The sequence below is a fragment of the Watersipora subatra genome, chromosome 11, assembly GCF_963576615.1.
Source record: "Watersipora subatra chromosome 11, tzWatSuba1.1, whole genome shotgun sequence".
NCBI lineage: Eukaryota > Metazoa > Bryozoa > Gymnolaemata > Cheilostomatida > Watersiporidae > Watersipora > Watersipora subatra.
The window spans coordinates 41422582-41494670 of record NC_088718.1 but is presented as its reverse complement, the minus strand read 5'-3'; the positions used below and the strand labels follow the sequence as shown (position 1 = coordinate 41494670).

The 72089-nt window shown below is 34.8% G+C and overlaps 1 protein-coding gene and 1 long non-coding RNA gene across 2 annotated transcripts; both read left to right on the top strand.

Annotated features, from left to right (window-relative positions):
- The first annotated feature begins 25761 nt into the window (after positions 1–25761).
- On the top strand, positions 25762–36276 carry LOC137408795 (galactose-3-O-sulfotransferase 2-like). The gene is made up of 5 exons (XM_068095381.1): positions 25762–25907; positions 27556–27767; positions 27920–28080; positions 31826–32087; positions 35991–36276. Exons 1-5 carry the CDS (start codon positions 25781–25783, stop codon positions 36210–36212), a joined length of 984 nt encoding a protein of 327 aa, XP_067951482.1. The 5' UTR covers positions 25762–25780; the 3' UTR covers positions 36213–36276.
- Positions 36277–42350: 6074 nt separating this feature from the next.
- LOC137408805 (uncharacterized) lies at positions 42351–45950 on the top strand. The gene is made up of 2 exons (XR_010980135.1): positions 42351–42431; positions 45630–45950. It is a non-coding gene; the product is annotated as an uncharacterized lncRNA (long non-coding RNA).
- The last annotated feature ends 26139 nt before the right edge of the window (positions 45951–72089 follow it).

The window sequence follows — 72089 nt, the reverse complement described above, 5'->3', positions numbered from 1 at the left end:
GCATACATATACACGGCATGTAGCAATGCAGTGACTCTCTTTGTGGTTTAAGCTGACAAGCGATCATCAAGGAATAGATACCAATAATGTATTTTATTGGTGAAAACGGTGAATTATTATGTAGTCAGACTTTAATCCGGTTTAGCATATTCTTTTCAAAAACTTGTTTTAAACCGTAAACAGACTGAAAACTTTTCAAACCGAATCTCACTTATCAGAAACAATTCTGACAACTCTGACTCTGGTGCAACCGTACCTTTAGTTTGGAGGAAAACCAAGCCATACTGAAAAGAATAACCATAGCTGTGAATTTGGTAAACTGTTAATTCCTAGATCGCTGCTTGTCTTAGCTGTTCAGGCAAAACTCTTTTAGTTCTAGTTATCGTTTTAAACACTAATGAATTGCTTTGTCACAAAAAGGTATTCCGACTAACAACAAATTTACATCATATTATGGCATATCCTACTCCAACAAATTATCTTTTCAAATCTCTGCATTTCATTTTCACTTTACTTATGCTAAATGCTTATTTTACGTCAATTCAAGATTTAAAAATCTTTCAAGGTTTTAGTTTTCATTTTTACAGGACAGTTACAGGTTATCAACTCATTTCAACTGAACTGCTGTATGTCAAACCGCCTATTTGATTTTAGTTGCTAACTGTTACTTCGTTTTTCTTTTTTGTTTTATGGTTGTTGTTTAGCATTATTTGGAAAAAAATTTGTTTGAAATGACATTATTGCCAGTAAAGTATTATATATGTAAGCGCAACAACAATATTGATGAGAAAGACCTCCGAACCAACCTGCATGGTGTGAATTTTCCCTCTCATCTTCACAATTATCAGAGACCAAATACCTCTGGTCAGTCACTCCATGGTTCCTAAATATAATTATACCTATATAAAAAATTGTTTCCTCACCTCTGTTAGCTTAACTAGATAGTAATGTGTACTCAAGCTCAAGTCTTCTACCAGAGACCTGGAAGATTGGGCTATTGATTCAAGATCTTAACCATTCCCAAGAGGCGCTTTTCTGCGACTGACTGTATTCACTTTTGCCGGTATTGGAACAAGCCATATTTGATATCAGGTGTTATTATTGCACCATATGCTTCAATGACTACCGAAATCACAATTTTTCATAAATATCTATATATATATATATACATATTTGATATATAAGACAAATGGTGCAGTTGGTAAGGTGTTTGGACAGTGATCATTAGGTCCTCGGTGCAAATCCAAGCAGCCACACCCTTCTTGTGGTCCTTAGACAAGACCCTTGCTTATATAATGTCTACAACTTTGATGATAAGTGCAATAACCAAAGCCGGGCCGGACATTGCCCAGTCAAATGAGGTCTGCGCTGCCTGTAGCTGAACCAGGACAAAGCAATAAAAAATGAACAACTGGTTCAAAATGGATAAAATGGCCTCAGACTGATAAACGGATCTCATGCGGTGCTAATTTATGAGTGAACCTCAAAAGTGGGGCTAAATGAGACGGATGCATCAATTGTGGATAAAAATGCGCCCTGAATTGACACTATTTGCTAAACAACTTGTAGCTCAGAAAAGTAACATAATCAAGTGATGCCTCATATCGGGACTTGAAGTAGATGAAATTAGGCAACAGTTCACCCTAGTAATCTCGACCAATGAGGAAAGCATGTCAACACACACAGTCACCCATACACAATCTTGTGTTGACTCACAGGTTGAAAAAGACATGCACTTTGACCTTGACCCAAGGGTGAAAGAGCTTGCGGAAAAGATCATCCGGAAACAGGTCGGTGAAAAAATTAAAGTTTAGTTTAAAAATACATATTACAACTTAGCTTTAAGTATGTGTTTAGTAAGCAAAACTCATTTTTAAGTTAAAATAAACGTTTATGTTTTAAATCTGTCTTGAAAGTAAGCACTCCCGGCATACGTACTGCATGTAGCACAATGTAATGTTAGAGTTTATAGCATGCCATAGCTAATAAATACCATAAAGTTACTGTATAGTAAATTTTAAACACACATTAATCACTAATTGTCGTTATTAATTCAACAAATTCATGCTTTTTATTTTTTTTTCTTAGTTTGTATTATTTGTATCATTGCCGAATCATTTTTAATTGTAGTCGTAGCAAAACACACTTCATTTAGCCATTACTTGCTAATTATTTCACATTTACATTTAAACATCTTTACAGTTTTCTTATTTTGTCTCTTAATTGTGTGAATTGCACAAAATACTTTTATTGTGATATGAAGTTTGAAAGTTAGATTGGTAGTTCTTATATGCTGCATAAATTTTAATTTTTTCTACAAAGACTTTTTTAGCACCCCGGCTATGCCTGGCATTCACCTAGTGCATGTATAAGTCTTAGTGTTTGTCTGTCTATTGTCTGTCATTTGTGTGTCCGGTTATAGCGATAAAGTTTTGAGAATGAAATATTCGGTCCATCCTAGATTTGGACTCGGAACCTTTAGGTCTGCAGACAAGGGAACTGACCCACTAGGACAGGCGGCTACATTGGTATACAAAAAATAATTGTGGTCTTACTCATTACATCGGTTGAAATACTCACGCCTAAAGTGCTTGAAAGAAGACAGTGGGTTATTACTAGCACACTTGAAAATCCTGATTGCGTGAGAGATCATTTGGCGTAATGATTATTAAGCTGGTTTCTGATACAACTATTTTATTAGAGTCATGTTTTTTACTAGCTTAAGTTACTAGTTAATATTATTTAACATCATATTTATATGTAAACCCTGTGTATATTGTTTTTTACACACAGCTCAAATAATTTAATTGAGCACTTTTATCAAAAGATACAGGTACATTGCATTATATAACGTATATAATACAATACCATGCTCTCACCGTAGAATATATGCAGATGAATATTTAATGGATTGCACTACCGAATCAGTGAAAGCTCAGCAGATGTAAAAATTTAAATTTTAACTCACCTCATCAGAACACAAGTCAGCACAATGCATCCAAAAGTAACAACTAAGACAGAAATAGCTTTACGGTTTATCGACATTTGGCTAGCTTCTGTCAGCTCTAGAAGTAACTACAACAACCACATGCATAAATGTTAACTTTTGCACCCCTAACCAATTGGTACTCGACTTTTAAAAATGTGAGTAGAAAAGTGAAAATTAATGTGTGACTAATCTAGGGTCAGAGACATAATGGCAGTGATGTGACGCACTATGTACATACAGTATATGTATGTATGTATATATATATATATATATGCATATATGTATATATATGTATATATATATATATATATATATATATGTATATGCATAGAGATATATATATATTTCTCAAAGTCTGTTTGCAGTATGTCCAGCTATAGCTAATAAAATCTTGATTTTAAAAATTCCGCGTTTTGATGGACTTGAACTCACGAAGACTGCTATCACAGTTGCACTATTCAATGCCCTAACCACGAGACCACAAAAGCTCTTGCGATACATGGTCCATACTACATAACATATATATCCTTTTGCCGTTTTCACACAAAAAGTGACGATTAAATTTAAGCTCTACAAACTCTATTAGCTCTATGAAATGTGATACTATTTCGTCCTCGCCGTATTAAGGCTAATTTGTTTTCGACAAAACCATATCAACAATAGAATATTTCGAAATTTATATTTTGCTGTCGTTGTACTGATTAAAACAAAATAATGATTTTTGTTGGGTTTTCTCAGTTTTATATTAATTGTATCGTTTCAAAATCATCTGTTTCGTAGTTTACATACTTGCTATTTATTACACATCTGCATTTCTTTGCTCTCCCATTTTATTTCAGCTGGTCCAAAAACGTTTTTCCAGCCACACTACGTTTCCTTAATTCTGATAATAGCGCATTAATCTTCATGTATTTTTACGCTAAATAACATTTTAATTGAAACTTTATAAATTATATTGCAACACAATGGTTATTCTTCTTTGCTGTATTAGGGCTAATTTGTTTTTAGTAAAACGATATCAAGATTAACTTGTCTCGAAATTAAAATTTTGCATTTGTTGTACTGATTACAACGCCATATGGATTTTTATTGGATTTTCTCAGGGTGTGTATTTGTATCATTACCAAATTAGATGTTTGGTAGTTTACATACTTGCTATTTATTTCACATTTACATTTCGTTGCTTTTCAAATATATTTCAGCTGCTCTGAAGACTTTTTCCCAGCCACACTGCATTTCCTTAATTCTGATGATAGCACATTAATTTATAGGTATTTCTTGATGCTCACATTGCAATCTACAATCATTAAATACAAACTATATCTCTTTTTATTTAGTCACGTATTTATGTTATTTCTTGAAATAAAAATACCTTATTCAATTAGTTACTTTTAAAACATCTTTGTATAAACGTTTATGATTTTTAGTTTAACGTTTGTTTTAATATCGATATAGTGTATTAACCAGCGCAATGTCCTCTTTTCAGCAGACAAAATTGAGTTTGTTAACCACATGTTTTACGAAAGTTCATTACAGTGCTCACTTTGTGTATTAGCTTACACATCACTCCTTCCACATCTAATAAATTAGTTATTCGTGATTATTTTCACATATTATAACAAACGTCCAAAACTTATATATCTGTCGTATGTCTGTCATTCCAGCCATAGCTATTATTAGAATAGCGTTAGCTAGACAATAATGCCGATGTAACGTCATGCCTACCACCATTATAAGCCTATTAACTAGCTTACTGGAATTGCTAGCTTAGACTTGCTGAGCTTACTAGCTTACTAGCTTACTTAATTTATAAGCTGACTTTTAACACTCGGACAACGCCGGGAGGCACAGCCAGTATATATATATATATATATATATATATATATATATATATATATATATATATATATATATATATATATATATATATATGTATATATTTATATATAGATATAAAATTGTTTTCTCACCCGGTTAACTCATATGGGTGGTAATTTCTGCTCTAACTCGGGTCTCCTATCAGAGACCTGAGAGTATGAGCACTCGCCTCAAGATCTTAGCTGTTCCCAATAGCGCACATTTCTGCAACTCACCTGAGTTGATTGCTGTCGGTATTTGGGTAAGCGACATTTTATGCTCCAGTGTTATTGGGCCCAGTGCCCCAATGACTACTGGGATTACAGTTGTGCTTACATTCCAGCATTTTTCAATTTCTTCTCCAAGAGGGAGATATTTCTCTACCTTTTCTTTTTCTTTGCTGGCTATATTGTAGTCATTGGGTACTGCTATATCTATTATAGTAGCCCTTTTGTTCTCCTTGTCCATCACCACAATATCTGGTTGGTTTGCTAAGACATGCTTGTCAGTCCGGATGTAGAAGTCCCAGAGGATCTTAGCGCGGTCATTTTCATTGACCTTACCATGAGCTTCCCACCAATGTTGAGGTATATTACGACCATACTCATCACATAGACTTCTATACACAACACCTGCAACGTGATTATGCCGCTCAGTGTATGCGCTTCCTGCTAGCTGCTTGCATCCACTGATGATGTGTTGGATTGTCTCAGGTGCATCTTTGCACAGTCTGCATCTAGGATCGTCTCTAGTGTGATAGATTTTTGATAGGGGTTGCCTTGTTTGGAGCACTTGCTCCTGGGCTGCCATGAGTAGCGACTTTGTATTGGCCATTAAGTTTCTTTTGTTCAGCCACATATATATCTGGTAAAGATCTCCAACCTTAGATATTTGTCGGAGGTAAGCACCATTAAGAGGTTTCATGTGCCAGTCAATTTCTTCATCATCAGGGGGAAGCTCCATTGTCAGAGCAGCCAATTGAATTTCAGTCAGCACCTTATCTGAAGTGGCCATGGAGGCTGCATAGGCATTGATGCTTTGATCTTTTTCTTTAACTCTCTGCTGTACACTTTTGAGTCTCCTACCACCATATTTCTTATTGAGATACAATCTAGTAGTATCAGATTTTGGGTGAAGTGTTCCGTGCAGGGTCAGCAGTTTACGACTTGCTACACCTGTTTCCTTAATGGCTTCCTCAGTCCACTTTATTATGCCTGCTGGATATCTTATTACTGGCAGTGCGTAGGTATTTATTGCCATGACTTGATTTCTGGTATTGAGCTATCTCTGTAGGACCTCCGAGGGCGTTTCTTGTATTCGGTAATGGCTTTGTGACGTACCTCGGCTTCGTGGTTGATGTTGCTTTGCTTAATCCTCAAGTACTTGTACCCTTCTTTTATATCTTTGATGGTACCATTGGCATTCTTGGGCCATCTGTGAGCATAGAATGGTCTTTCTTAAAAGTTAGCCTTCCACATTTCTCAATACCGAAGGTCATTCCAATGTGCTTGCTGTATACCTGAGTGAGGTGTATTAGCGAATCAATGTCCCTTTCTTTGTTAGTGTACAACTTGATTTCATTCATGTAGAAGAGGTGGTTTATCTTGCTACCATTCTTACCATTCTTGTACATCAAGGAAACAGATATAGCAACTCATAAACTGCTGACCAGGCATGGAGCACTCCGCCCAAAATCTGATACTACTAAATTGCATCTTGATAGGAAAGATGGCGGTAAGAGACTCAAAAGTGTACAGCAGACAGTGAAAGAGGAGGAGCAAAGCATCAAAGCATATGCAGCCTTCATGGCCACTTCAGATAGGTTGCTAGCTGAATTTCAATCAGCTGCCCTTACAATGGACCTACGCCCTGATGATGAGGAAATTGACTGGCACACGAAACCTCTTCATGGTGCTTACCACTGACAAATATCTATGGTTGGCGATCTTCACCAGACATATATGTGGCTGAACAAAGGAAGCCTAACGGCCAATACAGAGTCGCTAATCATGGCAGCCCAGGAGCAAGTGCTCCCAACAAGGCAACTCCAAACAAAAATCTATCACACTAGAGACGATCCTAGATGCAGGCTGTGCAAAGATGCACCTGAGACCATCCAACACATCATCAGTGGATGCAAGCAGCTAGCAGGAAACGCATACACTGAGCGGCATAATCATGTCACTGGTGTTGTGTATAATAGTCTATGTGATCAGTATGGCCTTAATAAACCACAACAATGGTGGGAAGCTCATGGTAAGGTCAGTGAAAATGACCGCACTAAGATCCTCTGGGACTTCTACATCCAGACTGACAAGCATGTCTTAGCAAACCAACCAGATATAGTGGGGGTGGACAAAGAAAACAAGAGGGCCACTATAATAGATATAGCAGTACCCAATGACTACAATATAACCAGCAAAGAAAAAGAAAAGGTAGAGAAATATCTCCCTCTTAGAGAAGAGATTGAAAAATGCTGTAATGTAAGAACAACTGTAATTCTGGTAGTCATTGGGGCACTGGGCGCAATAATTCCGGCGCATAAAATCTGGCTTGCCTAAATACTAACAGCAATCAACTCAGGTGAGTTGCAGAAAATTGCGCTATCGGGAACAGCTGAGATCTTGAGGCGTGTGCTCAAACTCCCAGGTCTCCGATAAGAGACCCAAGTTAGAGCAGAAATTACCACCCATACGGGGTATCCGGGGTGAGGAAACAATTTTATTTATATACTCATGCTACAGACAGTACTGTTACGGCTATTGAAGCCTCATCAGTGCAGCTCAGAGCTTAGGCAAGGGACACAAATCCCATTACCCATCAGAGTTGACTTCCTGCCACGAAACAACTAAGTTGCCTCGCAGACTTTAAGAAAGTCAATGTGCTTGCACCAGAGTGCTCAAATCACAAAATTGATGAGCTTTGCACAAAGGCTAATAGTACCGCACCGCTCACAGAGCGCTCAAACAAACCGAAGTAAGGGAGCGTATATACATGTATATATATATATATATATATATTTATATTTATATTTATATATATATATATAGTAGCTCATCACTTTTGTGATTAGAGCACTCTGGTGTCAGCACATTGACTTTCTTAGAGTCTGGGAGGCAACTTAGTTGTTCCATGGCAGGAAGTCAACTCTCATTGGTAATGGGATTTGTGTCCCTTGCCTGAGCTCTGACCTGCACTGATGAAGCTTCGATAGCCAAAACATTACTGTCTGTAGCATGAGTATATGCTCCCTCACTTTGGTTTGGTTGAGCACTGTGTGAGAGGTGCGGCACTATTAGTATTTGTGCAAAGCTCATCACTGCAGAGGCATCATGCAGAAGAGCAGCAGTGATAAGGAGTCACCTTGATAGATGCCTCACTTAATTTTTACACTCACCAGCTTTTTGCCATTAGCCTCCAGTTCCGTCTTCCATTTGGTCATTGACATCTTGATGAATGCCACAAGAGCAAGGTGAACAGTGTACATACTGAGGCACTCAAGTATCCAACTATGGGGAATTGAGTCATAGGCCTTTTGGTAGTCAATCCAAGCCATGGCAAGATCGGTATGCCTTCTCCTGCTGTCTTGACAGACCGTCCGATCCACCAGTAACTGATGTTTGGCTCTTCGAGTTTTGTGCCCAATTCCTTTCTGAGCACTGGTCATATAGTGACCCATGTGCTCTTCTAGTTTGTCTGCAACTATTCCTAAGAGCAGTTTATAAGTGGTGGACAAGCACGTTATTGGTCGATAGTTTTTGGGAATCGGCCCCTGGTTTGGATCTTTTATCAGAAGTACAGTTCGTCCCTTGGTCAGCCATTCCGGATGAGTATTTATATCCGGAATGGCTGACCAAATATATATATATATAAATATATATATATGTATACATATACAGTGTATGCATACATGTATGTATGTTTAAATTTACATGTATACACTATAATATAAAGTATAATATGGAGAATGCTTAGCTGTTTGTTAATCTTGATACCTCTGTCGCGATTAACCGTATCGGTTGAAACATATCGGGCATTAGACTAATATCTGCTATTTAGGGACACATTATATCGGGTGCTAGGTTAATCTGCCACTTAGGGAAATATGGTATTGGGTGGTAGGCTAATATCTGCCACTTAGTGACATATGGTATTGGGTAGTAGGCTAATATCTGCCATTTAGGGACACATGATATCTGGCATCGAACTAATGTCTGTCACTTAGGAACCTATGGTATTGAGCTCTAGGTTAATATATGCCACTTAGGGACATATGGTATAGGGTGTTAGGCTAATGTCTGCCATTTAGGGACATGGTATTGGGTGCTAGGTTAATATTATCCACTGAGGGACACATGATATTGGGCATTGGACTAATGTCTGCTACTTAAAGACATATGATATTGGGTGCTAGGCTAATATCTGCCAGTTAGAGACACGTCACTGTGCGTTAGGTCAATATCTGTCACTGAGAGACACATGATATTGGGCGTTGGACTAATATCTGCTACTTAGGGATTTATGGTATTGGGTGCTAGGCTATTACCTGCTACTTAGGGACATGTTATCGGGCGCTTGGTCAATACCTGCTACTGAAGGACACATGATATTGGGCATTGGACTAATATCTGCTACTTAGGAATATATGGTATTGGGTGCTAGGCTAATATCTGCCACTTAGTGACATATGGTATTGGGTGCTAGTCTAATATCTGCCACTTAGTGACATATGGTATTGGGTGCTAGTCTAATATCTGCAACTTAGTGACATATGGTAATGGGTGGTAAGCTAATATCTGCCACTTAGTGACATATGGTATTGGGTGCTAGGCTATTATCTGCCACTTAGTGACATATGGTATTGGGTGGTAGGCTAATATCTGCCACTTAGTGACATATGGTATTGGGTGCTAGGCTATTATCTGCCACTTAGTGACATATGGTATTGGGTGGTAGGCTAATATCTGCCACTTAGTGACATATGGTATTGGGTGCTAGGCTATTATCTGCCACTTAGTGACATATGGTATTGGGTGGTAGGCTAATATCTGCCACTTAGTGACATATGGTATTGGGTGCTAGGCTATTATCTGCCACTTAGGGACATGGTATCGAGCGCTAGGCTAATATCTGCCACTTAGTGACATATGGTATTGGGTGCTAGGCTAATATCTGCGACTTAGTGACATATGGTAATGGGTGGTAAGCTAATATCTGCCACTTAGTGACATATGGTATTGGGTGCTAGGCTAATATCTGCCACTTAGTGACATATGGTATTGGGTGCTAGGCTATTATCTGCCACTTAGGGACATGGTATCGGGCGCTAGGCTAATATCTGCCACTTAGTGACATATGGTATTGGTTGCTAAGCTAATATCTGCATTAGGCATTATAAAAAAGAGCTATGTGCATAAAAGTCCTAAATAATAAAAAGGTACTAAGAGAATAAACAAAAAACAGTTAAAAATATATGACATTCAATTTAATGTACTCTATTATAGTAGTATAACATTTGTTTACATGCTTGAACAATTGCAAAAAATTTTTGTGCTCAAAAAGCAAAGTGGGCGCAAAAAGCGCTTCGTGTCGCCACACATTGAAAATTTACAGTGCACAAGTGCGATGTAGGCCTACTTATTAAAAGTCTTCACTTGTCACTGAAAATGCCTCCAGAAAGTAGAGAAATTGTCGAGAGTTTATCTACAATATGTTTTTTAATACTTTGTGTTTGCAGTTTACTGTTTTAAAAATTGAGCTGTATTTATAAACACTGCAATTAATTATAGCTGTTTTCTTTATGCTGCATTTAGAGTAAGCAACGGTTTGTATAACCAGTGGTTTACATGATTCATCTACCGCAATTCAAATTACAGATCAGTAAAGACAGATCAAGTTTCCAAGATTTTCAACACCCTGACATAGATTGACCTTTCATCCATGGCAGAAATTCTAATAGAAAAAGGCGTAAGATGGCTGGATCATGTGCACAAGATGAGTCATGGTGAATCACCAAGACAAGTGTTATATTCGCAACGCTACGGAAGAGAGAGAAATCAGGGCAGACCCAGACAGAGATATGAAGATGCAGCTAAATGTAACATGAACTTGAGAAAACTAGAGACAAACAGATGACAAAAGATCAAAAACAGGACAACATGAAAGTCAGTGATGAAGTCTAAACCATGAGACAATGACTGACTACGGGAGAGAAAAACACAAGTAAATAAATAATCAAATCAACTGTGAGCCATATGAGATCAGACCAACAACTTGACTAACTTTTTCTTATTGAAGTTGCCTTTAATAATACTAGTACGCTTGCCAGTCCGGTGCACTGTGAGAGATTGTCATGAGTAATCATTGTATGGAGAATTACCCCATCAAACAATAAGGTGCCCGAGTGGTGTGATAGTGTATTCTCCTTTAAACCTGGTGCCTCAAGTTTGATTCCGTGTGAACCTTTTTTTGCTTAACGCTCTTAATGTGGCTTTGAATGAATAGACAGATACTTATCTTATTCTAGTAAAAATTATAAATATGTAACACTAGTGAGAAGGAGAGCTAGGTGACATCTAAATATGTAACTCTAGTGAGAGGTAGAGCTAGGTGACACCCTAATTCAGATTACCAGCTGAAACTTTTTAAGAATAATACACTCTATCGGTGTGATTAGAGTAATGTAACAGTCATACCATGACAAGCAGAATCAGTTAAAGAAGAGCTGAATCTGGTTACTAGCTTTGGGTTACTAACAGAGAGTAGGCTTATGTTTGTTAGCCATAATTGCTGATGAAGTTTTTTTAAGAACTCTAATTTAACTGTAAAAAGTAAAATGTTTAGTGAATTCTGTCTCTCAAAATACTCAATAACTAACTTTATCACAGACAGCTTCATAGTGAAGTTTCCTTTTACCTACACCATCACTTTTACTTATTATTTTCTTTTATATATAAAAGAAAATATTTTATCCAATGAAGTTAAGTAAGTTCACTGTTTTGCCTTTGTTGTTTTTTTTCCATGTTTTAAAATGCGACATATGTAATGATATGCCTTTTATATTGGTCAAGTTCAAAAGCAGACCACGTTATTAAGTCTCAGCCCTACGATACAGACCCCCCGCAATGTGAAAAGTGCAGCAGTTTTTGCCTGTCTTGAGGTACATGTATATGATGGCACACTCTAATTTAGTCAAATAGGGTTTGTTAAAGATGGATAAGGGCATGCTTAGCAGAAGCGCAAAAAATCTATAGCCCAAGATCTTTCAAAGCATTTAGGTTTTTTAGTTACAATAACAAAGGCTTGTAACGCAGCAAATGTATTCGCTGTATCTGTATGAAATATCGTTTTATGAGACTTACTTGTGGGTTTTCAATGAAGTAACTACTATGTCACTCATGCATCACTGAATTTATTGTGTAGACGATAACTCCAAGTTTGTAAGCGTTCATAGAATTGAGTGAATGCTAACCACATACCATATTTGAAGATAGCCAGTATGTCAATATTTTTTGCTCACAAAAACTCGAAACCATTTTAAACTTTGTTACAAACAGCGGCATGGTTTCAAATTTGAGGCTTGGAATAAATGTTAGCACAAAATGCATACATGTGGTCCCATTTAATATTAATGTAAAATACTGTAAAAAAATAAAAACATTTATAATTTTTGGTTTCAATCAACGTGTTTTATTTGTCTCGCCAAACTCATTGGACTTGTGGGTAAAGCTAGCAATAGTTTTTGCATAAACATTGTACAAGACACATACACATCAAATGTATTTACACTAAAAGCTTGACAAGTATTTAAAACTTATTTATGTTGACAAAATGGATAAGTATTACAGCAGAGATAGAGGGAGAGAAGATGTCAACAATTTACAGTGAGTTTAATTCAGACCAGAGTCATGGTTTTCAAAGATTTGGTTAAAAGACATTTTGATATTTTTGAAAATTTGGCTAAAACAAATGAAACTGATAAAACGTTAGCCATTCTGTTTTGTAATCATAGTTTTGCAGATGTGAAACTGCCATTATAAAATTTTGGACTTCCTGTTAAAATTACAGCAATAATATATGGATGTTGTTTATCCTATGCCAATTGGCTTGTTCTAATTTCAAGTTAATGATTTTATTTTTTAGAGGATGTTCAAAGGCGAAGTTTTTAATTTCAAGCGACGATACTTGGCAATTGTCTTCTCCATGCTTTGCAGCACCTTTATTCTTTACCCACGTTTGTTTAGAAGTTGGAGTGCTGACAGACTAATACCTTTGGGTATGTGCGAAAATTTAGGACAGCTTTAGGGTTGTCCTCTCTACGCATAGATGTCTACATCCTCAGACAGACACCCGCATACTCTACTATATTTTTTTTAAAGTTTTTATGCCTAAACAAGAAGTTTTTTTCTTGGTAGTATGAACATTGCTATAAAGAAAAAAATGAAAAATTAATTTAAATTGACATCGACGGTGTGCGCTCCCATAACTTAGCAAAAATCATTGTAATCATTGTTACCAGAAAAAAGGGAAAGTTGTCAATATAAATCACTCAAACTCAATACAAACTCCTACTGCAAGTCTCTAGGCTACCTTCAATGGCTGTAATAGATTTAAATTAAACACCATACCACACCACTATAATTTTGGGTATCAACTAATAAATATTTTGGTTTGTCTGGATATCACCTTTTACCATCAGTTAGTCAACAGCTTCAGGTAGTTCAACTTTATACAAAACCTAAAATATTGTCTGATAGGCTGCTATACAAGGCAGCGTTGTTTCTAGACGAAATATTTCAAAATTAAAAAGATGAGTATTTTGGCCTGCAAACCTTCAAACAGTATCACATTTGACTTACCTGTAGATTTTGTTACTAAGGTAGTTGCAGATACTCATCCGCTCTGCTATATCGAAACTACGCTCAGCTTCTTTTGATGTAGACTTACTGATTTGCTATTTCTGCTTTTTCATATCAATATTTGCTCTTAGCCTATTAGCTAATCAACCGATCAGGAAAAAGCCAGTAAGGCGTGTGTGAACGGGTATATTCAAATAGCTCAGGTGGCTATCTATTCACAAGTACGCCACCCTGTCTGACTGGAGTGGGTGTAACCAGCTTGAGATTGAATTGATTCAATAAACAAATGACAAATATGAACACGCGTAGTAGAGTTGGATGCTGCATGTACTTGGTAGTTACAAAAATCTTACGCCACAGTACCATCAACTAACCCTAATTATTTTGTTGTAACTTGAGAAACCGAGGAATTCAGCTGAAGTAATTTGAAAAGGCTTAAAAAGGGTTTAAAAATGGTAGTAAAAAGCTTTTTTACAATTACCTCACGTTTCTTAATTAAAATTTTTGATTTCTTCCATTTTAATTTTGTTAAAAATTGTTCACAAACTAATAAACTCTGAAAAGAGATAAAAATAGAAAGTGCTACAAAAGGTAAGTGATCAGAGGTAGTTTTAAAAGTTTATGGCACACTCAACAGACTAGTGAAATCAAAAACAGGTGCTAAAACAAAAATTTAGATATTAAAGAGTATTGAAATCACAAGCAAAACTATGTCACCAACATTTGGTGGCACTTCTATTGTTTAGGAGAAAAGCTATTGCTTCAAAAGGTCGGTCAACAGTTTCTTATGGGTCAAAATATTATTTTTCAGTGATTCAGCAATAATCACACTACCACATCGTATAATATACGATTACATTACAATGACGATAAAACATTGTCGAATATTATTGGACAATTTTATTGCATAATCCATAGCATTGTTATGATAACCTTCATAGATATGAAAACACTCAATTTTGAAAGGCTTTTGTTTTTTCATAGAAATGACTATTTAAATAATTTCAGCAGATTCAGTGTAGTTAGATATTATAGCCTAAATAGCTAGCAAACTAATTTTGTGTTCCCATTTATTAAAACCTGCTTGTTATTTTATATAAATATTATTTAGCTTCAACCAGTAGTTTGAACGCCATAACTGTGCACAGAGAGTGCACAAGTTATCAAGAGATTGTTAGCTTTACTGCAGTTTTAATGGCAACAGAAAAGAACCAAGGAGAATATTTAGAGTTAAATAAGCAGATCAACATGATTAGAACTAAAATTTGTTGAAACTAAAAGTGTGAGTTAGCGTTTTTAGATAGTATTTATTATTGTTAGCAGAGTCTTTAGGTCATCAGGACTCATGGCCAATACGCTTGTTTTTCTTATCATTGTCATCTTCCATCAACACTATCATTCCTAATGCGTTCCGATTCATTCGCACTCAACTAGTTCGAGCGTTAGCCAAAATTCTTAAAATGCACAAAGCTATTAGGGCTACCTGCATATTGACCGGATTTTGTACGTCAGAATGAATGAACACTAAATTTGTTTAGACTCACTAGCCTGTGGATGTATCAGCTAAAAATGAGACGACTCTTGTTAAATGAACAACTTGTGGATAGAAAGGCATCAACAGGGTGGAGACAATTTCCTACTAGGTGCACTTTTTTTATGAGCTACCTTGATCATTGTTATAAACAAAAAGGTTTTGAACGCTTACTTATAGTTTGCTTGTATGTCTGACCTTGCCGACATCTGTTTATGACTTGTCTGTGTTCTGATCTTTGCTTCATTATAACCAGGCTCGCAGCAAAACAAAAGTGTCGGTGTTATGTTTATTCACTATGTTTCCATCATGCATATGATGATCCAATTTGAGCCAATACGCAAGTTTCCGCATCATAGAAACGGCATAAATCCCTAACTAAGCGAGTTTTGCGATTTGCAAAACTTTATCGTAACCATAATGCTTGCGAAGAATAGAAACAACACATGCGAATTATGCGCATTGAAATATATCGCCAGCTATTCAATTTTAAACATTGTCAATACTTCTGTCATCCTTTTTTAATTGAGTTTCACACGTTTGGGTTGCTAACTTGTGCACCGCTAACTGTGTCACTAATTATTAGCTTATAGCGTACAATTCGAGTGGATGTTTTGTCTTTGTTATAATATCTTGCAGTCTTCCAGAGCATTGTGCAAAAAGAGTTTTGTCACCAGAAGTAAAGGAAGCCATGATTGGTCCATTCAGCCTACTCTGGTGACATGACTCACTTTATGTAGTACTTTAAACCCATAGATATATATACCTAAATTGGCCAATAATAGCTAATCCCATCTGTTGCCTTGTCAGACTTAAATAGCACGACGTAACGTCATTGTATTGTACCTCATGCTTGACTGCACTCTTATTAACTATGGAGCTCATCAGGAGAAGTTGACAAAATCCCATTTATTTTCACATAAACACCATCTTGGATACATAATCCATTAAACTAAAGCAATTATGTGATAATATCTGATAACCACCATAGATTAAAACTAAAAAAGCTATGAATTGTTGCACACAAATCGTGAGCCATCAGGGCTTTATTTGCCACCCTCTCCTATCCCTATTCTCCCTTTTCTCCTTCTCCAAAGAAGAAGTGAGAAGGGAAAAAGAGAGAAGGGGGAAAGGAGAGGCGGAGCAAATAGCCCACCCACTCAAAGAGCCAGACCCTGGCTAGGTAAATAGACTAAAATATTGCTGAACTAATCTTGACTAAATATGATGAGTATGCAAGTATGTCTTAAGTCAAAAATGAGACAGAATTATTATTTTACACCTGGCTATGTAGCTGGCTAGGTCACCAAAGCTGAAGTGTAATGATTGTTTCACTAGCATCGTGGATGTTACTAACTATGATGTAAACCAAGCAACGAGTTCCCTAATCACAGTTAAGAATCGTGGTGGCTTGACTTTGTTTTCGCCTGCGGTGATTGAGGTTTGCAATCATAGTGAGAAAGCGACTGAGAGTGTTGCTTAGTAGTGCTGGATTGGTGAAAAACTTTCCAAGGCTAGAACTAATTGTCACCATGTAAAAGTTGCTGAAATTCAACATCATGCTATTGTTTATGTGTAATCATCAAGCTAGTAGCCTAGCTCGTGAGATAGCAAAGAGATATATTTTGATTAGGGCGCATTATGAAGCTAAGAATAGAGCTGGCACGGGTAGCTCGTCCGGTCTTAACCCACCGGATCAGAGGTGCTCGGGTCGGGCCACCTGACCCTCGGGTCTTCTTATACAAAGACACAGGTAGGTTTATGGCTAAACAACAGTGGTTGTATATCGCTTTTTAAGTGCGATTGAAATTGAGTCGCATATAGTCCTAGAGCGGAAGGACCAGGCAAAATGAAACAAGGTGAGTCAAGACTATATTTTTACGTCGGCAACAATAGTCTTTGGACTATAGATTTGACAACGTTTTTCGTCAAAAAATAATCAATATGTCGATGGTCTGGGAGTTCATGAAGAAGCCAGTCATGAAAGGAAAATACCAAGTTATTTGTACAATATGCAAAAGCAAGTTAAAGGTTGACTTGCAACAAAATTCACATTACAGTTATTTGGTATCATAAGATTCACCATGTCTTATTCTGTTGTGCTCTAGGTGTGAAATATATGGGAATGTGATTACAAGCTCTTAAAAGCTAAAAAACGAACTGTTAATCGCAGCCACACGAGACCGCCGTAGTTTGGATTCGCTTTCCAAAACGGCTCAAATGGGACGTAGTTGTTACAAGATGGTTTCTGTTTGCATCTTCATGTAACCTCAATCGTCGAAATATTTTCACAAATATACTTCACTTATTCAATAAAACCATGTCTATTGTTCTTACATGTCTGTTTTATCGTCATTGTAATGCTGTCACTTTTAGCACTGATATCTTATAACTTACCGTAAAAAATCGTTAAACTTTTTAACCTTAGCTCGAAGGAGTACACATCATTGTCTAATAATTATGACGAGCCTGTTGGTCACCTGTGATAATCGAAAAGTGCTGCAAAAATTATTTTCGAAGTATTGGGTCACATGATCATATTACGACTTGACGATTGAACAATGCCAAAACAAAACTGTAAAGTAGCGAACATCTATATTTGATACGGGGTATTCGGTGAAACCCGAAGTGTTTGTCATAAACTAGTGCTACGATAAGTTTCATATAGAGCTTTTTATTGGCTTTTCAATTCGGGTGAGAACATCACGTGACAAGACGATAACCAAACTGTAATGACTACGTCAGATAAATAAACAGATTCCAATCTACGGCGGCTTTTCGTTTTTGAGCTTTTAAGAGCTTGTAATTACATTTCCACGTATTTGACACCTACAACACAACAGAGTAAGACATTGTGAATCTTTTGATACCAAATAACTGTAATGTGAAATTTGTTGCAAGTCAACCTTTAAGCTACAAAGAAGGGTCCACCTCAATACTATTGAGGCATTTACAACGAGGTCATCCTGAGGAACTTAAAAGCGCGCCTAAGCACCTTCAATCCAGCAAATTTATTTTATTTTTAGTTTCTTTCACTAATACCAGAAGTTTTAGGGAAGTGATGAATTTTTGCTTTCCACTATACTGGGTTATCTATTTCTATATTTGAAAAGTGTTTCTTAACTAATCTCTTGTTGATTATAACAGCAGTTGAAAATAAAATCTGTAAAAAAAAACTAGCCAAATCATGCCATTAATCTATCACCTATTGAATAGCATTGATCCACCAATGTCTAACCGTAAATTGTAGATTGCATCTATAAACCAAGCCACAAAATATAATGATTGGTGTGATAATGGTTTCTTTTATCTTAGTTTATTGATGTAACAACATTAGGCTGTAATATAACTATCTCTTAACCTTAAATGAATAAAAAATTGCGCGCCGTGCTGACCCGGTCCGACCCGATCTTGGCCCTCATTGCTGACCCTGAGTCTGGTCTGACCCTGCATTCATTGATCTCGTTCCAGCTCTAGCTAAGAAAGCGATTGATTCCATTTCCCTGATCAGATCAAAACTTCACAGGCTCATCATATTTAGTCATGTTTAGTTCAGCATGATATTAGTCTATTCACCTAGCCAGGGTCTGGCGCTTCGGGTCGGTGGGCTATTTGCCCCCCCTCTCCTTTCCCCCTTCTCTCTTTTCCCCTTTTCACTTCTTCTTTGGGGAAGGGAAAAAGAGAGAATGGGGATAGGAGAGGGTGGCAAATAAAGCCCTGATGGCTCATGATTTGTGTGCAACATTTCATAGCTTTTATACTTTTAATCTATGGTGGTTATCAGATACTATCACATATTCGCTTTATTTTACTGGATTTTGTATCCAAGAAGGTTTTAATGTGAAAATAAATGTGATTATTGTCACCTCCTGATGAGCTCCATTGTTAATAAGAGTGCAGTCAAGCATGAGGTACAATACAATGACGTTACGTCATGCTATTTAAGTCTGACAGGCTTTTTCCCTATTGGCCAATCTAGGTTTATATATCTATGTTTAAACCAATTAGAGGCTAGCTTTGAGGCATACCATACGGCGAAATGCTTGTTTTCAAACTACTGGGGCAAATGGCTCTCTGGCTATATTATAACTACACAATACATGTTTATCTGTCTAATGAAGTATTCTATGAATATTATAATGTACTCACACCTTTGCGCTAGCATATTCTACATACACATGAGGTATATACTCCCAAGCTATGAGTTTCATCTCGAGATACTCTCATTCTTATAAGAAATAATAAAATCAGTGATTGAAATTGAAGTGCATATCATTAAAATAAGTTTGTGCTTAGTATAGATTTTTATTTGCTCACAGGCATTAAACTGAATGCAATTTATTGAGTATATTGATTTCAACTTGTTCATGCTGGGTAATTTTAGAAAGGGCTCATATCCGACGGGCAGCTCTCAAATTCACTAGGTTTTCATGCTTTGAATGAGTTTGGAGTCGCCCGCGACTAGCAAAGTAGTGCCCTACTGTTACAGTTTTCTAAAATTTGTGATGTATCCCTCGAAGCAAAATTTGTTGAAGCAAACTCGCATTCAGGTCAAGGTCACATTTAAATTAATGCGTAGTCAACTGGTTGAACTAAGTAAGCCAAGATATTTGATCACTGTTCTATTATTGTGTTTATTATTGCTGTGCTCTATATTACAAGATATCAACAGCTTTTACTACTTAGTATACAAGTATTACAAGTCATATAGTATAAAAGTCAAACAGAAACTGCAGTGAGTAGCAATAGAGCGTTTTCATATCGGAGACCCATGTGGTTGTGCGTGGAATTGTGCTGAAATTTCTTACCTCCACTGGGGAAAGCTTAGCAGAGTATTATTGATTCAAATTCATCAGAAGTGAGCGCATGTATGTTTTTGAAGTAGCCCCACAGCAGATTTCCTTGTGCATTTGGGTTTTACCGTTTCTATGATTCATAGTGGAAGCAACTCCGAACCCATTCAAAGAATAGGCATACAGCTATAGAGACTTGCTAGTACTTATTTCATTGTAGTGTTTAGAGTTGGACGTTGATGCTGTCAAAATGCTGAAGGTTGTTCTCACATGCGTGAAGACATGTTGCTTTAATCAGAGACTAGAATTTAGGCTAGCATCTGTTTTAACTATTATAGCTATGTCCTCTTGTTCATATGTTCACCATGTTCGCTAGTTTAACTAAAATACGAAGTTTAAAAGCAGCCTAGATGTTGTTTCTTTTGATTGCATGAAAAGAACTAAATTTATAGCATGCTGCACAACTTTTACACTATGCTATGATATCAAAAATGTTAAATATTGGCAACAAATCATCTCAGTTGCAAAGCAAGCAAAACAATTGAAAATTTGAGTATACTTTTTGGGTAGAAAGCTATTTAATTTTGGAATTTTGTGAGAATTATTCATTTAAATTTATTTTTCTAGTCGTACATATATTATTTTAAAAACACAATTTTTTTTAAAATAAAGTAAACAAAAATTAAAATAAATATTGAAAACGGAAAGAGCATTGATAACACTCAGTCTTTGCATTATAACAGGGAATAAGTTTTGTTGATTTTAATTTCAAAACATTTTGGCAGTCAGATTACCCCAAACATCAAAAAAATAACAAACTATAGAAAAATATTAATACTTGTGGTTTGTGTTGTATTTTGTCATGTGGCTAGAGCTAATCCTTAAAACCTGCTGGTTGAAAATTTTCACCAATTTTCAACCAGCATTGGTGAAAATACATGCATAGCGTCAAGGTGGAAACTTGTGATTGCTTTAATAAACCCTAATAACTTTTCATAAAAATTACTAAATTTTTGTGCCAGTTTATTTTAATTACATAGTATGTATGTCTAAAATATGTCTGACATGTTTCGTATCCAAAGCGAATCTTTTATGGCTTCTTTTCTTTTCAGTTTTGCAATCGTCTATATACGTCTTTATGTCACACTCACTATTATGATGTTTCTACTAGCAATGAATTTCTCTGCATTGAATAGTAGGCAGGATTATTTCTTGTCTTTCACTTTTTATAGTTCAGTTGTTATTCTTTGTATGTTATTCTCAGATCATCTGGATCTTTATTTGTTTAGCTAACTGTTGCCTTTTTTCGTCATATATAGGTGGCTCTTGCCTCTGCATATATGTAGGGAAGCTTTTGAACTTGTATTTATCTATTGTATTAAACGATACACTTATATTTTATTGATAAAGCCTATTCTAGCTTGAAAAGCTTAAGAAATGTACCAAGCCATCCATCAGATATTCAAAATTAGAATAACCAAACAAGAGATCTGCTTTGCCCTATTAACCTAGATTGACTGATCTATAGGCAACAGGTTGGCACTAAGTTTCCAAAAAGACTTCTCTGGTAGTGATAGGAACAGCATCCGATATCAAAACACTCTTTCTGTCAAACCAGCAAAGCAGATTCGAAGGAATAGTAGAATTCGAGCAATAGCAGGCTTAGCTAAGATTGCTAAGTTATAACAAGTTCTTAAATGTGATTGGTCATTGCTTATTGAGCAGAAACTTCGTGGGTTGATGCAAATATTGTTTTTGGTGACATACCCAATGACTCTTCACTTATTCTGTTGATCAACTAAGCGAAAAGGGTAAGCTTCGATGGGGACAAATGCACAACCTGGCGAAAACTGGTGAGACGGTTCAGGGAGATACACATAAGTGGAACTTTCGGCAAACAACCAGTTAGCGGTTAGGCTATATGGATATTGCTAGTAAATATAAAAGTAGTTATAAAGAGATTGGATAACACTAATAAGTATACAAGTATAGAGATACAAGAGGTTGGATAACACTAGTAGGTATACAAATAAATATAGAAGTGATTGGATAACACTAGTAGGTATACAAGTAGAAATATAAAGAGGTTGGATAATACTAATAGGTATACAAATAGATATAGAAGTGGTTGGATAATACTAGTAGGTATACAAATAGATATAGAAGTGGTTGGATAACACTAGTAGGTATACAAATAGATATAGAAATGGTTGGATAACACTAGTAGGTATACAAATAGATATAGAAGTGGTTGGATTGCAATAGTAGGTATACAAATAGATATAGAAGTGGTTGGATAACACTAGTAGGTGTTCAAGTGGCGTTGAAAGAACTTGTTGTAAGAGTAAATTAGAAAATCACAAACAAAGTAGGATTAAATTGACTCTGAAATCTTGTTGAGATATCCTACATTTATGTTTGGTGGAGATAGATCACAGTCTGGTTGGTTACAGATGTCGCGCGCCTCCAATATTTTACAAGTTATTTGTATCGGAGCTGCAGTCACTTTTCTTATGGCTCTCTATGGCAGGTAAGTTTTGTATGTGCCTTTCGATTCCTAATAAATTGTACTTGTGCATTACTTTTAAGTAACTTACAATTACAATATTAGGACCAATGGCCGATTGGCTTATTATATTAAAATTTTGGCCCAAAAACAATTTGTGTTGCTTAACTTAAATGCAAACTAAATCTTATTGTATAATTTTTAGGGCTTATCCGGCTTTGGGAGTATACTATAACTTGCGAAAGGCTATGGCAAAAATGAAAAAAGTGGCTTGCATATTTATGACTAAGCTAAAAGTAGAACTTTGCTATTTTTATTTGCGCTCGTAAAACCAAAAACTGATTAGTCGCAGGTTTTATGTGTAAATTTTAATATTAGAACATCTTAAACAATACTCATTCATGGCTGCAAAAGAGCCCATATATTTACTACTGCCTGAATAAAAGAACTGTTGTAAAAAGTCTTTACACAACAAATATTTTATAAAGGCACGTGTAAATTATATAATTCAACTGACCTATGAAGTAGAATGGCAGAGCTGAAGTAAAGGCGAGAGCTGTAGAGACTGCAGCAACAAACACTCATCTAAACTATTCATGCTCGCAGCGCATCAAAAGTTTAAAAATTAAAAACACATTAACTAAAGCCCAAGTAACCTTTACTATACACATTGAATGTTATTTATCAATATTAATTGACTTACCATCATTATCGATGTTTACGTTGTCTTTACATAGATAAATATTTTTAGACCTGCGCAGACAACAGCAATTGTAAAAAATTTTAATCACTATAGTGTATGATATCAATATTAACATTTATTTTGTTGCTGTTCACTATTGCGTTTATCACCTATTTTCATGAATTATCACTAATTTTTTGCTATTTGGGAGTGACGACTAATACTGCCAATGAAATAATAATATAATTCTTTCGTTAGTCTACCAATCACTGACCAACCTTGATGGCTAACTTCTGTACCGCTTGCTATTAATGTCTGTGCCCTAATGAATTCTTTTCACCTGTCTAAAACCAAATATCTTCATTGAAGAAGCAACTTTTTCCCGGCAATAAAATAAACGCAACCTTGAAAATGACAATTTTAACATTCAGTTCTACAAGAAAATCTAAAAGAAAAAGTTATAGCTTTGTTAAATAATGAATACAGTTTACTCTGGTAGATGAAAAAATACTTCAACAGGATTTCATTTCTGTTATACTATTTTAGCTATGTTACACATTTGTCTCAGTTAAAGCTATGTATTCTGTATGATATATTTATGTTATAATATTAGCCATGTATATGGTACAGGTACTCCTTTTGGCATCCAAGACAAGTGCATTTCCTAAGGCCGCTGTTTTCAGTCATTCAGAAAGACTACAAATTGTCAGCGGGTAAGCTACCTGACCCTTGTAGTTATGGCTTTTGCTATGCTTTAATGACGTGGCCTAGTAGTCCAGAACATCTGACTTGTCAAAAACAGGTTAGGGTATGATTCTAAAGAAATCCACTGATGGTGACAAAAATGACATCTAACCTTAAGTTATACCTCGCAACTGGGCACGTCTCCGATTGTCGAGGTTTCCATGACACTGCACTCAGACTGGCTAAGACAAGATCACAGATTGTTGCATTGTTTGTGCAACAATCGTAGACCTATTAACTATACTATAGTTTTAGCTATATTCATATACTATTAACTAACTATATGTATAGTTAATAGGTCTATGGCAACAATGCTCGTAAAACATGCAGTCTCTGCTTGCAGTAAGCTAAGCAGACGTCATACTCGATATTTAAAGGAATTGCTCACACTGCTGCCTTCTCGAACATTTTGGAATAGAATGTTTTATCAAAAGAAAATGTAATTTAAACTTGAGAAAGATCATATTGCTTCATTGACAGGAGACAGGAATTGATTCTGTTAGTCTGTTTGTTTGCTGGTTTATTTGTTGGTCAGTTTGCATGTTTGTCGGTATGTCCCTCTCTTGTCTGTTAATCTGTCCATCTGCTGTCTGCCCATCTGTTCATCTTTTAATTTTTTTATCTGTTCATCTGTTCATCTATCAAACAAGATTAAACAAAAACAAACAAGATGATTGCACAGTTTTAGATCATTGAATTTTCAATTGGCCTTACTTAGAAATTCTCTGTTGTTATTCAGCCAAATTTCACAAAAAACAGGATGTTGGATTTACCATTTTTTGAAGAAGGTTGCCATCCTTTTCTATTTGAACAGAAACTGAAGGTTTAGTTGTCAAAAGTATACAATGACTTGATTTGTCTGTGTGGTTAGATAATTTATTTTAACATCATTTGCTGGGGTAAAAAGTTATAACCGATAATAACCCAATAATAAAAATAATAAAAAAAACATGCAGACTGAACCGCTCAGGTAGAAGGTGTCTCAAAAATTAAATTAACATTTTATGTCATTGACATATTAGAATTGACTCTATCTAACTCTGCTAGACAAGTTGTTGTTACAAGGCAACATCTGAAGTTATGCATTTCTTTGGTGTTTATTTATTTTCCACTCTGGCCAATTTTTGTATCAATTTGTTTTTCTGATTAGCCACAAAAGCAATTAAGCAAAAGCAATCTTTTTGACGAGCAAGTGAGCTATTTATATAGCTATTGTTATATATTTGTATACTTGCTATTTTTATATTTCAGAAACCTAAATCTTGTTCCTTAATAAACATACTATGTAAAGATTAAAAATGTTGTTATTGGAATCCTTTGCAAGTCTTCCTCTATCTAACTTAATAATATTTATGTTTATAGTTTATCAATAAAAGTCGATAAGAGAGAATAATTAAAAGTTTTGAGTACACATGGGCTTCAAGAATTGCCTGTCAAGTATTACAAAGGTTTTGTATGAGTAGCCGGCTATCACAGTACCCAGGAAGTATATGAGCTACACGTGGAGCTATGCTTGAAAGCAAAAAGCTGCAAAAACAAAAATATTATATGTGCATTTATATAGCACCAATTAAGTTTTAACATAAGATAGTAGGTTTATAATTAAAGATTTTATTTCTTTTTTCTTAATTAAAGTTTTGATTTCATTTCTTATAGAGCCATTAATCTTTCATGTATGCAATAATAACTACATGTAGTTAGCATACGATTTTAATCAAAGAAATGTATATGATTTAAGCACTATATACAAATGTGACTTCCTAAGATGTCAGACTCCTGTTTCTATAGATGAGAGTGAAAATTGCGTTCAACAGTTTGTTATGACAAAGGTAGAAAGAACTGGATCCTCTACTCTGCACTCAATTTTAGCTCGATTCATTATCCGCCACCAGCTGAATGTCATGACTCCTCGCAGAGGCGGACACATGAACTTGAGTTCCCCTAATAGTGAGTTCATGTTTAGTCTAACTTTTATAAATGCATTTGAAAACTTTGAATGTGTGAGCTAAAGGTTTTAGGCTATGGTAGTGTTGAAGTGGAACGCGACTCTTGTAATATGGATGGCCTTCAAAAGGGCCGTAAATGATACAGACTACTAGGCTTTTTTTTACTGGAAGAAATGGAACAAGCATCCGCTGTATTGATGGTTTACAATAGAAAAAAGACCAGATATAATAACCAGTCTCCAAGATTAGAGACTGGTTATTATAATCTATTTTAGGTTTAAATTTGTTATGTCTGAAGTAGCTAAAGATTGTATAGATTTTGTAACTGTTATGAGTATTTTTCCCTTGTTAGTAAATTTTAGAATTGTGGTAAAAACTTGGTTATGCTGCGCATGCTTACAAAGAGCACCAATAATATTGGTAGGCTTTGAACTAATCAATAACAAAGGAAGTCGAACTAATCCCATAAAGGAAAGATATTTAAGGAGGCAGATTTCCTTACCTAACAACAAACGCTTGACCTGCTTATTGGCATCATATTTTTTCATATTTTTTTACCTGTGTCTTTGATGCTTGATGATCCAACACGCTTGTCAATCAAGATGAAAGCATGAAGCTCCTATCAATCCTCAACGTGTGGCTCGATAGCGGGTTTCACCCCTTAAGCCTCCATGAAAGACCGTTTACTTGTATTTATTGCCAGATAAGCCAGTCTGTTTGCAGCTTTTACAGTTGACTTGAATTAGGCTTCTGCAAATGTTCATTTAAACTTCATTGGGGAATCTCTTTTTATCTGATTTGTGTTTGTGTCTGATTTTGTGATAGAACAATCTCTACTATAATAATATGAGACGTGTGCTTCCATTTATCTGTCCAAAGCCGTTCTTAGAGGTTAGAAAAAAATGCATCACTCGTGCATCAAACTTGGATGTTCAACTTTGCAGCCGGGCACACTACCAGCTGCATCAGTCAACCACCTCACTGCAATGCGGAATAATTTTGGACATACTTATTACACAGGATGACTTCTCATGGTGCATGGGACCAGCACACCATTCTTTACTATAAGAAGAGCTGTGTCTGTTTGTCTGTCCAAGCCAAGGTTGAAGCTTGCGAAAAAAAACATTGCATGGTGCGGAATTTGAATTCCCAAGATTCTCCGCCATCCGCACCAATCGAATACCTATTAGCATGTCAAAATAATTGTATGTACAGTTATTACACCACACTTCCAGGATATTAATAATAATAATACATACCTACTTATCCGTATTGATAATAAAAATAGATGGAAAGCAGACAAAAAACCATACAAAAACTTCAAACTCTGTTGACTTTGCTGTTTTCATGCTGTTTTTAATCCAGTTTCTTGAAAGATAGCGCTTTGCATGGTTTTTTTTTCTAAAATTGCCTGTTTTATGGTCCCTATAAGTTTTCAACAATTTTTTTTACAAACATACATGTATTTAATTTGCTACCTAGTCTTATATGTTGGCATTTAGCATCACTATTAATTAGGTTAAAATTAATCTAAAATTAAATAGAATTCTTGACAAAAGTATTAAAAGTTTGGTTTTAATAACAAAATCGAATTAAGGGAGACTCAAGCATATTTTAAAAGGTTTCACAGACTAAAGTGTATGTTACAGGCTTTATGATTGGACCAGATGATGTATCGCAAGCCGATACCCTTATAAATCACGCCGTTTACAACCAAACTTTGGTAAAGAAATATATAAAACCAGGATACCGGTATATCGGTCTGGTGCGGCACCCAGTAGCTTGGATAAAATCAGCAAGTATATACTTTACCAGAGGACAGAGAGCAAAAAAAAGGTTTTACATTCACGAAGCAAATCTCGTAAGTAGATTTTTAATTTCATAAAAATGTTTGCATTCAATGGTACATTACGTCTAATTTGCTTGCAAACGTGCGGTAAAAGTGTCATGTCAATCATTCATAATCTGTTCTTAGGGTGTCATAAAAGATGGTGGACCATTTTATTTTAATAGACGCCGGAAGAAATATTGTCTGATGATAGCCTTCTATTTCAAATGAGAAGCGACAAATCTAGTTGGTTTCACCTTGGCCAGCTGCGATGGTACGGATTCAACTACGAACACAGAAATAACCTGACAGCTATTAAAGATTTTATCGCAGCCCTTGTTCCTCAGTAAGTATGAAAAGAACGTGTTGTGGTCACAAATGTTAAGTAGAAAGTAATGTGATGGTGAGAATTCAATAGTTTGTAACATTCATAAAAGTTCAGAGCTCGCTACAAAGTGGTTACACAGGTCAATACATAATATTAGAAATATCAAGATATATTATTAGTAACAACGATATTAACAACAGTGAGTTCTTTAAATATACGTAAATATAACATTAAGCACCTAATCGAGCTTGTAATATTGTTTTGTGGTTCTATGTGCAAAGATTGTCATGCCTATGGCAGACCTGTCTAGGCTGAGAAAGAGCCAATACACAAAGTGCTACCAGTTTTAGTGCTCAGGGTATATAATTGTTGTTTTGGGAGGGAGTACAACTTTAACCAATTAGTTTGCAAGGCAAGTGTGTGAGAATGTGATGCGGATACACAAAGCAAATGTGTTCTGCTGGATACTGGAAATATGCCTTCTTAAATGTTTCTTTTGATGAGATTAATCCATCTTCCTTTGCAAGCGTGTGGAAAACAGCCAGCCACTTCACAAGACTTGTATTCCACTTCAGGTGTATTGAAGATTGTAGTTATTGAAGATTGTAGTTATTGAAGGTTGTAGTTGATAATGGAATGAAGGAGGTTTTGTCTCTGCGTATAAATAAAGACGCAACGACCTGCAGAAAAAGTCACTACTACACTTGACTAAATAATGAGTAAATAAAGCTATGCTCACAATTAATAGCTGTAATACAAGAATTTTATTCTATTTTATGGTGAAGAGCAACAATTCAAAATAAAACATTACGATTTATAGCTTTACTAGCCTCAATCCTGGTGGTTCAAGGTTTTTTCATTTTTTAACACAAATTGTTTTACAACAAAAACTGATCATTGATATTCACTGTTAAGGACGATTGTCTATAACACGTGCAAAAACGGCTTCTTGAGTTTCTGATCAGGTAGATGGCGACACATATATACGAAAAATGAAAATTCTACAATTTCTTTTATGTATTAAAGAAATGAATGTCTGAAATGAAATCATTAATATTTCATTCCTGAAGTATTAAGGAATGAAATATTAATGATAACCCTTAATGTCCTTAATGCATGCAGCGACGGATATTAGAGGCTCAAATCAGGTAGATTGCAACACATTTAAGCTGAAAAAAAGTTCTACGATTTCCATTAAGTCCTGGCCTGACTTGAAGTAAGCTTGTTTTTTTCACAGTAAATAAGCCTTAGTAACACTCTTGTTTTAACTCTTTCCTTGCACTGGATTGGTTAATCTCACAGAACAGTGGTCTTATTATAGTAAAGAATGTTTGTTAGGTTTGGAATGCGATCATCTTTATTGAACAGTCCACTTACGCAAGCTGTCGTCTATTCCGTGTGATGGTTATAAATGTGGTATTGTTTGTGTCTAGTATTTTAATATCTTTCCTTATGTTTTTTTGTGTGTGATCTTATGGGCTCCTCGTGACATTTTTATCATGTGCTTGCACTCACTCAATGCTTGATGTACTGGTGTTTTTTCAGGTAAGCCTATGGTGTTGCCATACAGACAAAGTCTTCTCTGGGTGATTTCTTTGTTCCGTGGTCTTTGCTTGGTCTTATTGTACCGACTAGCGGAACAGATCTTTCTTGGCCACTAGATATCGATCAGTTTCTTAGCAATTGTCTGTGAAAACCGCCAATATTTTATTGTTTTGGGTAAAAAATGATGCTTTTTTTTGATGCTGTAAAAAAGTGATAGGATTTCGATCTCATAATCTGAACATCACATGGTCGATTCCGGCGAAAAGCGACTTTCTACAAAGCTACTTGAAAAGGAATTTTTGCAAAATGTTTGTAGATTTTTTAGGGAAATATCAGTATTTTTCTATCATTTGCGATAGGTTTTTAATTTTAAGGTGATCTGACTGCCAAGATGTTTCAAGATTAAAATTGATAAAACTTTATTGTAATAAAAGCACTCAGATCAATCGAAACTATGTTTATGAAGCCCATAGTTTCAAGGAGACCGACAGAATAGAGGCGTGCAACGATTCAATTTGAATGCAATAGCCGATATCAACGATCGCAACGAAAACAACTAGTGATGTCATTTTGCCCACATCTGCTTTTAATTTGAACATTTTAATTCTGGTCAAGTTTTATCGATTTTAATCTAGAAACATATTGGCAATCAAATTATCTCAAACATCAAAAACAGTAGTGATTGATAGAAAAATTTTGATACTTCCTGATAAAGTCTACAAAAGATTTGTAAATGTTCATTTTTAATTCAGCGTGACAGTTTCAAGCAAGATTCCAAGATTAGAGTTTCATAATATAATAATATAATATAGCACAATGATGAGGCTGCAGTCAGTAGTTGACAGCATCATCATAATATAGCACAATGATGAGGCTGCAGTCAGTAGTTGACAGCATCATCATAATATAGCACAATGATGAGGCTGCAGTCAGTAGTTGACAGCATCGGATAAGGAAAATTTGCATTTTGTAATTCTTTACAATTAGGTTGCAAGGAATTAAATGACCAACAGATTTCTTTTTTGAAAGTATCTCATACTAAGTCATAATTTACTGCTACCATCTGTCAAAGTACCAGGTCTAGTTAGCCTAACAGCCAGTCTCACTATTTTACTTCTCATCTGTCTGTATCTGCAGATTCTCTACGTTCCAATTTCTGTTGCGTTTGTCATGGAAAAAGGAGGTTTGGTAAAATGAAACTGGACAACAGTTTGAACATATGTAAAAGTGGACGACTCTACAAGCCTCTGAAAATGTTTCAGTTAACAACATTGTTAGCCTGGTTGGTTTGTTTTCATTGGCATAAAGAGCAAAGGTCAAAGGTCATCGACAACAATTTTTTGGTTGTATACTTTATCACTGCATTTTGCTTACAATTAATAAAATTTAAGCACACATGTTTAGATAAGTCTTTTTTAGTAAAACAGCATGATTAAGAAAACATTTTAAATAAATTTTTGTACCTACTGCATTTTCTCACTATGACTGAGCTTGTATGTGAAACGGAAGAGAGTGAGGCTACAGCGAAGGTTTTTTCACATGATCAGTGCATGACCTCAGTATTTGAGATAAGTGTTTTCTTTTCTGAAAATTATTATTTTCAATCTTTTCATGTTAGACCAGGTTTGTAGAAGCTTAGAATTGTTTTATTGAACATAGAGAAGTTGTCTCTCTATGTTCAACACAATTCAGTGTTCACACATGCACACATATGCGCACGTGCACACACACACACACACACACCACACACGCACCCGCAGCACATGAGCACACAAATGCGTGCTCACTCTCCCTCTCTCTCTCCTCCCTCTCTCTCTCCCTCTCTCTCCCTCACTCTCTATTTCTCTATATTTCTCTTCCTCTCTATTACTCTCTCTCCCTTTCTCTCCTTTTCTTTTACTCTTCATCTCTCTTATTTCCTTTCTACTCTCACCTTTTACCACCTTTTGTCTGGATTGGGTAACCCGGTGCCAATCCTATGGTACGAACAACCTTAGAAAACCAAATTAGTCATTCTTTCAATTTTTCCAATATTATAGAAGATGCATGATCTAGCTTTCTGCCTATCATCCTGTCTGTCTACCTGTCTGTAATTTGTTTGTATGTCCGTTTGTTTATATTTCAGTAGGCATATCTATCTGTTTGCCTGACTTTTTGCGTATGTCTCTTGAGTTTAGAGTAAAATCTTATTTCATATCGATTACTAAATTTTATGCAGAATGGATATCATCATTATAAACGACCAATATGATGCTTCGCTAGTCATGCTCCAAAGAAAATTTCGTTGGACACCTCTTGATATTTTCTACAACTTAACTGTTACCTCGCCAGCTCCTGGTACAGAAAAAGATTTACCAGCTGAGTTAGTAGACAAGCTTCTATCAGCCAAAGTCAACCTCGGAGACAAACTCTTATACGACACCATGAACAGGACCTGGTGGAGACAACCTGAACTGAAAGAAAACAATTTCTGGGATGAGGTAAAAATAATTATTTGCAATACTTCACAATTTCAAAAGAATGTTAGATTATTGCTATTAATAGGCTGCTTATTAGAAACATGCATATTTATATTACTAATACCTGTAAAAAAGTTTAAGCCTATGGTCTACTCTAAAACCACTGTTTTGATAAATTTATTATGTTTAAAGAGCAGTTAGATTGAAAGGTATTGTATGGGATGCAGAAGCAAACTCAAAAACTCAGATAGTTTGTGTTCACTTAAGAAAACTGGCACAAGTTGTTTATTTTTGGTAGCCAAGTGTTTTGTTAACATTCAATGCTGTCTGTTAGATATAAATCAAAATTTTATGCAACGGTGAACTTTCCATAGAATCCATTTAAATGTAATTTTATTTCAGTTTATAAAAATTAAATGAATATATGACCAAAAGTAATTTTAGCATGTGACAAAATGTTATTGCTATAACTTTATATAAAGTGTTCTGTAGCTGCTGTTTGATGCGTAACTTGAAAAAACCATAATATGATAGTCAAGAGTAAAATTTATTTTTATTTTTTAGTTGGTTTCCACGCTTAGGGTAGGGCCTATGGATTCTGAGTAGGCTAACAGGTTGAACCACTTTCCCACCACCTTTGCCTTTCTATAAATTTAACATCAACAGCTGTTATCAACAGTAAAAGAATTGTATTTTTATAAACATCAAATGGAGAGCCCGGATCAACGTAAAAGTCATGAAAGCTGCTAGAAACATTAACTTATATATAAATTATAATGTTTGTCTGTCCATCCATACTTCTGTCTGTCCAGCTATGAAGTTTTAAGATTGAGAAATCTGCTGGGAATTGGATTTGAACTCACAGCCTACAGCTGTGCGAACATCTATCTATCCAATACCCTACACTGCCAACTTGCTACACTATGGAATGAATTTGGCACATACAGTCAAACATGGATAACTCGTCCACGGATAGCTCGAACACATGGTTAATTCGAACGGTTTCTTTGGTCCGTTCCCACGTAATGATAAATTGCTATACATAACTCGAACTCAACACTGTTAACTCGAACTGTTTTTTTGCCCAACGGCTACCGAAACGGTTGTTATCGCTTTAGAAAATCACTTTATTCAAAGCCATAGAGGTAAACCTCATCTTTTCGTAATTCATAAGCGTTGTTATTACCATCATCGGCAAAATATTTTTGTCAACGACTTTTTTAAAGGTTTGGTCAAATTTTATTTATACTGCTATACGATGGATAGCATGGGCTTGCTGGGTCACGCGCGCAAGGATTTTCGCCACGCACATACAAAACAAAAATCGCATGTTGTTTTGTATGTGCGTGGCAAAAATCCTTGAGTGCGTGACCCGGCTAGCCCGTGACGAATAGTTTTCCGACATTGATTCCGTGTTGAATCAACGTCGGAATGTTGAATGTTTAAAACGTTTTAAAAATTGTTGTAATTAAACGGATACGTCGTCTTAGCTAAAAAAACTATTTATCGTTTGACCTAAACACAGAACACATATGTACATTCAATAAGTATTCATTCAAAAAGCGTGAGTGATATACAATGCACCGTAAAACCTCGTAAAACTTTTAATTGAACTGCCTCGGAGTGTTGCTCTTAACGAATCCCAGGTAAAGTAAGGTAATCTTTGCATAAACTTCAAGAAAAATCGGCAAAATTGATCATGGGTAAAACGCTCAAAAGAAAAAGATGTCTTTTCTTTTGAGCATTTCAACAACGATCAAGTTTTGTCAATGTCAATCTAAAAAACGTCCTGGCAATAACATCACCTCAAACAACAAACCAATCTCAAGTGATAGAAAAATCTTTATACTTTTTAATAAAAACGTTTTAAACTTTACATTAGAAGCATTTAATTTGAAACAAGCCATTTGTGCTTTTGATTTATATTATAGTTTGCATATGTACATGTATCTACATGTACTAATAAATAAGTAAATACATGGACTTGTGACAGTGCTCTGATAACTTGAGCGCTCTGATAATTCGAACACTTTTGCTCGGTCCCGTGAAGTTCGAGTTATCCATGTTTGACTGCACTTAGAATATGTGCCAGTCTTTCATGGCTTCACTTTAAACACTGCAGCTAGCTTTATGTGTAAAGCCATACCAGAAGAAAAATCTGTGACGACTTACCAGAAGAGAAATGCATGTCTAAATTGTCTATAAGGGAAGAAAATTGCTTAAACTCATATAACCAACAAGACTATTGCAATCAGTATAGATCTGTAGTAAGCACTGCAGCCTGTACTGTATGAATTACACAGAAATAAGCGCTGTAAACATAAATAGCACAGTACACAGAAATAATCAAACACCTTGATGTAAAAATTAGAATGGTAAACTTTGATGTTGAAAGTGTTGAATAAAAGTAAATTTTTTGTTCAAAACCCTTTTTTAATGCTCGTGCAATGCCGGGTATTCTTCTAGTTACTCATAAACACAGAAATCTGTTATCACCTACTGAAGTAGTCTAAAAATTATGACATGTGACAAACAGGTGGAGGTTGAATTTCTGCTAAAACCAGAATAGAAAAAAAGAAGAAAAAAACTAGAACTATTAGGAAAAAAGCAAATTTGAGAAAGACAAGATCATAGCACTTTTAATATGCATAGTTGATTTGAATAGGTTAGAAGCCTTCACTGTTTACCATAAACTATTGCATGATTCCAAAACATTTTTCTGTCCTACATAACAATGAAAGATTCACAAAAGGATGAAGCTATATGTTTACAGAATGCAGGCTAAATTGATGTTGGCATAAGATTGCATAGAGTTGTGCAAAGCTTAATAGACTTTAATTACAATGAAATGCTATGAAAAAATGATGAATATAAACTGTGTATTGATAGTGCAGACAACTCCTTTTTAGGATGATGTAAACCAGCTATGGCCAAATGGCGGATCTGGATTTGTATCTTTGCAGTTTTTTTGTTGATTTTTCAAGTTAACTGTCTAAAAGTTTTTTTCAAATTACTCTTTTTAATTTGTTTTAAAAAAGATTTTTGTAAACTTATCTCAGAATTTTTGTAAATTCATTGTTTTCAGCAGTGAATTTTGTAAAAAATAATCATAGAACGACGACGCACAAATATTCATCTTCGTAAACTTTAAGAGTTTCTGTAAGCAGCAGAAAACTGTTTTTTGAGAATATTGTGTAGTGAAAGCCCACTCTTCATTTTCCGCACTGATATCAGACATATTTATTGCAGCACTAACTGATTTGTAGTTCAATTATGTATACAAGCAAAATTTTGTCAAATCGTATTTGACACCTTGTTTAAGATGTACATAACTAATTGCATGTTTATATATGATAAAAAAGAAAAATACTCATCTTCAGCTTGTTCTGGATCTTTCATTAGTCAGATTTGTCTGTAACGGATCATGGCCAAAATCACATAGTGAAGGAAATCACATCATTTGCCCATCCCTGATGTAAACAACGTTATCAAATAGGTAGTTTGTTTCATGAATTCTCAGATGGTTAATGGGTTGGTCGTGTCAAATTTTAAAGATTTTATCATAAAAATGCAAATATTTTCTATCATAAAATATTTTTAAATCAATGAGTCAACATAGGTTGCGCTAGAACAAGTGATTGGATAAATTTTCCTCGTCGGCCTAAGCTCATCTCCGTAAAATATGTTAGAAATAAAATATATACTGCACCATTGATCACCTACAAAAGTTCATGAACTCAATCAAAATTTTAGTCCGAAGCGATAGAACCGAAACATCAAATACAAATATTTTTTATCTCATAAAGTACTGAGTGCTCAATCCTAATAGGTTTTCTGTTTATAGGTTTCATGATTATTTAAAGCATGACTGGTAGCAGCTCATTGAAATCTACTTGTTTGTATGGCTAGAGGCATTTCTTTCAGGTCTTTCATTTCAAAGAGCTCAACAAAGTAGTGAACCGATATTGCTGCCAAAACAGCCAACAAGTTAAATTGGTGCTTCCTGCTAGCCAATGGCATGCATCTATAGAGGTTCCTCAAGAGATCTGCTTCTACCTTCGTACAGCAGGTGGCAAAGGGAAGACAATTGCCACTTTAAGCAACTATTCCGCAAATCTTCCATACTTTAATCAACCAGAACTGTGATAAATTTGAAATACTGTATTGCTACGATTTATTTTCTGCCATAAATGTTTGAATAAATTGGTTGTTGGTCTGCCTAATTTTTTGAAAAAAGGAATTTATTTTAGGGGTTTTTAATGTTTTACTAGAAGTATTTTATGTATTGAGGTAAAACAAACTTTTACTAATTCTTTGACAATGGTTTTGCAACCATCCGTTTACGTAAAGTTTGTTGAAAGTTTATAGCGATTCATACAGTTTTAGCTTCATAGCAGCCAAGGCCTAGTGGTCTAGAACACCTGACTCGCAAACAACAGGTTAGAGTTCAAATCCCAACAACTGCTACTGGTGATGACAGGAATAACATCCAACCTTTAATTGCTGTCTGCAACTAGGCATGTTCCCAGTCACTGAGGTTTCCTTGTCACTGGACTTAAGCATGGTTAGCCAAAATCACAAAACAGTTGTTTGTGCAGCACTGCTTTTGAAAAACATGCTCAGATTCTGCTTACAGTAAGTTAAACAGCCATACTTGGTCTTTAAGGGATTGCTCACACATACACCTTCATATTAGTTTAGCCTTAGATGAGTTGATTTTTGCTCCGGAAATTTGTAATCTCTTTCACTATGTGACATGTATTGCCTGGTGCTCTATCTCCTTCACTATATGACATGTATTGCCTTGTGCTCTATCTCCTTCACTATGTGATGTATATTACTTTGTGCTCTATCTCCTTCCCTATGTGACATGTATTACCTTCTGCTCTATCTCCTTCACTATGTGACATGTATTACCTTCTGCTCTATCTCCTTCACTATGTGACATGTATTACCTTCTGCTCTACCTCCTTCACTATGTGATGTATATTACCTTGTGCTCTATCTCCTTCACTATGTGACATGTATTACCTTCTGCTCTATCTCCTTCACTATGTGATGTATATTACCTTGTGCTCTATCTCCTTCACTATGTGACATGTATTACCTTCTGCTCTATCTCCTTCACTATGTGATGTATATTACCTTGTGCTCTATCTCCTTCACCATGTGACATGTATTGCCTGGTGCTCTATCTCCTTCACTATGTGACATGTATTGCCTGGTGCTCTATCTTTTTCATCTCCTTCACTATGTGACACGTATTGCCCATATGAGTGGTCATCTTGAACTCCATCAAAGATTGACTAAAGATCTAAAGAGCATTAACAAAAATGTATTTTTCATTCTTTTCACTAACTTTTGCACAGCTACAAAATACATGCCGCGGGACATGCAAGGAACCTGTAACAGTTTGTTGGCTAGCAATCAACAATGACAGTGTTTATTTGGCTGGTTTCTCAAGTATGAACAACAGTGAGATGATGATGCAACAAACTAAGCAGCATCACTTACTGAGCTTTCATAAAATACCTCTCAAACTACTTCCAATAGGTGAATGGCAATTGCTCAAGCTGTTGCACATCCATAAACTTGGAGTTATCCTCTCAAGTTTTTAACAGGATACGATAATTGCGTTATTGCTTAAGAAATGTCTAGAAATGCAAATAAAAAATTTGCAAGCATTATGTAAGTATTTCATACCAATAATCTACCAACGCCGACTATTTATAAAGAAATTGGGTCGAGGAAGGGGGCAGTTAACACTTGGTGTAATGATAAGTGTCATAGGCAATCAATTACCTGTGTGTCAGTCTTGTTGCAAGTGTCAGAGCATATAACAGGACAACAGAGACTGGCCAGCCAGAGGGCAAGGTTTACCAACCACGAGGAGTGATCAGAGTCTAAATTTAGTTTGTGTTTTTTAGTGTAATGTAGGCTACTTGTTTATTATGCGCATTTCCACTGTGGCTGTACTTGGCTGTCTGGCGAGAGCACAGTTACGAGCATTAAAATGTCACACGCACTTGAGTAATACTATTACACTTTGAAGGTTGGATGCAAGATAACTTGGGGAATTGTCTCCTCATCTGATTTTGCGTCTATGTAGACTAGGCTGGGTAGTTTTGCTTTGTCTGGAGCAATTTCAGCTTATGTAGGATTACAAAATTTTGTTTGTTTTGAGCAAAATTTTTCCAATATAATTCCAAAGTTTCAAATCGATTGATTTTCATATTTTTAGATATCGCCAAAGTACTAAGGACATTTCTGATCAACTGAGAAATGAAAGACAGAAAATTTGTTTTTAATGTCACGCTGATTGAAACTTTTGGTAACGAAAGATATAAAATATATGAAACTAGAAAACCTTTTCTCTTCATCACCGAGAGCTTTACACTAAAACTAGTGTTTTGTTTTTTATTCGTTAAAAATTTGAACACCATAAAACTCTGTGTACTGCGATCATTGTTTTTTTAGTTGCATTTAAAACAACAATTATTTTACTGATTTGTGAAATAAAAATTGCTTATTTGAGTTCTGGTTTTTTCTTTGGTTTCTACAAGTCAGAGTTTCAAAATGATACTCAGTTCAGAAGGAGTTGTGCTATTTTAGGTGATTCACAGTTGATTGAAAGGCGCTTGTAAGGTCTAGGATTAGGGGACCTACTTGTACATGTATATAGAGGATTAGGCTTCGGAGTGTTAATGCATCATCAACAAGCATATGCTCAACTTAAGACTGGTTGTCTCTATGTTGTCGTAAGTCGGCATTGTTCTCTCCACGTTTATTCATCCACAAACTGATAGAATCGTTAAGGCAACTCGATATCGTCAGGAAACATTGTAACTGTCAAACTATCTCAATAGTTGGCCGATCGTTTACAACAGTCTGTGCGATGTACACCGCTTCAGCGATAGTGAATGGTCATCGCTGATTGCTTGGTTTATATTTTCTTTTGTGACAGTTGCTATGGGACTGGTATTTCATTGTTTCTGAAACTGCATTGTATAATGAGGACGCTATACAGTGGAATATCTGCTGATGAAAATGTGGATGGGTTTGTTATACTGTGAAAATTGTTATCATAGACTATCACGGAAGTATTGTGTGATTAACACCAGCATATGATGATATAGTGTGAATTGTAGGTAGATATCTACAGTTATAGGCTTATCAGCTTGTGTGTGAGCAAAGTTTGAGTATGGTGTCTGCTAAAGCCTGGTTGCCATATACTCCACAAGCTTCGGTGACAACACTGCAGGCTATTGCAGTGAAATGTGAGCCTACAAACCGGGTCCCACCGAGTACCGCCGGTAGTTGCCGGCGGTCAACACAAGTGTTTAGCGCTGTTCATATTTCTCGAAAGATGCACTGTATAAGTGAAGGTCACCATTATCAAAACGGCATGGCGAGCGAACATTTTATGCAATTATTAGCGATGCAGCTTTATATGTGAACAGAAGCCGCCAAGCCTAGAGTCTTAAGCATTTTGCTGCACGAGTTACTGCCTGGATCTCGCAATCGATATGGGAACCAGGCTTTAGCTTACTGCAAGCAGAGGCTGGGCATGTTTTAAGAGTATTATTGTACAAACAATGACTCTGTGATCTTGGATGGACATGTCTGAGTTCAGTGGCACGAAAACTTCCGTGACTGGAGACAAGCCCTAAGCAGAGAGCTGTTTAAGGTTGGATATCAGGATCAGGTCAGAATTTTAGACTCTTGGACCACTAGGCCAGCTTCTATTATCCATTTAAATTCAACTGACAGACATATCTTGATTAATGGTTTTCAAAGTGTTGCAATTTTGATAGAAAAATGTCGTTGTCCTGTTATCACAACTTCATTAGCTCTTATGGAAGCAGCTATCAGCTACTACCAGACTGTTGACCTTTGATCTAAAATGCCAACGCTTATTAGTTGCATGTTTGTACAAGAAAAATAAATTTCTTGTCAGGCTTGGAAAAGACACAAGCTTTTCTTAGTTTATGTAAAATGCTTTTATCAATAATCTCTGTCAGATCACAATCATATTTGCCGAGCGTTTAACATTCAAGATTGACATAGTGTAGATATTACACTGCTAGATCAGCAGATTGGACTTTGGTCAATATGATGGTGGACTTTGATCAATAGTCCTAAACAATAATCAAAACAGAACAGGAAGCGCGTCTATTGGCGTAATTTTGGGAAAGTTTGGAACGTCTTTCTCTTCTGAGCGCTTTAACTGCAATCAAATTTTATTAATATTAATCTTGAAACATCCTGGCAGTCAGATTACCTAAACAAACAAAATCTTAAAGGATAAAAAATATCTATACTTTCCTAAAAAATCTATTAAAATTTGATGTGCTCACATATTTAATAGCAGAGTAAATTTTTGTGCTTCTCAGAAAGTTCATAACTCGCAGTGTTTTGATATGTAGCTGTGCTTTTTACCCTCTTCTGATCTGTTGCACAGTGTTTACATTTACCAAATCCTGGAGCACACCCCCAACCAAACTGACACAGAATGACACAAACTGACACAATATGACACGAAATGACTCAGAATGACACTTTAACGCAGTAATACATATATTTCATAAATGTTTGTATTTATACACTCAGTGTGAAACCTGGGCATGTTTTGATAAAACACAAAACAGATATCCTTGTGGTAATGGTAAAAAGACACACAAAGCTCTTGGCCACCTTTCGAAACCTCAGAATAATTGTACTAGTCTGAGATAGAACTGCTCTGCAAGGGTTTTGAACTTATAACATAACATGGTTAATAACATAATCATAATAGCATATGTTATGATAGTAACATAACACATTTAATAAGTTATTGAATGTGTTTATACGCTCACTCTGTATGAAACCTAAGCCTGTTTTGATGAACCCAACATGTATATCCTTGCAGTAGTGGTAAAAAGACACACAAAGCCTCGCTTACAAAGACTTACAAAAACTCACAAAAAGACTCACCATCTTCCAACACCTTGGAATAGTTGTCAATCTGAGAAAAAACTTGCTTTGTATGGGGCTTAAATTCACAACATATTCAGCTGAGCACACTGATGTTCTGACCATCTTCCGTCTGCGCTGTAGGATATTCTCTTACTCTCTCATTCTCTCTGCTGTATTACCAACACTTGCAGACCTGCTACAAACAATATTTTCTATTATATGAGCTGTGATCACCGAGTCATCTGTCTGAAGCAATGGTTAGAGGTTGTGAAAAAGATTGCATTACATGGGATTTGAACTCACAACTTTCAACATAGTAGATCTATGCCACTTCATCACGTCCTGACATTATCAAATTATTGTGCCCATATTTATATACTCGGTGGTTGATCAGCACACCTGTCTCTCATGATACACTAAACTGCAAGTGTACTAATTACATTACATTGGACTTAGATTTTCATGAACCAAAAGTGTTTTCCACTCAACAAAAACAATTCTTTATTAGAATTTGAAGGGATTTTATCAAGTACTAGTTGGCAAGCTGCAAGCTATTTGAGATATGAATAGCGAATTATTATTTAAAGCATGGCATAAAATATCAATTTATTGTTATTATCATAGACCTATTAACTACACTTAATAGTTAATACATTACCTATTAATTCATTATAGTTAATTAATATTAATTAATTATAATAGTATAGTTAATAGGTCTATGGTTGTTATTAAAAGCGTGATGCAATTTTCGTTATTACAAAAGCTTTTGTTTGCACTGTTGGTTTTAAAGTAGCCATGCTTTTTATTGGATTTCGAAGTATTACTAAAATTTCTGATTTGAGTTTGGACCAGAGTTTAAAGAAGTAGATGAAATTCAATCATCATATTTTAGTACTCGATAGAATGATTGCCATTATAAAGTTTTTTATGTGTTCGTGTAAGAATAGCTATGACAATTATCAAGACAATAAAATTAGACTGGCTATGGCAGCATTTTGGCAGTATTTGAGGGTTTCGGCAATCCAGTGGTGTCATCCTTCATTTTGAAATTATCACCCCCCCCCCTTAATCCAGTGCCTGCTTATGTGAATTGCAATGGCACCTTAATCAAATACTGTCTACAGTCCTAGAATCTAAAGCTAGGATAGAGCTAAGGCACGTATGCCTTAATTATATACGCAGATGTGGCAACTAATCAATACATATATACGCCTGTAATCTCAATAGCCGATATCTTCAGATGCCGGCATTAACAAGCAGGGCTATCGCATCAGCCTGTCCAATTAGTAGGAAATGATGCTGAAGCCCTGAGTCTATGTGCCGGCACTACTCTACTTGTGGTTGCACTAGCAAGTAATATCTGCTCTTGTACTAGCATTTGTCTCAGGAAAAGTGAAACTTTAGCTAAAGGTAAGTGTTGACAATATTTCCCATCACTGCATTTGTAAGTCTATGGTCATGTAAGTCTATGGTCATGTAAGATATGTAGAGGGTTTGTGCTAGTTTTATAGCTGCAGTTTTTGTTAGGATTTCATTTTTACATCTACTTGCCTTTATGTTTATTAGCCTATGTTTGATGATAACACAAATGTACGCGCATGCGGGCTTTTACACCGAAACTTTCTTCTTGTAAAACTCATTATATTTCTTTGAAAACTGTCCTTGTCCTTCAGTTCGTAAGTTTTGTTCTGTTTACATAGTTTATATAGGAAGGATACTCATTGATGCTAGTATGGCGAGTTAATTTCTCAAAAATGCTACCAAATAAATTGAAAGGTTGACCGGGAACATATCAGTCAAAAACCAAGTTGGAATTTGTAGTTCTTGGCGGAGTAGTCAATTTTAAATACAAGAAGCCCAGGCTATAGCTGTCATTTGGATCTCATGAATATTTAAAAAGATGTCCATTCTAGATCATGGAAATCTGCTATTATATCCTCCTACTTTGGCCTGTCTAATAGCCACCTGCTTTAGCCTGTCGAGCAGCCACCTGATTTAGCCTGTCTAAAGGCTATCAGCTTTAACTCGCTGGATGCTGCTTTGTGTATTCTATTAAAGAGTTTACACTTTTAGTGTAAACTCTTTAATAGAAACTCTATTAAAGACTGTAAACTCTATTAAAGAGTGTCACTTTCACAAATGAGGTTATATAGTAAGTCTCACTGATTAATATCATCTCACTGATTGATATCGATCCATTTTCAAACTTCAAACACCCGGTGATATATTGAATGCCAAACTATATTCACTGTCTTTGTAGTGCTTGATTTGTTTCAGTTACACTTCTTAGCCTGGCATTATGGAAAGATTTTGTTGTAAGCATTCATAAAGTTCTTTGTTTGCAGCTTTAGTCAAGGACTTGTGACAAAACCTTCTTTGTTTTACGCATGTAGGCCTACATTTAGAAAGTGTAAGGCGAACCACCATGCTGAAGTTACAAAATACATTATGTACCAACACTAGCGAAGAGTCTAGTTTTTTTAAACTTATAACTTATACAGAGAGGAAAGTTGCAAACTGGATGGCCTTGAGAAAACAAAAAGGTTTTCTTGTGCAGTATTTTGCTGCATGAAAATTTGAATTGATGCAACATTGTGTAAGACAACAAAAACCTAAAATCAAAGTTTATTTTGGTAGCTTGGTGCTTCATATCTCATTTCTATTTAGTATTTAAAAAATGTATGTGTAATGAAGAAAATAAAGAGTGATGTTACAGGAATACAAGTGCTAATTTAAGCAGCAAAACAAAGGTGCCTTGAAATACAAAATAGACTGCATAAAAGTTTATTTTGGTCAGTTATTTGTTTCACAGTTCACATCTAAGAAATGTATGGTCAACGAAAAAAAATAACTCAAAATTATCTAACAGTAAAAACTATTAACTCTCATCAGATATGCACAGCTTCAAAATAAAATGTTTTTTATGTTTGGTTTGGTGATAATTTTGTCTAAAAATCTAGCAATTCTTTCCTAGACGTTATTGATCCTGAACTGAAAGAGCTAAGCGATAGTTTGTTAACAACTAGATGCCAGTCTCTAAAGAGCTTCTAAATGCATTAGCCTTTTGTGTTTATGATATGCAGATGCAGTTCTTTGTTATGATTATTGGAAGTAGCAAACTCTGGCAGATGGCTCTGCGGCTGTTTCCTGTTGGTCAAGAGTTTGTAATGCGCAAGCTAAATGGATTTTGTTAATTATCCAGCTTATTATAGCTTTGTTAAGGCTGATACTAGCAGCTGACGCTTGCATATCCTTGTTGATCAAGAATAGGTGATAGTTTTGCCAACTGCTTTGTTATGACTGGCTTGCGGCTTGCTGATCATCAGGGAGCAGATTTTATAATGCGATCCGAAACGTTTTGAAAGAAAGTAGTTCAATTCCCAATTAACAACAATAGTATAAAACCTGGTCACTTTAAGGTTGTTCAAGACATCCTGAAAAAAATTTCTTTGACAAACCAAGCTATTAAAAAAGATTATTGACTAATATGTGAACACTGGCAGAATTCTGGCACTGCACGAGTACTAATAAGCAATTTATAAACTCTGGCAGGTAATGTGGTTGCAATTGGTTAAGTTTCTTTACACAATGAATTTGAGTAACTTAAGCTAGTCTAAATATTTACTATAATAAGAAGTGCGCATATAATTGTGCTTTTATTCATTATGTTCTGCGTTTTGATCTCTCACACAATCATGACCTTCAAGCATGCTAACATTAAGACATATACATAGGAATGTGCCATGGGCTCTCGCAGTATTTGTAAAATCTGTTTTGACTTGGTGTTAATATTATCTGCGGCATTGGGTTGAGCAAACTTGTCGCGAAGCAACTTTTTATACATGATGATAGCCAATGGACTTTGTCTTTGTCTCACTTTTACTCATTGTCTAATCGCCAGCATTGACATCGTATATCATATGCCTGTGTTTGCACCCCCCCCCACTTCTTTTATATCTTAGCGTTCAGCTTTTGTCTTCAAAACTGTTTTTTTTCTAACATCAAAACCATTACCAAATAATGATAATCATTTCTATTTTGGGATAAAGAGATAGACTTATTTTTAAAATGCTGTCAAGTAGCCCTCAACGCTGCAGCACTATATGGACTAAACAAAAAATGTTCCTGTGTCAACGTAGCAGCAGATGCTCTGCCAACTGCAAGTGTGTATTTTTTTAGCTTTTAGCATATATTTTAATGCCTATTATATAAATTTATACTAATTCAATTTGCATTTTTATTAACTTGAGTTTTAAAACAATTTTTATTCTTGTTGGCATTTTATTACTTAAACAGATTGAGCCTATTTTGAACTTGAATTTTTTTTTAAGTTGAACTATGTTCTCTTTGTGCAATACAAATTTCATTTCAGAACTCACTCTGTTGATGGTCAGCAAGCCAATTAGGGAATAACAGCAGACGAAAATATCAAGCACTCTTAATATGCATAAATGAGCTAGTAGCATCAGTGTGTGCCGATTTATCAGCGAAGTCGTTCAATGTTTTTCTAGCATGCTTTCGCCTGGAAGCTCTTACTTTGGCTTAAAGTAGTTACTTTACCCTGCAAATTGCAGAAATTTAAAGCAAGACAACTCCTTATATTTGCAGCGCAATAAAAAGTTCAATCTAGCCATGGCTACAAAACTGGAAGGAGGAGCTTTATTTGCTACTATCGCCGCTACAGCGGCAGCGGGATTTGTATTAGGATTTGCTGCTAGCAAACTTAAAGATAAAATAGATGCTTCACGGAACAGCAGCAAACCTGCAGAAGACACGAGCTGAGACACGGACTATAACGAGACATTTCATTATAGGAATCCGCAAATACTCTTTAAATCAGGATGGAACTAAATGATTTTATCATTGCACATTACTGAGATATTATTAGCTACCAAATGAGTAAACAAATAAACAATTGAATGTATTATATATGATGTTTCTCATGTGTATATTTCATTAAAATATCTCATCATTGTTGCTCATAAAAATTGCAAGTTACGCAAGAGTCTAGAACACAACACATTCAAGTACATGTTATGCCTTAACACTTATGCTGCCTTACCATTGCTGCCTTATCGATGCTGCCTTACCCATGCTGCCTTACCAATGCTGTCTCAATTATGGTTTGAAAAACCTGCTCATCTCACTCTCATTTTCACAAAAGGATGATAAAACTTCTTAATAATAATAATAGCAGTAATTGACTTAATCAAACGGACTCAATCTAATGGTGTAATTTTTATCCTGATGTGGTCAACAACCGACTAAACCTAACTGCATGACATTTAAGTTACACTGAGACTTTGAAATGAAATCGCTCTCAGATGTAAAAAGTTTGGCATAATTCATGGCCTCAGTGGCCTATGCAAACTTTCGTCCTTAAGAATTGTCTTAGCATAGCAACTCTTGTAATATGAGACAACTCCAGTAATTGAATATCTCACATAAAAACAACACTGATGTATTAATTATCACGAATTATGTATTCAAAAAATAGTTGGGACTAATGAAACTATAAACTAAAACAAGTATTTTATTTTTAACCATTAGCTCATAATATATATTATTTATTTTACAATATAGATTTATGAAGCAATATAGAGTTATTTATTGAGGAAATTGCCTAGCATCCTATGATCTCAAACCAATTTGAACCAAAAATTGTTTTCTTTTGAAATATATGTAAGTGTTTTCCACATATTTTAAAGATTAGAGTAAATATTTCTTTGAGACTGTATGGAGTCATTGAAATGCTTTTTTGTGAATATTTAACAACTGTAACACTTGGGTCATCATTAGTGCTGCTCATGTGTCTGTGGTTCCAGACCAACTTGATGCAAAGTTAGCACTCCATAACATTTCACAATAAGAATTTATTAAAAGTCACAAAAGGAAATTTGGTTTTTGAGCTTGACTGACCAAGGCAATATACAAACTTTTATTACTGGATATTTCTATTTATTAGGACATCGAAATTTTTTTCGAGAAACAATTTTACAATGTTGGCATAACAAATTGTGAATGCACTCTACAAAGCCTAGAGTAGAAAAATACAAAAAAGCTTGAAGTTAGGAAGGACTATTTACATTTACGATTTTACAGGAGCAATTTCTAGTTTATCATGCCCTGGGTCATCAAACGAAGTTGAAACCTTTAGAACACAGGCTAACTGTTTAGCAATTACCATAAGCAATTACCAGTTTAGCTGTAATAAGCTATCAGGGGCCAAAATACTTAAAAATATGATTTTTCTGCAAAATACTTGGTAGTCATTTTAAAAGGTTTATTTGCTGATCTCTGACCTCTGACATATATGAGTTGGTTTATTTCTCCAAGTGCTGCCGGTCTGTTAAACCTGCTGCTAGAAATTTCATTTCAGCTCCAGTTAATTTCAATGACAGTGTGCAAACTACCTACAATTTACATTTTGTTAAGAAAACTTCCAACAGCTTCCATTCACATGCTGTAGAAAGTTATTGTGCCCTAAAAGAAAGTGAGGTATGTGAACCTAAAGTATGTTATGCAATATGAAAATTTCCACTTTTTGATTTGTGTCATAACCGCTTTTACATTTTGCTTTTTCACCTCTTACTGTGCGTTTAAATGCTTCCATTTTTGCTGCAGATCTGCAGCAGATTCAGCAGCAGATTTTGCTGCTGCTGAAGATCCACTTTCTGCAGGTAAATAAAGAGGTAAGTTTATTTGACTGCATAAAGTAAATAAAAAGCATATTTATTAAAAAAAGTAAAAAACATATTTGGGTTTCAAGTAAAAAAGAGTTAATTTGAGTGCAGCTTAAATTTAAAGTTTTTAATGTACTGTTTTTAAAATATTTAAAGCAAAAGTTGTGCAATATAGATAAAAAATGTGCTGACCTTTGGACTGCTGCAACAGTAATGCAGTTGGTTTATTGTGATACACAGCCGCTTGTAACAAACTTATATGTTCTAGAAAGGAGCACTCAAAAAGTATTTCAATCACAACACAGCATAAATACAATGGTGGTAGAATTTCTATGCATAACAAATATTTGGCCATCTTGAAGCTCTTAAAACCCTGAATTATGACTTAAAAATGAACTTGCACAGAATTTTTGCAGATTTTATCAGAAATTACTAATATTTTGGATATTTTTTGATGTTTAAAGTGATTTCACTGCCAGGATATTATTTTAAGATTAAAACCAACAAAACCGATTACTGTTAAAATGTTCAGAAGAATAATATGTGTAAAATGACGTCATTAGTTACTATCATTGCTATAGTTAGTATCAGCTATTGTGGTTAAGTTGCAGCATTACACATCGCTATTCTGTCAGTCACTTTGCAACTATCGACGTCATAATCACACCTTTGATTGATCAGAGCACTTTAACCGCAATCAAGTTTTATCGTCTTTACCCTTGAAACATCCAGGCAGTCAGATCATCTCAAACATCACAACAATCGCAAATGATAAAAAATATCAATACTTTCTAATAGAATCTATTAAAGCTTTTTGTAAGTTGATTTTTAACAAAGTCGTGATGATAATAATGATGATAATGCATTTTGTTCAACTAAAAGTTTTTTAGTAAACCGGTGAACCAAACAGCCGTAACAACAATAATTTACTTTTGTGATTGAACATGCTCTATTGCTCATTGAAAAGCAAACCTAAAGGTTGACTTGCAACAAAATTCACATTACCGTTATTAGGTATCAAAAGATTCACCATATCTTACTCTGCTGTGTTGTAGGTGCAAAATATGTGGAAATGTGATTACAACCTCTTAAAAGCTCAAAAACAAACAGTTAACTGCAGCCATGACAAAAACGCCGTAATTTGGAATCCTTTTCCAAAACGGATCAAATGGGATGTGGTTGAAAACGATGGCTTCTGTTTACACTTTCATGCAACCTCAATCGTCAAAATATTTTCACAAATATACTCCTCGCATTCAATAAAATCATGTCTATTGTTTTATGCATCTATTTCATCATCATTGTAATGCTGTCACTTTGAGCAATGATATCTCAAAACCTACCATAAAAAATTGTTTAATTCTTTAACCTTAGCTCGAAGGAGTGGATATCTTCTTCTAATAAACATGACGAGCCTGTTGGTCGCCTGTGATAGTAGAAAAATGCTGCAGAAATTATTCGCGCGGTTTGGCAGGAAGTATGGGTCACATGATCAGATTACGACTAGATGATTCGTCTAAACTGAAGCGAAACTGTAAAGTAGCGAGCATCTATATTTAATAAGGGCTTTCCGGTAAAACCCGAAGTGTTTGTCATAAACTACTGCTATGAGAAAATTTATATTGAGCTTTTAATTGACCTTTCAATTTACGTCAGAACATTACGTGACAAAACCACAACCAAATGTTCCGATTCCGATTCCGATCTACGGCAGTTTTGTGATGGTTGCGAGCAACTGTTCGTTTTTGAGCTTTTAAGAGCTTGTAATCACATTTCCACATATCTTGCACTTACAACACAGCAGAGTAAGACATGGTGAATCATCTGATACCAAATAACTGTAATGTGAATTTTGTTACAAGTCAACCTTTAAGATAAGATTCCAGATTAGCACTGGCTTGTAGGACGGTACAGAAGTCAAATAACGCAAGGAGTTGGTGATAACATTACAGCGCTGGACAGTCAGACGAATGTCTAAATTTACCTTCTCCTAATGTAAGTAGTATTGAGCTATGCCCACAAACTGTAGCAGTTGAGATTGATTTATAGTTTTTTATGGACACAGAGCATGCTCTAAAAGGTTTCAAGGAAATGACTTCTGGCATTAGCTAACTTTTATGGGCAATTTTTCAAATTTTTTATCAGTGCGAAAAAAAAATCGTTTGAAAGACACTCAACAAAATTTATGCACAAGCCGATTAGTGGAATTCTATAACAACTGACAAAAAGGTAATGTGGCACATACAAACATTTCACAGACAAACTATATAACAACATGGTGAAAACCGGAAGGAAAGTTTTGTAATGCTAAAATTCTTAGCGATGAAAATCTAGTTAAATTTACTCACTGGCGAAAATTGTGGGTGTTACCTTATGATGCTACCAGGTATTGTGGGTGTTACCTTATGATGCTACCAGGTATTGTGGGTGTTACCTTATGATGCTACCAGGTATTGTGGGTGTTACCTTATGATGCTACCAGGTATTGTGGGTGTTACCTTATGATGCTACCAGGTATTGTAGGTGTTACCTTATGATGCTACCAGGTATTGTAGGTGTTACCTTATGATGCTACCAGGTTTTCTCTAAAACATTTGCAGCTGGAAGAGTAAAAGAGAAAGGTAAAAAACGCGTGCTCGTTTTAAGGTGCGCATAAAACAATCTCGTGAGTTAAGAATTGGATTTTTATATCAGAGGCTGCAGCAACAGTTCAATGATGTCTAAGTTATGTAATGCAAGTCTTTATTGTAATAAATAATATTTGAATCAAAAGGTTAAGAAACTTATGTAAACAAAATCGATACAATCAAAAGATACAAAAGAATTAGTAGAATAATTACACAGAGCATTTTCATGGAGATAACTTTAGCTAGATCAGATTGTTGCAAATAATATCAATGCAGGTTCAAGACCTTTTATATTAGCATTTTATCACATATCACAGGGAAAGGAACTCGTGAAGCATTGAGAGAATTCACTAACAATACGCTCCCAGCTTTAAACCATAGTCTATCTGTTTTAGGTATTTTCATTGACTTCTCAAAGTCTTTTGATACCATAGATCACTCTATTTTGATAAATAAGCTTAAGCAAATAAAATTTTCTCATTCGAGTTTAATATTAATTCAAAATTTTCTATTAACTCATCTTCAAAGTGTTATAACATCTCAAAAAATATCCCCACCTTTGGTAATTAAATGTGGAGTACCCCCAAGGATCCATCCTTGGACCAACACTATTTTTGTTATATATAAATGATTTTGTAAAGAGTAGGCTACTGATAAATTTGAAGCTATTTTGTTTGCTGATGATAGTAACTTATTTTATATTGCTAAAAATGTGAATAAAGATATAACTATAATTGGCAAAGAATTAAATGTCATAAAAAATTGGTGTTACCAAAAGAAGCTAACATTGAATGTTGACAAGACTAATTTCATAGTTATTAAAAATCCACAGAATAAATTTCGATTAACAGAAAACATTTCCATGAATGGACAAAACATACTAATGACAGATAGCATAAAATTTTTAGACGTTACAATAGATAGTACACTAAACTGGTCAAGACACATAGAACTATTGAGGAAACAACTGCAAAAAAGTTTGGGACTTATTTACCAAGCCTCGTTAATCCTGCCAGAAATTCCCCTTTTGCTTTTATACAATACTCTAATTAACAAAAAAATGGTTTATTGCTTGGAAGCATGGAGGAGGGATCCAATGAGCTACTTAAACAAAATTTTAGTAATCCAAAAGCGATTGCTTAGAATAATATATTATAAAAACGTTTCTTTTCCGTCACCTCCTTTGTTTAAAAGATCTCATGTTTTGCCTATACCGCAACTACACCAACTAAGAATGTGTCTTTTAGTCTACATACAATTTAAATCCCAAACCAACTTGTCAAACCATTATAACACTCGTCATTCCTTATTTTCATTACCACTTCCACCCTCCTCTTCTACTGGTGGCCATAGACGGGTTGCTTATTGTGTGTCATCAGCATGGAATCCCTTGCCAATTTTGCTAAGAAAAATCAGTAGTCATGATGGTTTTAGAGCTGCTTTGAAGCAGTACTTGCTAGACTCTCTGGGATAGATATGCTCCAATTTCTATTGCTTAGATAACCATGTTTTTTCTTCATTGACAATCATTCTCGTCTGTTAACTCAGGCTCTGCGCCTCGAATAGCCATGCTACTGCACATATGGGCCCACATTGCACCTTAGTTTACTATAATCTTGTTATGTCATGATTAAATGTGAAATATAACAAATAAACAAAAATCTGAACAAACAGGCACTGAGATGAAATCAGTAATGGTTTACAAAAGATTATGCGCATTAGATGGTTTTGTTATATTAATTTTTTTAAATAATAAAATGAGCTTGAATGAAATAATAATGAAATTTAGCTTATCATTGTGTGCATCTTATACCAGGTATCTATCCAAATTAACTTCTAAGAATTTGATCGTAGAATTCTCCTAAAGCTCCAAATCAATTTCTTTTTCTAATTTTATTTTAACAATTTCTTACTACAGTGTATAGTGTTTTGTTGTTGTTGTTGTTGTTTGTTTATTTTCATCATAAAAACAGACGCACACAGAGACATAAACTAAATAAATATACATATATGAATAAGCAATCATAATACGATAGGGAGTGATGAAGGCCCACGTGCACAGTAGCAGAGATAATCAAGGTGCAGGGCTCGAGTTGACAATTTTTTTAATGCAAAAATTTTCACATATTAATACCTAAAGCCATCCCAATGAGTCAAGCAGATGCCTCTTAAAGCAATCCTAAAACTATTTGAATTTTCAATGTACCCGATCGATATTGGTAAGTCATTCCAAATACTGGACAACTGGTAAGTTGCCTGTCGATGTTCAGCTGTAGATGTAGACTTTGGTAAGGTAAGGCATAAGAAAAATAATTAGTAGCATAGGAGTGTTGTTGAACATGAGTGTCAGAGTAGAATGATGAATGAACGAGAATACCGAAACGAAGTTTGTATAACTCTTTAATTGGAAGAACATTAGCCTTTTTGAACAGATCGACTGTGTGGTCTTTGAATTTTTTATGGAAGATTATTCGCATTAGACGCTTTTGAATCAGAAATATTTTATTTAAATGACACTCTGCAGCATTGTCCCATGCTTCTAAACAATAAATTAGTTTACTGTTTATTAAGCTGTTATAAAGCAATACCAAAACGTGAGTTAGAAAAATTTCTGAGGCTTTGAAAATTATACCCAAATTTTTATGCAGATGACTTCTCAAATAATCAATATGAGAAGACCAGCTTAATGAGTTGTCAATAACTACTCCTAAGAATTTCACATTTGTAACATTATTTATTCGCTTACCATTGATACTTATATTTTGGCCAAGTTCGAATTAATTTTAATGGTTTTTGATTATTATAAAATTTGTTTTATCAATGTTAAGAACTAGTTTGTTTGCAGTACACCAGTTTTGAACTCTAAAGTTGAATTGATTTCATGGATATTATCATTTAATTTCTTGTCAGTAAAAAACAGATTTGTATCATCAGCAAACTAAATAGTAGAGAAGGGTTTTGAATAATAAATTAAATCATTTATATAGAGAAGAAAAAATGTAGGGCCGAGGATACAACTTGTGGAACCCCACATTCAATTTGTTGTGATTCTGATAGAGTAGATTTATTTGGATATACTAACTGAGTTCTATCAGAAAGGTAACTTTTAAATAGTTAGACAGTGCTACATGAAAAATTATAAGCTGTGAGTTTTTGAAGCAAAATAGAGTGATTTATGGTGTCGAAAGCCTTCGAAAAGTCGATAAAAATACCTCGGACAAGGTTTTTTCAATTTAAAGCAGAAAAAGACTGATTTGAATAATCTATTAGAGCGTTATGTGTGCCTTTCCCTTTATGAAACGCATATTGATGTTTGGTTATTATGCTGTGTGTTACCAAATGATTCTGCACCTAAACGTTCACGACTTTCTCAAAAAATTTTGAAAAAACTGGTAGAATTGATATAGGTCTTTAATTTCTAGAGACCATTTTTGATCCTTCTTTAAACAACGGTAGTACCTTTGCAATTTTCATGTTAGCAGAAAAAGTGCCAGTGTTAATTGCCATGTTTATTATATAGGTTAAGGGTAATGCAAGGTACCCTAGGACACTTATATTTCGCTAGTATTTAGTTTCGTGAGTAGCTCACAGAGTAAAATTTCGAAGCAACTTAATTTCGCAGCTCTGATGAGTGCGAAAATATAGTGATGTGAAAATAAATGCAGTGGAACAAACAATTAGGTTCCTCAGGTTCAGTTCACCGATAAAAAAAATTTCAATTTGCAACTAGTGTGTAATTGTGAACCGCAGGTAGAATGGTGTGGGCAAGGTCGATAATGCAATTTGATCGCTTGCTGCCATATGTTTCTTGGACTATCAACAGGCCCGTTTTCACTGGGGCAGCTGGCCGGCTGAGCCGCCCCAACTTTTTGGGAATTTTTTACAGTTAGTACAGTCCAACTTGGATAACTCGCCCTCAGATAAAATGTAACATTTCATCTCAAACACAAGGTCAACTCAAACGGATTAGTTTGGTCAGTTCCAACGCAATGATAAATTCCTTCAGATAACTCGACCTCAACATCATTTATTCGAAAATTTATTTGCCGAACGGCCATGGACACGGTTTTTATCGCTGTAGAATATCACTTCATTCCAAGCCATAGAGACAAACATCAACTTCTAGTAATTCTTAGGCATCATTATTATCATCATCAGAGGCAAAATATTTTTGTTAACGACTTTTATAAAGGTTTGCAGAAGATTAAGTTTTATCAAACACTCGCTTGGCCGTGTCCCATCGAAAGCGTAAAAGCCTCCGAATGAACTTAAAATAAAATCCGCAAAATTGATCTTTGTTAAAACGCTCAAAAGAAAAAGATGTCTTTTTTCTGAGCGTTTTAACTGCGGTCATGTTTTGCCTATTTTAATTTTAAAACGTCTCGACAGTCACATCACTTGAAACAAAACAAATCTAAAAAAAATTACAAGTTATTGAAGAGGTGTCAGTGGTGAATCCAAACCTTTCCAGAGCCATGCTGCTTGTGTTGTAGTGCGAGTGTCAGTGTGTCTTATTTTATTTCAACATACGGTGCTCACTGCATTGATTGATGTCTCCAGCACACGGATAACGCTACTAATGCTGTGTGCATTGACATCAAATTCCTATCATTATAAATCATTCTTAATGAGAAAATAATCATAATTAATTGCAAAATAATAACGTAATAAATTTTGACAGTCAGATTATTTTGTTGGTTTATATTTTAACGATGCTATGGTGGTCGTTAAAAACGTTAAAATAAATGTCGTTATAAAATTCCATTCTACAGTATCAATGAACAAAGCTATTTAGTTTCGCTTTTTTGCTCATTTATTATGATAGTTTAGTTTCGCACATGAAACTTTAGCGAGAGGATGACACCGCGAAAACGCGAAAGTTAGATGCCGCGAATACATAAGTGTCCTAGGGTAGAGTGCACAAATTTTAACAAGCTTAGAGGGAATCAAATCCAATCCTACTGGATTTGATTCCCGCTAAACCAGTTAGACCGCTACACCGCTAAAACATTTAAACCAGTTAAAGTGTTATTAACAACACTTTCGTCTACATGACATAATTTAAATTCCGGAAAGCTTTTAGACCTAATTGAAGGGAAGTCGAGTTGGCTTTCAGGAAAAGATTTAGCGAGCTGAGGTCCTATCTGGGTAAAATAATTATTAAATTTATTTGCTATCCGTAGTTGGTTTGTTATGATTTCATCATTGCTATCTGAAAGCAACTTAACAATTTTGTTGTCTTCGACAGCTTTCATTCCACTAGCTTGCTAAACCACTTTCCATGTCTCAGCAGAATTGGAAGATTCAACTATTAGCTTTTCATAAAACATACATTCGGTTTTTGTAATGAGTGTACTGACCTTAATTCTTTGAACAATGTACGCCTTTTTAAGCTTTGAACTAAAAGAAAACAAAATATATTTCTTGAAAAGTGAATATTTTTTTCTTATCTCAGTTTTAATATTACCTGTAAACCATCCGTTCATCATATAATTATTAACACAGCTTTTTTGTTTCTGATTCTTGAAGGGAGCAATTCTATCAAAAACTTTCAGTGATATTTTTACAAAATTATCATACGCTTCATTCACATTTCTTGCATCATATACAAGGTTCCATTTTACATTTTTAAATATACTTTCTAGATTATATGAATTTGTATTTTTGAAACATTGCTTTGATATTTCGGGAGTTATCTCACAGTTTTTATCTTAAAAGATTGCAAAATTTGAAAAGTGGTCAAAGGTGTCTTCAGTAATAGTACCACACACTATATCATTTGATTCAAAGTTACCGAGAATGTGATCAATACATGTCTTAGAAGTAGAGGTAACTTGAGTTAGAATATCTATTAAATTTCTAAAATTGTACCGATGAAAAATATCAATGTAACTAGAACTTTCATTGTTAAGGATATTTATGTTTATGTCTCCCACAATGATATGATCATGTTTAGAGAGGGAATGAAGATAAGATACAAAATCAACAAGAAATCCACCAGTGTCCAGTGAAGGAGAACGATAATTTGCAGTAATGGCAAGAGGCCTGCCAGAGGCACCAACCAGACTCACAGACATGGCTTCAGATCCACTTAACTTAACAGTATGATGTTCTGACACAGCTCAGCTACTGTGCACATAGACCCCAGTTTCACCACATCTCGTTGCGCAACATCTCGTTTGTTCCTATTTACAATTAATTTATTTGTTTTACACTAATTTTTCAAATATTTAAAGTTTGAAGTATGAAATTTGAAATTTTATATTGATGTTTGATTACAACTTTACTTATACTTAAAACTACAGCTCACTCTTCCATCTACTATATTTAACTAAATGATTAGTTTTTTTAACATATTGATGTTGTCCTAAACTAGTAGTACCTTGGCATGATTATATATTTCAAAAAATTTGCAAAACCGTTGATTGACCCAGTTGTAAAGTGGTGAACTGCCAAGCTGAATGTCATGGGTTTAAGTTCTATTAGAAGCATTTAATAATCACTCGTGCGTTAACAGCTTGGGCTCGCTGTGCTTCCAATGCTGACCTCAATAGGTTTACCGATGTCTCTAACAAAGCACTTAGGGAACAAAACACGAAGTAACTATATGAGACTTGTTTTTGCACAGCAAAGAATTTCTGAAGTTTCAAACCATCAACTGATCTACAGGTTAGCAGTCTAGTTGGCTACATTAAACAACAGATATGTAATTACTTCTCAATCTTAAATAAGTCACAGCTTGATTGCAGTAAGGATTTGTATAGCACAAGCAAATTAGTTCTATGCAGAAAACAATCTGAAATTGCAAGCAAAGTTGACAGGATGAGCGGAGAAAAAAATTGTTTTCGTCAATCTATCTTATTAGCTCACACTATTTTATCACATGAGAACTGTAGATAATATGATAAATTATTGTGAGCTAATGATACAGAGTGCTGAAAATAACTTTCCCTTCGCTCATCTCATCAACTTTGCTCGCAGTTTTAGGTTGTTTCCTGTATAGAACATGCAATAGAACATGCCAATGCGCATTGCAATAATTTCTAAGACTTTCTGGGAAATCCCAGACCTATTTAAAAAACAACTCCGGCTCTTTCTATTTCCTAACATTGACTCAGTTACTGAAGCGCGCTCAAGCGAGCGTGACCACCTCAGGATTAATGATTCACAATCAGTCGAACAAGGGATAAGAAAAACTGAGCTGTAGTTACAGGCCAAGTGAGATGAAAGCAGTGAGGAGAAGTGAAACAGGTTGCGTTAACAGCTTGGGCTCGCTGTGCTTCCAATGCTGACCTCAATAGGTTTACCGATGTCTCTAACAAAGCACTTAGGGAACAAAACACGAAGTAACTATATGAGACTTGTTTTTGCACAGCAAAGAATTTCTGAAGTTTCAAACCATCAACTGATCTACAGGTTAGCAGTCTAGTTGGCTACATTAAACAACAGATATGTAATTACTTCTCAATCTTAAATAAGTCACAGCTTGATTGCAGTAAGGATTTGTATAGCACAAGCAAATTAGTTCTATGCAGAAAACAATCTGAAATTGCAAGCAAAGTTGACAGGATGAGCGGAGAAAAAAATTGTTTTCGTCAATCTATCTTATTAGCTCACACTATTTTATCACATGAGAACTGTAGATAATATGATAAATTATTGTGAGCTAATGATACAGAGTGCTGAAAATAACTTTCCCTTCGCTCATCTCATCAACTTTGCTCGCAGTTTTAGGTTGTTTCCTGTATAGAACATGCAATAGAACATGCCAATGCGCATTGCAATAATTTCTAAGACTTTCTGGGAAATCCCAGACCTATTTAAAAAACAACTCCGGCTCTTTCTATTTCCTAACATTGACTCAGTTACTGAAGCGCGCTCAAGCGAGCGTGACCACCTCAGGATTAATGATTCACAATCAGTCGAACAAGGGATAAGAAAAACTGAGCTGTAGTTACAGGCCAAGTGAGATGAAAGCAGTGAGGAGAAGTGAAACAGGTTGCGTTAACAGCTTGGGCTCGCTGTGCTTCCAATGCTGACCTCAATAGGTTTACCGATGTCTCTAACAAAGCACTTAGGGAACAAAACACGAAGTAACTATATGAGACTTGTTTTTGCACAGCAAAGAATTTCTGAAGTTTCAAACCATCAACTGATCTACAGGTTAGCAGTCTAGTTGGCTACATTAAACAACAGATATGTAATTACTTCTCAATCTTAAATAAGTCACAGCTTGATTGCAGTAAGGATTTGTATAGCACAAGCAAATTAGTTCTATGCAGAAAACAATCTGAAATTGCAAGCAAAGTTGACAGGATGAGCGGAGAAAAAAATTGTTTTCGTCAATCTATCTTATTAGCTCACACTATTTTATCACATGAGAACTGTAGATAATATGATAAATTATTGTGAGCTAATGATACAGAGTGCTGAAAATAACTTTCCCTTCGCTCATCTCATCAACTTTGCTCGCAGTTTTAGGTTGTTTCCTGTATAGAACATGCAATAGAACATGCCAATGCGCATTGCAATAATTTCTAAGACTTTCTGGGAAATCCCAGACCTATTTAAAAAACAACTCCGGCTCTTTCTATTTCCTAACATTGACTCAGTTACTGAAGCGCGCTCAAGCGAGCGTGACCACCTCAGGATTAATGATTCACAATCAGTCGAACAAGGGATAAGAAAAACTGAGCTGTAGTTACAGGCCAAGTGAGATGAAAGCAGTGAGGAGAAGTGAAACAGGTTAGTAGAAATATTGACCTTTAATTGAAAGCTTATTGGTTCGTTTGCAACCACCTTACAGAAATCAGTACCAACGAATCAATAACCTTTCTGTATTTTTGCCAGTATTCAACAATTTTGCTGATTGGTTTCTTTTTTATCTAAAATTGTTGAGGCAATAATTTGATAGATAGAGTTGAATCAAAAAGTGAATTTAGTATCGAGTTTTGATTGGAGGGTTTCCTGTTTAGGTTATTAGGACTATTCAAGCAAGGCTTAGCTATGCCCACCCACAGCGAGCGTAGCCTATATATATAGTCTAAACATTTTATGTGGCTAGACGATGGGCGTGGCTGCTAGACAATGGGCGTGGCTGCTAGACAATGGGCGTGGCTGCTAGACGATGGGCGTGGCTGCTACAAGCGAGCCTATTGTTTTACATAGCTTATCCCGCTCCTACTTGACGGCTCAGCTATAGCGTCTGCTGTGTCGCGAACTGTTTGTAGCTTTCATTTGCATACGAATGACAACACTCTGTTTGTCTTGTCGCTATGGTTTGAATACAGAGCGCACACGCACACAATATAAAAGTCCCTAGCGATGTGGTGGCTGATGCCAGCGATAAAGTTAAATCTCCTACAATAAATGTTAAAGACCACTTTTTACTATTGAATGGAATTTGGCCACCTCTCCTTCATATATAGAGAATAGCCAATGAGTGTTTTTTGTCATTTTGCTATCCTAATGCTGATTGGTTAAAGTATGTATCATGATTGGCTTTTATTATCACCCTAGTCATGATTCGGCATTCAGTTCGTATTAATCTTTTATGGATTTCAATATTGTATATACGTACAATGTACTATACAAGTATGTCACTTGTATTAGGGCTCCTACATGTTCTTAAATGTACTTACATGTACTTACATCTACTTTCAATCAATTACATGTAAGTACATCTACTTACAACTACTTTTATGCAATACATGTACTTACATGTACTTACATTTACTTTCATGCAAGTACGTGTACTTACATGTAAGTAGATGTAAGTGCAGGACTTACATCTACTTACAATTACTTACATCTACTTACATTTGAAGTGATTGTAAAAGTTTAGAAATCAGTCTAAGTGCCCTGGCTAGAATATTTTTCTTCAGAGCGTTATAATTACAATTTTAATCTTGAAACATGCTAGTATACAGATAGTCTAAAACTAAAACAAAATCTCAAATGAAAGAAAAATATATGTACTTTCTGATAAAATATTATAAAGTTTGACCTAATTAATTGTTTATATTAGGACATGTGTGAAGTTGTTTATGCAAGAGTAAAGAATGTTTAAATCATTTTAATGTTTTTATGCTAAGATAACCCAAGTGCTTACCTTATATTCGCGTGTCTCTATTCATTTACATCGCTGAACATCTACGACTGGCGAGGGCAACTTCCCAACCACCCTCTTGATTTGAATAAAGCAAAAAATGTTGAAAACATAATGCAAAACAGACATATTTGAAATATATGAAAATAATATGTTATTGAAATGTAGTTTTAAAGAGAGTCTAACATTTTAAATGCACCAAAACATGTAAAACAAAAACTAACTTGATGACCTTTGACTGTTTTCTTACCTCTTCTCTGCTATTATTTTATCGAAACATAGGCCCTTGTGGGCAAGTGTAATGCGCAAATCATTTTCAGGTTTGATGACGTTACAATGTAAATTTTGGATGTATAGAAGAGATAAAAATCAGAACCATGTATCCAAGTTGTTGCAACTGGAACAAAAATTTTCAACGCTCTTTCCGAGAAGGTCGGATAGCCAGTTTTCACGATTGATTCTGGCACCCTCGGGAACCAGAGCTCGCACTCCTTAAGGATGCAAACACTTCTAATTAAGAAACCCTGTCTCATAACAAGCTCATTCAGTGTATGCTTAACATGCTTTATTAGATTCATGAATGGTGTGTGGAAGACAACTCCAAGTTTATGGAGTACTAAACATTACCACACTCCATGGTGGATATGTTTTCAACATATTGTAGTACTCATGTACATGTATATACATGTACATGAGTACTAAGTGAATACCCTGCGTTGCATGAATAATAAAAAAAATTTTGCATAAGAAATTTATTTTTAATTAGTTAAGTTTTTTTACCCAATGAATTTGAGCAACCTAGCTAGTAGCTTAACTTAATTCTTACTAGAATAAGAACCATGGCCGTTTTGCCGAAGGCCAAGTTAAGAAAAAAGATTGCATAGTGATCTCTCATGCATTCTTGACGTTCAAAAGTGCTACCTGAGGTCTGAATTGCTTTTTTAAACAATGAACATTAAAAGTTGGCAGAAGTAATAAGTATGATAGGCACAAACATTTTATAGTAAAGTCAGTGTTATGGAGAGTATGCCTGCCTGTAGAACTGGAGGTTCTGAGTTCAATTCCAGCATGAAGCAAATCTTTTGTTCACAGATCTTAAACACAATAAGTGGTCATACGAATGACAGACAAACATATAGATTCACATATATACATGTAGATGTTTTCTTTTAGAGTAAACGCAGAAAATACAAAAGCACTTTATGTTAATTTGCTACAACTCTACTGTATTAATGTGTATTATGTATGTTTTAAGAATGGAGAAACCAGACAAAAAACTAAAGAAAGGCATTTTAAGATTTCACAGAGCTCGCCATTTGGAAGAGGAACCAAGATCTTCAGCGTTATCAAAGGCTAGGTCAGGTTTCAAGCTCAACCAAATTCTTGGATGCTTGTTTTGCAAATTTTGTCATGTGCAACTGAGCTCTTGTTCAGGTTTGATAGACTTATTATCCCTTCATCTGGCCATAGACACCAACCTTAGATGTGCAAAACTGCGGAGACTCAGTTCAGATCAAGGTTGGTTTGTTACATGCTCATGAATGGCCATCTTATCTTAGTACCTTTTTTAATGGCTCCTTCAACTATATGATAGGATTATTTGTTGCTATGTGTGTATGCGCGGCATGCGTGTGGCACGTTTTTGTGGGAGAACGAGTTAAGGTGAGTAAAACATTTAAAGTAAAAGCTTAACATTTGATTTTTATGTAAACCGATAATTCTCCGAGTTGAAACATTTGCATGTTTAAGAAAATATACTTACAAAAGGTAAAATAATATACATATATGATACACACTCATATATATACTATAGCAATATACAACCTTATATAAAACATACTGCATTTGTAATGATATAAACTATATATACAAATGTATATATCCATATATGTGTATTGGTATAAATATGTAAATATGTATATATATATATATACATATGTATATAGTTTGAGCCTGTGAGCGCGTTTGTGAGCGCGTTTGTGAGCCCCATTGTGAGTGCGCCTGTGAGCACGTCTGTGAGCGCGTCTGTGAGCGCGTCTGTAAGCGCGTCTGTAAGCGTGTCTGTAAGCGAATGCAGACACACTCGTGAACACGCTCTCCCAGACCCGCTCTCCCAGACGCGCTCTCACGGACACGCTCTCGCGGACACGCTCTCGCGGACACAATCTTGCAGACGCACTCTCTTGGACACGCTTTCAGGGAATGTGAAATGCATTGGTGAGCATACCTGTGTTAGTCTTTGTGAGGCAATAAATCACATGTTTATGAAATTTAGCACCGACAGTACTTCAACCAAAGCTTCATTTTTGTCTACACTTGCTACACCTTAAATGTATTCATTTAGGGGATGATCGGCTTCTACTGCTCACCAGACATATTACCATCTCTGAAACTAGACGTGCAACACAAACGGGTGTCGGTAATTGTGGAAGTACTGTGCTGCAGAGATATTTAAGTATCAAAGACAAGAGGTAACCCAAGTAATCCGCAAGATTCAAACAAACACTAAAATTTTTATGATATTTCAAGGAATTAAAACTGCTGGTCATACACTACACATTCAAAATTATAAATATATACGAGTATATATAATGTATACTAATATGGGTAACTGGGCATCTTAGGTAGATAAAACCCACATACAACGCTTGCGCAACGCATATACAAGGCACTAGCAACGCACAAACATTGCAGGTACAACGAGCATACACTAGCATCACAACAACAAAAAACGCAGTAAAGAGCTCAGGGTTGCCACAAACAAAAGAGTTGTAATGTTTTAAAACAGATAATAAATAGAATACTTTGTGTAATGTTTTAGACCTGCTTTATTAACAGACTATAAATTTTGTTAATGCATTGTTAATTACTTGTGTCCGTGTTGTATCCACAATGTATGTGCGTAGCTACTGTTTTACCGACCTAAGATGCACCATGATACTAATATGCGTGTATAAGCCTAATCTTGATGTATAAATCTCAAAGTTTGTGTGTCTGTCCTTCGGTATGTCCCATTATAACTATTTAAATCTTCGAACTAAAATCTCACAACCTACTGGATTTGAACTCACCAAGACTGCATCCACAGGTTCACATTCCAATTGTTTAACCACAAGCCTATGAGGGCTCTTATGATTCATAGCTTTTACTATATACTGTATACACCCTTTTCCCAGTTTCACAACTTAAATGACGTATTAATTGAAACGCTATCAACTCTATCAACTCTATGAAACGCGGAATTTTTTTGTCCTTGCCGTGCTAGAGCTAATTTGTTTTCCGCCATACGATATCAACAAACGTTTCTCTCGAAATTAAAATTTGGTAATTGTATCTTAGTTTAGCGTCATCCGCTGTAGTAAAAACATGTTTGCAAACTAATACGTGATGAAATTTTATTTCAGAGTGTTTTGAAACGCATACTAAAACTTCCTTCAAGTATGTTTTTCGTAAGCTAAACTCATAGAAGTTAGATTCAGCATCTATGTTGCGCATCTGTATTGAAGGTAAGTACACTGTAATGTTACATTTTCTTGCAGATCATAACCACAAGATGCACCAAAGTTATTGTAGGTAACTAATTACTAAGGTTAACATATTGTTTTGTTACTATTTTTTAACGATGATGATTTTTACCAGGAGGTGATTGCATTAGATAACTACTATGGGTTTTTATACCACTCTATACATCTATATGATATTTTCTCCCTCTGATTCAAACACTGAAACGAACTAAAATCATATTATCATATTATACTAAATAGTTTTTTATTGTAATTGTAGCAAAGCAGATTATATTTAACCATTACTTGCTAACGATTTCACATTTTCATATAAAAACCTTCCTAGTTATATTTTTCCTCATAATTTATTTTAACAAACACTTATTTCATGATATGAAATTTAAAATTTACAGTTGTTTGAAAAATTTGAAAACCTTTAGTCGTTTTCTTTCTTCTTTTAATTAATTTGAATTGCACAAAATTACTTTTCTTTTAAACTTCATGATATGAAGTTTAAAAGTTAGTACGGTAAATATGTTGAATAAAAATTTTTCTGTCCAAAGACTTTTTATTAGATCATTCAGTTAGCATGCTATATATGTATGTGTATGTATGTATCCTTATATGTATATATATATATATATATATATATATATATATATATATATATATATATATATATATATATATATATATATATATATATATATATATATATATATATATATACATATATATGTATATATATATATATATATATATTTATATATATATATATATATACATGTATATATATAGGTCTTTGCTGAACCACAGTGTGTTGTGGCTCTCTTTGAGCCTCTTCAGCTAATTTGCAGTGGTGTTATGAGTAGTCTCTTTTTCCCAGATGGCTTTCCGGAACTTTGAAGTGCTGGATCGGGGAGGATTGGACATTGATCTCCGCAGTTCACCTTTGAACTGAGAATACACTCTAGATGGATATATATATATATCCATCTATATCCATCATATATATATTCATCTATATCCATATATATATATATATATATATATATATATATATATATATATATATATATATATATATATACATATATATATATCTTTTTGACTCTCGCTGCACTCGGGGCAAAAAAGGTCTCCCACGCATCCCCGAGTGATGCCACGGTTCCAAGCCTAGCTGTGCTACCCGGCGTTGCCCGGGTAGTAAAAAAGTCTTTGCACAGAAAATTGATTTGTATTTAACATATAACAACATTTGCCATTCTAACTTTCAAACTACATATCATGAAAGAATTGTTTTGTGTAGTTGAAATAAATTAAGAGAGAAAATAAAACAACTGTAAAGGTTTACAAACCAATGTAAATTTAAAATTTCATAACTTTCAGTGACCTATATCTTTTGATAACGTATAGTGGAACCTCAGTTCTCAAACATAATCAGTTCCAGAAGGTAGTTCAAAAACCGAGTTGTTCAAGATCTGAAACAATTTTTCCCATTAAAATAAAATAATGTAAATTTTAATCCGTTCCAATGCGAGAAAACAACTTCGGTAAAGTATTTTTTCAACATTTTACACCATAAGCTGTACTTGTACCTGGGTAATAAAAAAGTTTTTGCACAGAAAATCTATTTGTATTTAACATATATAACAACATTTGCCATTCTAACATTCAAACAACATAAGTAAAATGAAAAAACATGATAGGTAATGTATCATGAGAAAAGTGTTTTGTGTAGTTGAAATAAAGAGAAAATAAAAACAACTGTAAAGTTTATCAAACTTTGTCAAACAATTGTAATTTTCAAACTTCATATCATGAGAAAAAATTTTCGTGCAGGTCAAATAAAATTTAAAAATAAAACGACTATAAAAAGGTTTAGAAGTAACAGTGAAATAATTAGCAAGTAATAGCTAAATTGAGTCTGTTTTGCTACGATTACAGTATGAGATGATTCGGTAATGATACAATTAATACGAGCTGAGAAAACAAAATAAAATTTGTGAATATGTTGAATTAATAATAACAATTCTTGCATTGAAGTGTGTGTATAAAAAAGTTACTGTTTCACCACAGCTATCCATTAAAACTCTGAATACAACGATACCGGTACGACGATATGTTATGTAAAAATAAAATATTGTAGTGTCTTTGTCTGATCGGAGGTGATAGAATCTAGACGCTATTCCCACTCGAGATAATACAATTGTCCGCGTAAAAGGTAGTGACCTTAACAGCGATTTAGCAATTAAACCTTAAGAAAAGCCAAAAATAGAGGTTCACAAAAACGGCGTCGTGTTTCATAGAGTTAATAAAATTTGATCGCCAAATTCTAATGTCGAGAGAGTCTATTGTCGATATCGTTTTGCCGAAAACAAATTAGCCCTAATACATCGAGGACAAAAAAGCGTCGCGTGTCATGAAGCTGAAAGAAAGCCATCGAGTTGAAATTATTACGTCATTTTTGTGTGAAAACGGCAAACGATGAATAGGTTATGTATAGAGGCGTGTACTCACCGGAGATTCTCGTTAATGCGCCCTAGAAACCTAGTAGCTGCTGATAGTCCGAAAGGTATGGTATGGTACTCTATAAGGCGGACACTCAATCAAACACGCAGACAGACAACAATTGCCGTTTATATAGTAGATAGATGTATATATATATCTATCTACTATATATATATATATATATATATATACATATATATATATATATATATATATATATATATATATATATATATATATATATATATATATATATATATATATATATATATATATATATATATGTTTACGTATATAACAGAGATAAGCAATCAACTTAGCATGCTTGCGCAAGTAAGCATTGTGGCTCATCTCACAGATGAATTGAATTGAATCAGTTTATGGTAGCTTTTGTTTACTGTAAAGTTGAATTTACTCAACACATTCTACCAATAAGAATTGAATTGAACCGGCTATTTACTGTCACCATAGACGAATTGATTTGATTCTATGTTTTTATAAGCAAAGCGACTTGTGTTAAGTCTACCAATCCTTTCGTCTATTCGTTCTCCCTCTATGATTATTACTGTGTTGACGCGAAACCCATAACGGGCAGTGACATTCTAAGTAGCCAAATCTGTTATTTGCTGTCCGCTGAGGCGCAGATATCTGCGGTATCCAATGTTCCAGCCGTATATGTTTCTACAAGGTCTCACAATCACCTTGTATATTGAGTGATCGATAATACGCGCTACGCACAAATATATTATGGCTTCATGGTTTGCCTACCAACAATAAGCTTACTCGTGTCGTATTTATTAGGATGCAGTAATTTTGCTATGCATATGCATTGTATATATATTTGCTGGTCATCTTTAAAGGTTTGTTTATTTTTATGGTTATTCCTTGTTTTTTCTTCATTAATATTGAATACTTGCCTTAACTCTTTCTCAATGGAAAGTCTTTAAAACGGCTAGCCTATACAAAACATATATACAAAAGCATTGATCACGAATCACAGAGTTGACGGATCTACCCAAAACTTTGCCACATTAAATTCTGAATGTTGGGTTATCATTTTGCCAAAAGAACAAACTAGTTCATTTTTTTCATTCAAAAATAGTGAGTGATATGTTTTTTTATTTTTTTATTATGAAAGATGAAAAGAAAAAGTGTAAACTGCAACATAAATGTATTTCTGCTAGCGAAATTCTTCTACACTTGACCTAAAATATTTCTGATCACTACATTTTGATATTAGAGGTGTGTGTCTGCGTTTAGGTAAAAGTTCAATAATAGTAGTGTTTTTTTGTCAGCAGGTTTCACTAAGCTGCAGAAATTATTAAACATCCCTTTTGTTTGCCAAATGCACTGAATCTCATACAGAATTTTTTGACAATTCTAAAAAGCTTTAAATTAAAGTTTTATGACAAACTCTGGTTATCACAACAAAAAGACTGAGCGTGAGTTTCAGCAAAAGATTGTCAGCATGACTTACTTTCATCCGGAAAATGCTATGAAATTATTGTGAGCCAGCAATAAAGTCTGTAGTGAAAAATTGGTATTCACTATACAAACAGTCAAAGGACTGAGCTAATGTGTGTAAATAAGTTAGTGATTGTGGTTTATTGTTATTTTGTTATATTGCCATAAGTCAGTTTTGGGTATCAATTGATAGAGAATTGATTTTGTTTATTTGGGTAAATTGAATTGAATCAATTAATTAAATTTAAGATATTTAAAAAATTGAAACTGAATTGTGGTATTTTGCAATGAATTGTACATTGAATTGATTTTTACACAAACTTTTATGTAAAAGAATTAGAAATTGAGTTGTTAATTTCTTGACAGGAATTAAATTGAATCAATTCAATTTTAAAACCTTATAATCAGGTCATATATAACTATAACCTTATAATCAGCAGATATATATCTATATATGTTTATATATCTGGTTGATATATATCTGTATATGTATGGTTGGTATATATATCTGGTTGGTATATATATATATATATATATATATATATATATATATATATATATATATATATATATATATATATATACCAGAGGGCTACTATAATATATATATATATATAGATATATATATATATCTGGTTGGTATATATATATATATACCAGAGGGCTACTATAATATATATATATATATATATATATATATATATATATATATATATATATATATATATTATAGTAGCCTTCTGGTTTTCCTTGTCCACTACCCCTATATCCGGTTGGTGTATATATATATACTCTAACCGGATATAATGGTGGTGGACAAGGAAAACCAGAGGGCTACTATAATAGATATAGCAGTACCTAATGACTACAATATAGCCTGCAAGGAAAAGAAAAAAGTGGAGAATTATTTTCCTCTTGGAGAAGAGATTGAAAAATGCTAGGACGTAAAAACAACTGTAATTCCAGTAGCCATTGGGTCGCAGGGCGCAATTAAACCTGCGCATAAAATGTGGCTGGCCCAGATACCAACAGCAATCAACTCAAGTGAGTTGCAGAAAAGTGCGCTATTGGGAACAGCTAAGATCTTGAGGCGAGTGCTAAAACTCCCAGGTCTCTGGTAGGAGATCCGAGTTAGAGCAGAAATTACCACCAATATATACATATATATGTAGATGTATATATATATATATACATGTGTAGCGAATCCCCTGGTTCGTAGTTATATTGTCACATACGGGTGATGAGGCATAGTGTATATTCTATTAAAAGTTTATTATGTATGCTTGTCAACACCGTGAAACTACAATAAAACAATAACTCGATTGTCGATAAAGGTTATTGAAAGTATGCTAATTATACAGGTAGTCATCTGCAAAGCCATTTAGAAACATATAAAATAAAACACATAAAATGAAAGATATAATATTTACCTTAATAACACATCCAGGAGATTGCTAAATAGTATGTGATTTTCCTTCTGTTTAACTCTTGATTATATGTGTATGCGATAGATATTGGTGTAATGATGAAACTTAATAGAGATAAAAGAAAGTATCAGCATCAAAAATGAGGCTTAAAAACTACATGTTGTTGGCTCAAAGGCTGACAAAACAATGACACCTAATCAAACATATGGCACTGTGGCAAGTCGGACAGACCACACAAGACCATTAGACCACCCAAGATTAACAGGTCAACTGGCATTCACTCTGGGCAGGAGCAGTGAATCACACAGGGTGACTAGACATTGCAGTGCACTATCAAATTAGGAAATTTAACAGATAGCAGAACTTTACAACATGTATATACATATACATATAGATAGTATATGATTTTATTGTATGTAAAAATTACTGAATGTAAAAAATATAAAAGCGTAGTTTTTGTGATGTATTTTGTAGTTTGTAGCATAGTTTGTAGTACCTTACATAAATGTTTTGTTTACATTACATTTATATGAGGTAGAGCTGTAAGTACTCTACCCTGACCGTATCAGTAGAATGTTTAAGCCTGCAAGCTACAACAGACATCTCTTTGATTGTTTTTTTTTTCAGAATGAAAGAATTCGTTCGTAATGTTATCAAACCTTGTCGTGATTCTGCACTACGAAATCCAGCTTCAGAATTTTATCGGCTTCAGTCCTTTAAGATTTACCAAACAGAGTTGCCTCAAGGTTTATCAACGGAGAAACTACCTGCGCTTGGGTTTTGGGTACGACGATGTAAGTCATATTTTACAGTTTTCAGTTAACATTCAGGCTATAAAAAATATTTGAGCTGCCAAAAACACAAAATTCATTCCCTCTTTTAAATGGATAAACCTGAGTAAAACGCCATTTAAATGCCTCTTGTTGCCCCTCATCGCCTCTCGTCGTCTTTCGTCGCCTCTCGTCGACTCTCATCGTCTCTCCTCGCTACTCGTCATCTCTCGGCGTCTCTCGTCAACTCTCGGGGACCTCATTCGGTCGGTAAGACGACGAGAAGAAAATAATTTCTAAATTATGCTTCTGTTTTCTGTGACTGCAGCATTTACATAACCTTCTACAACACATGCCTTTTACACAATGCTTCTATATTTTGAGCTATATTTTAAATTATATTTTTAATAATGTATTAATAACTCCAGAATAGTTTAACATGCATGTCATCATTCATGTTATAGCAAAAGCTGCAAGGATTTCAGTATGCTGTTCAGGCTGTGAGTTTTCCATAGACGTCAGCTCTGCATTGACTCACAAAGAAGTGCTCGCTTCACACCAGAGTAACTCTCCATCATGCCCTTTCGTACACGGTATGTTCAAAAGAACTCGTAAAACACAAAAGCTTACACAAATCTCAGTAGATCTCATCACTAAGTATCGGTATTTTTCTATAATGTTTTGTTTTTGTTTTGACTGTGAGAATGTTTTAAGATTAAGATCGACAAAATTTGATTGCAGCTCAAACACTCAGAAGAAAAGTACTTGCAAAAAGATGTCCCTAGTTGCTAACCTTGCTATAGTTGCTAACCTTGCTATAGTTGATAACCTTGCTATAGTTGCTAACCTTGCTACAGTTGCTATGGTTGTTAACCTTGCTATAGTTGCTAACCTTGCTACAGTTGCTATGGTTGTTAACCTTGCTATAGTTGCTAACCTTGCTATAGTTGATAACATTGTTATAGTTGCTAACCTTGCTATAGTTGCTAGCTTTGCTATAGTTGCTAGCCTTGCTATAGTTGCTAGCTTTGCTGTAGTTGCTAACCTTGCTAAAGTTGCTAACCTTGCTATAGTTGCTAACATTGCTATAGTTTCTAACCTTGCTATAGTTGATATCAGCTATACATTGCTATAGTTGATATCGGCTATTGCGTTCAAGTTGCAGTGTGTTGCATATCTATTCTGTCGATCTTTTTGCAACAATAGACGTCATAATTGCAATTTCGCTTGATCTGAGTGTTTCAACTAAAATCAAGTTCTGTCGGTATTAATCTTGAAACATTCTGGCAGTCAGATCACCCACAAAATCAAAAACAATTGCAAATAATAGAAAAATACCGATACTTTCTGATACAATCTATTAAAACTGTGTGGGTTCATTTTTAAATAAATTTGCTAATTTGTTTTTTCAGCAGCTCATTAACAAGTAAAACCTTTCTTATTGCTTTGAATTTTATGAAAAGGTAATCAGCTGTAGCATTTCATTAAATAAGAAAAGCTGCCCGCGCCTATTAAAAGGAGACCGTAGTGATTACGTTGTTATGATTGGCATGCATTAGTTTATGTGACAGAAAATATATTGGCTCTGGTTTAGATGAACTTCACCAAAATTTAAGAGCTAATCTACTTGTCTGGCTGTTCATAGAACTAGCTGAGCATATGTTCATGGAATTTTTCTACTCTGTCATGCAAAGGCTAGGGAAAACTATTGATTGTTTTAAAGAATTGGTTAAAAGGGTTTTAGCAAATTATATTACTGAAACTTTTTATAATATTTTCCCGTCTATTTTGAATTGATCGCTTGATTGAGCAATTTTATTTCCAAAATGCAAAAAGAGCAAATCGGTTCATGTAAAAATAATAAATAAAATAAAATAACAACATAGCTATTCAATAGCGAAAGATAAATTCTTTCATTAAGGATAGATTATAGGCAGGCAAGATATTTATTTTTACATATATTTGTAGGCCAAAA

Coding starts and splice junctions, on each gene's coding strand:
- LOC137408795 (XM_068095381.1), top strand. CDS start 25,781: ATGACAAAGGTAGAAAGAACTGGATCCTCTACTCTGCACTCAATTTTA. Junction 28,081..31,825: donor ATCGCAGCCCTTGTTCCTCA/GTAAGTATGAAA, acceptor AATTTTATGCAG/AATGGATATCATCATTATAA. Junction 32,088..35,990: donor AAAACAATTTCTGGGATGAG/GTAAAAATAATT, acceptor CATTTCTTTCAG/GTCTTTCATTTCAAAGAGCT.